Source organism: Carya illinoinensis, chromosome 13 (assembly GCF_018687715.1).
Source record: "Carya illinoinensis cultivar Pawnee chromosome 13, C.illinoinensisPawnee_v1, whole genome shotgun sequence".
Lineage (NCBI taxonomy): Eukaryota > Viridiplantae > Streptophyta > Magnoliopsida > Fagales > Juglandaceae > Carya > Carya illinoinensis.
The window spans coordinates 13,614,205-13,686,293 of NC_056764.1; the positions used below are offsets into that span (position 1 = coordinate 13,614,205).

At 35.1% G+C, this 72,089-nt stretch overlaps 2 protein-coding genes and 1 pseudogene across 6 annotated transcripts; 1 reads left to right on the forward strand and 2 right to left on the reverse strand.

The window, feature by feature from the left end:
• Window positions 1–2,336: 2,336 nt before the first annotated feature.
• On the reverse strand, window positions 2,337–3,705 carry LOC122290967 (protein FAR1-RELATED SEQUENCE 1-like). The gene is made up of 2 exons (XM_043098627.1): window positions 2,491–3,705; window positions 2,337–2,402 (listed from the first exon to the last, which is right to left on the reverse strand). The coding sequence occupies exons 1-2, from the start codon at window positions 3,703–3,705 to the stop codon at window positions 2,337–2,339; spliced, it is 1,281 nt and encodes a 426-aa protein (XP_042954561.1).
• Window positions 3,706–33,024: 29,319 nt separating this feature from the next.
• On the forward strand, window positions 33,025–36,149 carry LOC122290968 (annotated as a pseudogene).
• Window positions 36,150–36,892: 743 nt separating this feature from the next.
• On the reverse strand, window positions 36,893–45,132 carry LOC122291955 (auxin response factor 4). Of its 5 annotated transcripts, none has more exons than XM_043100026.1 (12): window positions 44,255–45,131; window positions 44,045–44,101; window positions 43,654–43,839; window positions 43,466–43,550; window positions 43,299–43,389; window positions 42,785–42,949; window positions 39,502–39,621; window positions 39,323–39,398; window positions 38,717–38,879; window positions 37,903–38,625; window positions 37,615–37,810; window positions 36,893–37,334 (listed from the first exon to the last, which is right to left on the reverse strand). In XM_043100026.1, exons 1-12 carry the CDS (start codon window positions 44,594–44,596, stop codon window positions 37,151–37,153), a joined length of 2,388 nt encoding a protein of 795 aa, XP_042955960.1. In that variant the 5' UTR covers window positions 44,597–45,131; the 3' UTR covers window positions 36,893–37,150. The 5 variants fall into 5 exon arrangements, with proteins under 5 accessions (XP_042955960.1, XP_042955959.1, XP_042955958.1 ...); XM_043100025.1 differs by having other exon boundaries at window positions 37,615–37,805; window positions 37,883–38,622; window positions 44,255–45,127; XM_043100024.1 differs by having other exon boundaries at window positions 37,615–37,805; window positions 37,883–38,625; window positions 44,255–45,127.
• Between the last annotated feature and the right edge of the window lie 26,957 nt (window positions 45,133–72,089).

Sequence of the window (72,089 nt, forward strand, 5' to 3'; positions counted from 1 at the left end):
TTTGACAGTAAACCTACCATGAGGCTCAGGATCCAAGATCATCTTGTCTTCTGGTTTACTGCTGCTTAGCACTATTTTAAGGACTTCATCTGCTGCTTGTGCTGGTAGTAAGGTCCTTACCTTTTTTGCATCCCACCACTTAGTCTGAGAGTTTATTAGGCTATCGACTGTTGCATCCTGGTCACAGATTGTTGCAGTTACTTCATTTCTGCCCAGAGGGGGGTGCCCAGGTATCCAGTTATCTTCCCATACTATAATTATCTGTCCTGATCCCACTCTCCACTTGCAGCCCAGAGTTAACAATTTTTTTGCTTCTCAGATCCCCTTCCATGCAAAGCTCGGATTGAAGCCTAGTTTTGCCTTAAGAAAGGCCTCATTTGGGAAGTACCTTGCTTTGAATACTTTATGGATCAAGGTAGCTAGTTCCTGCATGATTCTCCACCCTTGTTTGGCAAGAAGGGCATCATTAAAGGTCCTCAAGTCTTTGAAACCTAGTCCTCCAGCCTGCTTATGGTCACACATTCTGGTCCAGCTTACCCAATGGATTTTGTGTTCTTCCTCTTTCTGTCCCCACCAAAAATGTGACATCATATGTTCCAACTCATGACATAGGCTTCCTGGTAGTTTAAAGCAGCTCATAGTGTAGGTTGGGATGGATAGTGCCACTGCCTTGATAAATACTTCCTTCCCCTCCTGAAACAACAGCTTCTCTTTCCAGTTTTGTAGCTTAGTCCACACCTTGTGCTTAATATCTGAGAAAGCTCTTGTCTTTGATCTACCTACCAGAGGAGGTAGGCCCAGGTATCTATCATATTGCTGAAATTGTTGGACCCCCCACAAGCTCAGTAACTCCCTCTGTTGGTTAGAATCCACATTCCTGCTGAATATCATGGAAGTTTTATCTTTCTTTACTTTTTGCCCTGAAGCCTCTTCATACTGCTCCAATAGCTGTTGTATGTGGTTGTTCTCTGTCCTATTGGCTTTGCAGAAGAGTGCACTGTCGTCTGAAAATAGCAAAGGCGAGATTCTTGGTGCCCCTCTACATATTCTGACCCTAGCTATACTCCTGGACAGCTCTACTTGTTTCAAGAGGCTTATCAGTCCTTCAGTTCCTATGAGAAAGAGGTAAGGAGACAGAGGGTCTCCTTGCCTTATGCCTCGAGAGGGATGGATAGGGCCCTTTGGTTCTCCATTTATTAAAACTGAAAAGGAGACTGTCTTAACACACATCATGACTAGTTGAATCCACCTAGGGTGAAACCCCATTCTACTCATCACTACCTCCAAGTATCCCCATTCAAGCCAGGTTGCTGTTACTGTATCGAATGAATGTTAATTGTTTTCCTCTTTCTGTATATGCTGATCTTTAGGGTCTGTTTTATTTCCTTATTGAAATTAGAATGCATGAAATATATAGATTTCCAACATTTCCGTTTATACCAGGCTGCTGTTTTACCCGAAATCTGATTTGGTGCACAACACAAATTAACAATATAATTTTTTTAACTGTGTACACCATACACCATCCTTTGTACACAATAACAAAAGTAAAAATGAAGTCTGGTCTGAAAGTGACTTCCAAGAGAATAATACATCAATGAACATAATTCCAAACCATTCAAATACATATTGCTTTGCCGACCATTTCACTTCATGTATAAATAATATCACTAACTATGGTTGTTGTGCTTGATGAGAGAAGCCTTCCTAATCACCACCCATGATACTAGCCTATCATTCTTTGCGGCAATTCCGTGAGTGTCCCTGCAAAAAAATCTTCCTTGTTCACGGTTAACAGGTTGAAAGCAAAGAAAAGGATGGCCTTTCAAGTAAGAGCATGAGTTGGATGCACACTAACTACCCAACAATTCAACTACAAATAAAACTTAACTTCACTCTCATTCAGCTCTATCGAAACAGTTTTTAACTAGATAGTATAATGCCATGGTTGCTATTAGTGAAAAAGGCAGCTAGCATTTTGATGGTCTAGGACAAAAAAGTATAAACAGCTTCATGGAAATTCTTACTATTTTTACAATAATCTTGAACATATAGAGAGAGCTTACCAAAAAATTATATTGTACTTAGACTCCATACCCTCCAAAGAAGCTCACCATCACCTCTCCAAATGGTTTCAAAATTTCTCCAAGTGTGCTTACAAATTATTCACAAATTCTGTAAGAAAACAACTATAATTAAAACAACAATTGAATCATGATTTTTCAATGTGTAATATGTATTTACAGAAACTATAAGTCAAGGTTAACCTCATTTCCCAATGGGGTTAACTGTGTAAGAATGTTGTTTTGTGTCCCAACATATACCCCATCATCAAATTAGGGCTGTTCAGATCCCGGGATGTTGTGCAATTTTGTTTCATCTACCAAAATCTTCCTCCGGATCTATAGAAGTTCGAAAACAATATATTACAAATATTGTTATCATACTAAAAATTATTGTATCGAAGGTTAAAACAAAGCAGAAAATTACCCGTTTAAATTTCTTTGTGACCATCTTTTCCACGGGTGGAACCTTCCTCTTACTTGGGGGTCTCCCTTTTCCTCGTACCACATTTGGGCTTAATATCTTCTTCCCCTTATCCAATACCACATCTAATTTGTCCTTCGTCAGTTTGAGTGTCGAGTCTACTGTTGAGTCTTCATATTTTGTTTCGAATTCATCCACAACATGTAGGAATGCATGGACTTTTTCATTATTTGAGGCTATTTTGGTTGCTAATTTCAAGCATCTCCTAACAACAAGCTCATAATTCCGTGTGTCCTCTCTCTCACTATGGTCATCGTAACTACTTCTGAGTAATGTGTATCTCCTCTTTAAGTCCTTCCTCCAGCGATCGAACACATATACATTTGGCAGCACATTAATCTTCTTAAACTGACAAACTCTAAGTGCATGCCTACATAGAATGCCCCTCGTCTCAAATAGTCCACACGTGCATTTTACATCCACCTCCTTTTCATTAAAGTAAACATTGAAATTGACTGTTTTAATGAGCTCGTCAGTAGAAATTTCATCCAACACATCGTATTTTAAAATTGACCCTTCTGTGCTTACCAACAAACAATAACAAGCCATTAAGCCTAGCAACTCTCTTTGGACCTCTTTGAATTTTGCATTTGTATATACGGATTGGAATTGCTTCTCAATATTGAAGTGAGACATGCAGGGAATAGTCTGGTTGATAGATTTGAAATCAGCAAGTGTCTCCACCTCGACCTTCTTTCTAAGTGCATTATCAAACTGATCAACAAATTCCTTCAATGTCGTTCCGAAATGTACATAACCATCGAAAAATGCATTCATGCTTTCTGACCTTTGGGTCGTGCTCATACCAGTACAAAAATGACCTTTCAAGTAAGCTGGAACCCAAAAAGACCTTTCCTCGTATAAGGATTCGAGCCATTTATTGCCGACCAGATCATACTTTTCAACTAGTTCACCCCAACTCTCCTCAAATTCGTTGATGTTCTGTGAATCATATAATGTTGTCTGAATGTCAGTCTTCAACCCCGCATTGAATCTGGCGTGCGACCCCAACTTCTCTGGAAGTTTGTGCAAGATATGCCATAAACAATATCTATGACGAGTGTTAGGGAATACAATGCCAATAGCACTCTTCATTGCCCGATCTTGGTCGATTATAATGGAACAGGGGGCCCGACCATTCACGCAATCCAACCACATTTGGAATAACCAGACAAAAGTGTGTGTGTCCTCGCTTGAAAGCAATCCCGCCCCTAGTAATATGGATTGCCCATGATGGTTAACCCCAACGAATGACGCAAAAGGCATCCCATACCTATTTGTTAGGTACGTAGTACCAAAGGTTACAACGTCTCCGAAATACTCATAGGCTGCTCGACTACGAGCATCAGCCCAAAACACGTTTCATAACCTCCCCCCATCATCCACGTCCATGACAGAAACGAACCCATCATTCTTATCTCTCATTCTTTTGAAAACTGATTAAGTGCATCACCACCTCCTTTACCCAACCTTAAATGTCTGGCCTTATCAATAAAATTTTGACAATCTTTCTCTTGAAACTGAAGATTCTCAAAACCCCCCGCATCAACGACAAGAGAATAAAAATTCTTATTCATTCGTATACCGGCTCGATCATTCAAGTCGAGGACCATTTGGTTGTATTCATCTAGAACCTTGTGAGATCGCAACAGCCTAGTCTTCTTGGGGCTTACAGTTATGTGGTTGTATATATTTTCAACAGTGGTGAAAACCCACTTCTCAGTCTTACTCAACGTTGCATTTACTCTGGCCTTACAATCCGTTCTTGTTGTTGGCCGTGGCTTGGAGATATTATTGTTCTTAGGTTGGTACTTTCCGCCACGGGCACAACCAACAATCACATAAACTGGCCTCCCATCATCATCTCTCCTAGTCCTCTGTATCCGTACACCAAAACCCTCTTGTTTCGCATAGTGCTTATAGTAGGCTGTCAACTCTTTCACACTTTCAAATTCCATACCGGATCTGGGTGCATCAACTCGTACCTCATCTTCTTGGACAACAGTGGTACCCTCTAAATCTTCATTTATGTCGAAGACCATTTCTACATTTATTCAAATATGTATGGATTAGCATTAAAAGAAAATACAGAAACTATAATCAATTAAAAAGAAAACTATAAATACCATCAGCGTCATGAACACTGTCATCACTAATCAGTGATGAACACCCAACATTTTGTTCAAATTCAGTTGTCGTTGGCTCAAGGGGCGCTTCTTGCCTCAGGTCCTCCGGATTACTCGACGGAGGGTAGGGCATATAAGGTGGCATCTGCTCAAATAGGATGTTGTTAGGGAAAATGGAAGTTTCTCACTAAACCATACAAAATAGAGCCATTTCAATTTTCAAATAAATATACCTGAAATGATTGATCAAATGGGTTAAAGTCTTCATCAAATGGGTAGGCCATGATTTACATCAAAAGTCAGCAGCAATTACGCTGTTACTTATATTCTGCAAGGGCAGAAAAAATTATATTCACTAATTCAAGATTTCATCTCCAAATATATTCACTAAATCATAATAACAATTTGTTCTTTGGATTTGAAAACTGTTTAAGAGAGTGTAGTCAATGCAACAAAATGTTATAGCCTTTTTTGGAGTATGTTACTCATTAAAGTTAATAAAAAATAAAATTCATGCATGTCAACCAATTAACTTGTAACTTGTAACATGTCAACCAACCAACCCTACTATAATGAGCACCATTTTATGGATCAACATTCAAGGACCACCTGAAATTCGAAACTCACACTTGGTTTTGGTTTTGGTTTTGTAGTGAGGCCTATTAATAAAAGGCCAGTACTGCATGTAGTTGGTGTTGAACCCAAGATTTCAAGTTTTGTGTAATTATATATTTACACATGGATTTTGATGATAACAAATGAATTCAAAAAATAAAGAAGTCTCAAACTCAAGTTGTCTACACAATGGAGTCAAGCACATCAAGGAAACAAGCATGAGCAAGAAGGGAACAAGTTCACATTAAAATTATAGAGTAATGTTGTAAATCTCTTCAAAATTCGAAATTAGGATTAATGCTCAAAATTAATATTTTATCATAAAGCATTAAAATACATTTTCCACATGTGCATGAATATTTTTGAAAATTAAATTTGAAAATTTTGAAAGATGATTGATTGTCATCTTTTGCATGTGCATGCCTTGATTAAATGGTTAAACTTTGAGAATATTAAAGATGATTGATTGTCATCTTTCACATGTGCATGTTTTATTTGAATATTTTCAAAAGTGATTGATGTTTTTTTGGACTTATACAAAAGGTAGATGATTTTGTTTGAAAAATTTGAAAAGTAAAGTGTGCTCCTTTTGTCATATGCAAAAAGTAAAGGATTAGGTTTGAATTTTTTGAAAAGGAAAGTATGCTCATTTTGTCATATGCCAAAAGTAAAAGATTAGGTTTGATTTTTTTAAAAAAGTGAATGATGTTGTCTTTGACAATTGAAAAAGAAGAACCTTTTATTTGAATTTTTTGAAAAAGTGAATGATGTTGTCTTTGGCATGTAAATCTTTTTAAATTTGAATATGAAGTCTCATATGCCTATAAATAGATCATTTGAGAGTTTCACATTTACAACACTAAGAGCATACAACATTCATTCAAAGCTTTCATTCTCACTTCTCTAAGCATTGAGCATTAATCTTTGTTCATTTTGAGAGATATAGTTTGTGCTGTATTGTTCTTATTTCACTTATTGAGGAGTATTTTCTGATAACCTACCCACTATCAGCTTTTGTATCAGAAAAAAGGGTGTGTATAACCCTTGTGCGTGTAGAAAGTATTCTACACGGGGAATAGTTGAATCATCACGTGTAAGGTGATTGCAAGTGTAGAGGGTGTTCTACACGGATCCTTTGTAGCGGTGTTGTTCAAAGGTGTAATAGGTTTCTATCTCTACCTGAAGGAGGTTGAATAGTGAATTTGGGAATCCTCAAGGGGTAGCTTGAGGCGAGGACGTAGGCAGTGGGGCCGAACCTCGTTAACATACTGAGTTTGCTTCTCTCTTGCCCTTACTCTTTATATTTATTGTTATTTCATATTTTGTTTATATTTTATATTATATATTTGATTTATAATTGTTATTTTTTTAATACAACTCAATTCACCCCCCTCTTGTGTTAGTCATCTGGGCAACAATTGGTATTAGAGCTAAGAGCTCTATTATAAGATTAACTATCTTTTGAGTTAAGATCTTATGGCTAACATTGCAGCTTCATTTGGGGAAGGTCAATCTAGCAGTCGGCCTCCACTCTTTTGTGGAGATAATTACTCATTCTGGAAAGTTAGAATGAGAATATTTCTTCAAGCTCAAGGTAGAGAAATCTGGAAATGTATTGTAAATGGACCTTATATTCCAACAAAAGTGGTTGATGGAGTAAAGGTCAAAAAGGAAGAAGAAGAGTTTGATCGTGAAGACGATAGACTTTATACTTTAAATTTAACTGCTATGAATTTATTATATAATGCTCTTAATGGAAATGAATTTAATAGAATAATGAATTGCGCTACGGCAAAGGAAATTTGGGATAACTTGGAAGTAACTTATGAAGGAACTTCGCAAGTCAAGGAATCAAAAATTTATATTCTTACTCATGAATATGAAATGTTTAAGATGAATGATGATAAATCTATTTCTAGTATGCACACTCGTTTTACTAATATCATAAACAGCTTGATAGCTCTTGGCAAAGTTTATTCCAAGGTGGAGATAGTAAGAAAAGTTCTCAACTCTTTACCAAAACGTTGGGAATCAAAAGTTACAGCGATTCTTGAAACTAGAGACCTCAAGAAGCTCGAAGTCAATGAACTCATCGGGTCACTTATCACCCATGAGTACACATTGAAAAGAGGAGAAGAAGAAGGAAAGCCAAAGAAGAGCTTAGCACTTAAAGCTGTTCCTCATGAAAGTTAAAGTGATGAAGATGAGGAAAATGAAGATAAAGATGAAGAAGTTGCGATGATAACAAGAAGAATTCAGAGGTTCTTGAAGAAAAATAGAACTCCTCCGAGTAAATCCTTCAAAAAGTTTTTCAAGAAAGATTCAGGTAAAAATGACACTTTAATTTGTTATAAATGCACTAAACCTGGTCATATCAAGCCAGATTGTCCTCTGCTAAAGAAAGATTGAAACAAGGGCAAGAAAGCAATAAAAGCTATATGGGATGATGATTCAAATAGCTCAGATAGTGAAGCAAGCAATGAAAAATCAGCAAATCTTTATCTTATAGCTAAAGATGACATTGAGGTAACAAATCTTGATAATATTGAAAATCCTTCATATGAAGAATTGCAAAATGTTTTAGAAGAGATTTATGAGGAATTTGAAAAATTGGGTATCAAGTATACTGCTTTGAAAAAGAAAAATTCTTCTTTAACAAACGAAATTGAAATTTTAAGAAAAGAAAGTATCATTTTGAAAGATGAAAATTTTGAATTGAATAAAAGAAAACCAATTTAGAAAATATTGTTGAAAACTTTACGAATAGAAAAAGAAATTTTGAAAAACTTCTTGGTAGTCAAAGATGTGTTTTTGACAAGGCAGGTTTGGGATATATGCCAAAACAAAAATACAAACCTTATAAAAATTTCTTTGATAATCATTCTACATCAAAGACTAATATTCAAAATTCTTTTCATAAAAATAATTTTGTCAAAAAAGGATATTATTATAATCATTCAAGTTTTTCATATATGTCACATGCTATTTGTAATTTTTGTAATAGAAATGGTCATAATTATCATACTTGTCTTATTAGAAGAAATCATACAATGACTATTAGGGCCATATGGGTACCTAAAAATCTTGTTTCTCCTAATACTAATAAATAAAGGACCCAAAGAACTTGGGTACCAAGAAAAATTATTTTAATTGTTTTTATAGGTATGCATGAAGTCATCTACAAGTAAAAATAAGTGGTTTTTAGATAGTGGATGTTCAAGACACATGACGGGAGATAAGACTAAGTTCTTTGATCTTAGATCTAAAGAAGAAGGACACGTGACATTTGGAGACAACTCGAAAGGGAAGATCGTGAGAATAGGTAAAATTGGTAATGAATCTTTTCTCATAATTGAAGATGTTCTACTTGTTGAAGGTTTAAAACATAATCTTTTGAGCATAAGTCAATTATGTGATAAAGGATTTACAGTTACTTTCAAAATGGATAAATGCATTATTTTGAATGATTATGATTGTAATATTTGTTTTATTGCTTTTAGAAACAATAATGTTTATACAATCGATTTTGAAGAAATTACCTCACAAGATGCTATTTGCTTTTTAGCTCAAAATGAAACTAATTAGCTATGGCATAGAAGATTAGGTCATGCCAATATGGAACTTATTTCCAAACTTTCAAAAAATGATCTTGTGAGAGGTTTACCAAAAACAAATTTTCTTAAAGACAAAATTTGTGATGCATGTCAATTTGGTAAACAAACAAAAACTTCTTTTAAAACTAAGAAATATATTTCCACTACTAGACCATTGCAACTGATACACATGGATCTTTTTGGACCAAATAGAGTTGCAAGTCTAGGAGGAAAATATTATGCATTTGTTATTGTTGATGATTTCTCTAGATATACTTGGGTCATCTTTCTTGCTCATAAAGATGAGGCACATAATGCCTTTACCAAGTTATACAAGAGAATTCAAAATGAAAAGGGCTATACTATTTCAAGTATCCGAAGTGATAGGGGAAAAGAGTTTGTTAATAAAAATATTGAAACATTTTGTGATGAAAACGGTTTTGTGCATAATTTTTCTGCTCCTCGAACTCCTCAACAAAATGGGGTAGTAGAGAGGAAAAATAGATCTCTTCAAGAGATGGCAATAACAATGCTCAATGAGAACAACTTACCTAGTTATTTTTGGGCCGAAGCGGTAAGTACTGCATGTTATGTTATAAATAGAGTTATGCTAAGGTCTAAGTTAGATAAAATCCCCTATGAGCTTTGGAATGAGAAAAAGCCCAACATTGGTTACTTTCATGTATTTGGATGCAAATGTTTTATTTTGAATGACAGAGATAATTTAGGCAAGTTTGATGCAAAATCTGATGAAGGTATCTTTCTCGGGTATTCTACTAATAGTAAAGCTTATAGAGTATTCAATAAAAAGACTTTGACTGTACAAGAATCTATGCATGTAGTATTTGATGAATCTAATTCTCCACTCTCCAAGAAATCTATTGATGAAGAAACAGGAGGTATAAATAACACAGAAAGTCTCAATCTCAACAAAGAGAAAACAATAGAGGAAGTTCAACATGGAGCCATCAGGAAAGATCATCAAAATTTAATACAAGATGCAACCAAACAGTGGAAATTTGTGAAAGATCATCCAGTGGAACAAATTTTGGGAGAACCTTCACAAGGTGTAAGTACTTGATCATCTCTTAGAAATATTTGCAATCATACTGCTTTTCTATTTCAAATTGAACCCAAAAATATTGATGACGTACTTCTTGATGAATCTTGGATTCTAGCTATGCAAGAAGAGTTGAATCAATTTGAAAGGAATGATGTTTGGACACTTGTTCCTAGACCCCAAAATCATACTATTATTGGAACAAAATAGGTTTTTAGAAACAATAAAGATGAGTCCGGAGTCATTACTAGAAATAAACCTCGACTTGTAGCCCAAGGTTTTAATCAAGAAGAAGGAATCGATTATGATGAGACATATGCACATGTCGCAAGATTCGAAGCTATTCGAATGCTACTTGCATATGCTTGTTATAAAGATTTCAAACTTTTTCAAATGGATGTTAAAAGTGCTTTCTTAAATGGTTTTATAAATGAAGAGGTATATGTTGAGCAACCTTCAGGTTTTGAAAATCATATTTCCCCAAATCATGTTTTCAAACTCACAAAAGCACTATATGGAGTTAAACAAGCTCCTAGAGCTTGGTACGAGAGACTCAGTGGTTTCTTGATTGAAAAAGGTTTTTCAAGAGGAAAAATCGACACAACTCTTTTCATTAAATATGAAAATGATGATATTCTTTTGATTCAGATTTATGTTGATGATATAATATTCGGTGCTACTAATGAAAATATGTGTCAAGTTTTTGCTAAGACTATACAGGAAGAATTTGAGATGAGCATGATGGGAGAACTTACATTCTTTCTCGGATTACAAATTAAGCAAGCAAAAAGTGGGACATTCATCAATCAATCAAAATATATTAAGGAATTACTGAAGAAGTTTGGGATGAAAAATGCTAAGGAAATTGAAACACCAATGAGCCCATCAACTAAACTTGATAAAGATGAATCCGGTAAGCCAGTTGACTCGAAGATATATCGAGGTATGATTGGTAGCTTATTATATTTAACAGCCAGTAGACCAGATATTATGTTTAGTGTGTGCTTATGTGCACGCTTTCAATCACCTCCAAAAGAATCACATTTAATTGCAGTTAAGCGCATTTTTAGATATCTTAGTGGTACAATTAACCTAGGGTTATGGTACCTTAAGCACACATCTTTCGATCTAATCAGTTACACAGATGCAGATTATGCTGGTTGTAAAATAGATCGAAAAAGCACTAGTGGAGCATGTCATTTCTTAGGTCATGCACTAGTTTCCTGGTTTAGTAAAAAATAAAATTTTGTTGCACTATCTACTGCTGAGGCAGAATATGTTGCTGCGAGTAGTTGTTGTGCTCAAGTTCTCTACATGAAGCAACAACTTGAAGACTTTAAACTCATGTATAATCATATTCCAATCAAATGTGATAATACAAGTGCTATAAATCTTTCAAAGAACCCAATACAACATTCTAGAACTAAGCATATTGAAATAAGATATCATTTTCTTCGAGATCATGTGCAGAAAGGCGATATAGTACTAGAATTTACAAACACACATGATCAGTTAGTAGATATTTTCACAAAGCCTTTACCAGAAGATAGATTATGTATGATCAGAAGAGAAATAGGTATGATGCATGCTATGAATATCTCTTAAAAGATAGACTAGAGTCAATAAAAATAGAGATAGATTTTTTAAATACTTTTACATAAACTTGAGATTCTTAGCCTCATGTTTAAGACGCTCATTCTCTTTATACAATATCATGTCATTCTTATCCATGGGAACCGGCAAGCGGAATGAAGAATCTAATAAAGATTTCAACTGTTTATTCTTCTGTCGAATGATTCCTTCCCTTGTGTGAGACTCTTGAACAATTCGTTAAAGTACAACAATTTGTTCTTTGAGCTTTTCAATTTCATGATTTTTAGCTTGTAGCCGCTGAGAAAAAGCAACAATAGAGGAAGAGTAGCGAGTCCCAAGACTCACCAAGTCATAAATAGCATCAGAATCTGACTTATTAGTCAGATTATTATTTTCCTGCTGCAACATGGCACCAATGGCAGCTGTAGAAAGGACAGGAGGTTGAGAAGCAGAATGCCTCATGGATGGATCTAGGGAAATGTTAGAAGAATGAGTCATTGAGAAAAGAATAGAAGGCTTAAAACGAGAATGTTGAAGGAATGCAAATGAGTTATAGAGATGAAAAGAAAACTTGATGCGGATTGGATGAACTTCAGGACTGATTTTATAGAGATAGCATAAAGAACAAGACAAGCTATCATCCAAGTCAAAGAGTAATGTATTTTTTCCCGATCGGTGAAAATGACATTTTTTTAGAAACTCGAAGCCTTCAATCTCGTTTGTCAACAACATCAGGCGATTTTTTCAAATCTTCAGCCGCAATTGTCGGATCACGGACGGATGAAATTTATTTATTTATTTTTAACTATCTACAGTGTCTACTAACGCATCGTTTTCTTCAGATCCATTTACTTGTTGTGGATCCTTTTTAATGATGCCAAAAGGGGGAGAAGTGTTAGACTAGAACATTAACATTGTTTGAATTGTTAAACTTATTATATATACTTGGAATTATATTTATACTTTTGCTTGAAAAACTAATGCACATTCTCAGGGGGGGCTTAAGTATTAATACAGGTTTCAGGTTCTATCAAGTATTTGTCATCATCAAAAAGGGGGAGATTGTTGAACCCAAAATTTCAAATTTTGTGTAATTATATATTTACACATGGATTTTGATGATAACAAATGAATTCAAAGAATAAAGAAGTCTCAAGCTCAAGTTGTCTACACAATGGAGTCAAGCACATCAAGGAAACAAGCATGAGCAAGAAGGAAACAAGTTTACATTAAAATTATAGAGTAATGTTGTAAATCTCTTCAAAATTCGAAATTATGATTAATGCTCAAAATTAATATTTTATCATAAAGCATTAAAATACATTTTCCACATGTGCATGAATATTTTTGAAAATTAAATTTGAAAATTTTGAAAGATAATTGATTGTCATCTTTTGCATGTGCATGCCTTGATTAAAGGGTTAAACTTTGAGAATATTAAAGATGATTGATTGTCATCTTTCACATGTGCATGTTTTATTTGAATATTTTCAAAAGTGATTGATGCTTTTTTGGACTTATACAAAAGGTAGATGATTTTATTTGAAAAATTTGAAAAGTAAAGTGTGCTCCTTTTGTCATATGCAAAAAGTAAAAGATTAGGTTTGAATTTTTTGAAAAGGAAAGTATGCTCATTTTGTCATATGCCAAAAGTAAAAGATTAGGTTTGATTTTTTTAAAAAAGTGAATGATGTTGTCTTTGACAATTGAAAAAGAAGAACCTTTTATTTGAATTTTTTGAAAAGGTGAATGATGTTGTTTTTGACATGTGAATCTTTTTAAATTTGAATATGAAGTCTCATATGCCTATAAATAGATCATTTGAGAGCTTCACATTTACAACACTAAGAGCATACAACATTCATTCAAAACTTTCATTCTCTCTTCTCTAAGCATTGAGCATTAATCTTTGTTCATTTTGAGAGATATAGTTTGCGCTGTATTGTTCTTATTTCACTCATTGAGGAGTGTTTTCTGATAACCTACCCACTATCAGCTTTTGTGTCAGAAAAATGGTGTGTATAACCCTTGTGCGTGTAGCAAGTATTCTACACGGGGAATAATTGAATCATCACGTGTAAGGTGATTGCAAGTGTAGAGGGTGTTCTACACGGATCCTTTGTAGCGGTGTTGTTCAAAGGTGTAATAGGTTTCTATCTCCACCTGAAAGAGGTTGAATAGTGAATTTGGGAATCCTCAAGGGGTAGCTTGAGGCGAGGACGTAGGCAGTGGGGCCGAACCTCGTTAACATACTAAGTTTGCTTCTCTTTTACCCTTACTCTTTATATTTATTGTTATTTCATATTTTGTTTATATTTTATATTATATATTTGATTTATAATTGTTATTTTTTTAATACAACTCAATTCACCCCCCCTCTTGTGTTAGTCATCTGGGCAACAATTGGTTTAATGATCGATCAGAAACAAGTTGTTGGACATATATTGCACATATTATGTATGGTGAATTTGAAATTAGTGTCAGTTTTAATGGTATTTGTTATGGTTTATTGGAGGAATTGATTATATACGCTACTAGTATATATCTAGATCTATATGGCCATCGTAGTATATACGCTACTAGTATATATTCTAGAATATATACTGCGGCAAGACCTATTAATAGTGGCTTTACGTGCGGGCACATCCAGAATAGTTTATTTCACAATGCACTATTTGCAGGCATTTATTTATCATATATGTATATGAAAAGAACATTGCAAAGATATTGGTATCAATATGCGAGAATGATAATGTTAGTTATTTCATACCAAGCCCTGGATTTATAAACGTGTGCAGAAAATTAATTTAAGAATTATACATTTGGTTGGAGGAGGGGAAATCTAACTACTATCAAATGTGGATGACAGTTTGCCAATCAGAAGTCACAAATGCTTATAATATTTTACTTAGAATATCATACAAAAATGGTTTTCATCAACCCATATCTTACACTAATATTGGACACAGAACCAATTAAATATATAGTATTTAACTTCTTATGATACCTGGGCGGGAGAAGGTTCAACTGTGGCAGGAACTTACCAGTGTTTGAGTAAGCAATGAAATACAATAGATGTTCTTAACTATTAACTAAACTCAGTAATCTGCTAAACAGATTAGATGTTCTTAAGCGATAGATTGTACCATATCAACCCTGATTAATTTGAGAAGTACCATAACAACTATTTCATTCCACCATATTCCAAACATAGAGAAGCCGAGCAAAAGCTAAGATTTTTATGCCACAATCCACAACCATTCAAACCTAGCAGAATACACGTAAAAGCTGACAATTTTTTCTCATTTTTCCAAACCAGTTCAAAACTAACGGAAGCCAACCAAAAGCTGAGGTTTTTCTCTATGCCCTAAGCTACCATACCATCTCGAAAAACAGAAAAATCGAATCTTGATGTAAAGCTGAAGAACATAATGTTACAACACGTACGAAAATGGTAAAATATTTACCTAAGCTTCTCAGTGCATTTACCCGAAACAGAGCTTTACGAACTGTTTTTTCTTTGCTCCGTTCACAATCGTTTCAAGGGGAGTGGAAGCACTACTGTAGGAGATTCGCAAGGTGGCACTGAACAAAGCCTCACCGTCGCGAGGTGGCGCTTGGAAGAGGAAGGGTAGATGCGTGTTCGTGCTGAGGAACAACGGAGTTTCAAGGGATGTTGACCTCGTTTCAGGGGACGTCGAACTCGTGGGGAGCGGCGGCACTGGGAAGATGACGGACCGACACACGAGAAAGTGGCTGATGACAGAGACGCCGTCGCTGGAGGAGCTGGGTAGATCAACCACTACGCGGGTTGCTGTCTCGGGAGAGGGTGCTTCGTGGGTTCATTTCAAATGGGGATGAAATCGATCAAACTATATTTCAAATTACTTCTAAAAGCACCATTCTGGTCAAAATGAAAAAAAAAAATTAAAAACCAAGAGAAGCCACTGTAGCAGTGCACACAATGCACTGCTACAGTGGCTTCTCTGTAGCTTTACTCGTGTAAAAAACATCCCATATTGAATTTGATATATCTAAAATAATTTAGATTTTTACTACAACAGTTAGTTAAAGATGGAAGACTACAGTTGATTCACCAAATATTAAAATACTAATTTCTCATTGGATTCACTACATTGGATTGAGTATGTTGCTAGATATTTGATTAGTAATTAAGAAATTTAGAACATAGAGGCCAGTCTCTTAGACTTTTAGTCTGAAGAGTGTGTGTGATCATGGAGAGTGAGATTACTAGATTATGTGAGGGGCTAAAGTTGATTGATGAAGAGAAGCAGGAGGTTGATTTTCATGAGGATGATATGTGAGGGGCTAAAGAAAGCAAGATGTTTGCTAAGAAAAGTAAGAGATGCTTGGTTGCCTTCATTGTCTCCAATAGAGAAGTGAATAGAGGTGCTTTCAAGTCAACCATGATGAAGATTTGGCAGATGGAAGGGAGGACGGGGTTTAAAGAAGTAGGGTGGAACAAGTATTTAATTGAGTTTAAATAGGAGAATGATAAGAAAATGATCTTAATGGGCAGACCATGGACTTTTGATAAGTTCCTGGTTAGTCTGGCTTAATGTGATGGTATTAATGCACTTGGTGATATACAATTTTCTCATGAGCCGTTGCAGATTCAATTCCATGACATGCCTTTTCCTCAGATGAATAGGCATATTGGTATGAATTTGGGGTCCACCATTGGTCGAGTCTTGATGGTGGGTACTGATGAGGAAGGCACAAGATGGGGTAAGTATTTATGAGTACAGGTTTTAGTTGACATATCAAGGCCATTGGCTAGAGGTAGATTTCTCGACATTGGAAACAAAAGGTTTTGGCTTAAGTTCAAGTATGAAAGATTACCTATTTTTTGTTTCCAATATGGATTGATTAAGCATTTTAATCAAAAATGTTTTAAGGTGGGTGATCAGAGAATGAATGCAGATGATATGTTAAGTCAATATGGTCCCTGGCTTAGAGCCAATATTGCTCACAGGAAGTCTGATTATGTCAAATACCAGAAATGGACTGGAGATGCCAAGAAGGGAGGTTCTGCTGCGATGGAGAACAATGGTGAGAGTGAAGGTATGAGTTCTAGAACTTGTGGAGACTCTGAAGCTGTTGTGCAAAATCCCGAGTATTTAGTAAGTGATAAGATGAGGGGAGTTGTTTTCAATTTAAATGAGAAGGATCTTAGTTCCCCGAGGGCAGGATTATCTTCTGTTACAACTAATTTGGATAAGGACTATTTTCAAAAAGAGTCCTTATCCAAGGAGAAGGTAAGGGTGGTTCCCGAGAGAGTAGGAGATCTTAAGTCTGGAGATGGTTTGAATCAGAATAATTTCTCATCTAGTCTCTTAACAAAGGCAAGAGAGGAAGTTGGGGGTTGGGATGGACCCTAGGGAATAGGAGGTCTAATAACTAATAATAATTTTGTTATAGATGACATTTCTGATAAGGCTGCTGAGAAGGATTCATAAGTAATTCCTTTATCTTAAATAACTACCTTAACTGCTAGGAGGGTAGTTACACAAAAAACTCATACAAGTTGGAAGAGAAGAGCAAGGAGGGTAGTTCAACTAAAAGGGATGACATGGTTATGGATCAAAATGCAGATGGTGTTCAGAAGAAGAGAAGTCTGGAAAGGGTGGTAGTGAAGGATAGTGGTGGAAAAAAACTAAGAAACATCTGCTCACCGATGTGAGCAATCAAATTTTATTGGCAGAGGTTGCTAATCAGCCTTGCCAGCTCCAATAAATCTACTTAGTTGAAACTATAGAGGACTTGTGAACCCTTGTACAGTTCATGAACTTCACTTGTTAGTGAAAGAAAAGAGCTCAAATATAGTCTTCCTCATGGAGATTACGTGCAGAAGAGAGATGGTGGAAAGGATTAGAAACAAAATAAAGTTTGACTGCAACTTTGTGGTTGATTGTATAGGCAGGAGTGATGGTATTGCTATGCTATGGAAGAATGACAGTCAGGCTGAGTTGGCTTCTTATTCACAAGGCCACATTTCATTAATTCTTACAGATTCTTATTCAAACCAAATGTTGTTGGTGTCTAGTTTTTATGGGAATCCAAATGCAGCGAGGAGAGTGGACAGTTGGGGCATACTAAGACAATTAAAACATTCTATGGATGTTCCTTGGCTATGCATGGGAGATTTTAATGAAATAATTGCTCAAGATGAGAAGTCAATAGCAGCTAGTAGGCCTTACAAACAAATGGAACAGTTTAGAGAAGCACTGGAAGATTGTGGTTTATGTGATCTAGGTTTCATGGATTCAAAATTTACATGGAGCAATAAAAGAAATGGGAGGGATTTCACAAGAGAAAGATTGGATAGCAGTTGGGAATAGGGCGTGGATTTTGAATTTTGATAATTCAGATATCCATATTCTTTCTGTTTTATACTCTGATCATAGTCCATTATATATTTCCTGTTATATGAATAATAGACTCGTTATCAAGAGAAACAGATTATTTAGATATGAAGCTAAATGGTCGAGACAAGAGGACTAATATGAGGTTGTTAAAGAGGTTTGGAATGATAGTGTGTTTGGCAAAGTCGATAAGGAGCTAATTAAGAAAGGGTTGGACAGATGCAAGACTCAGCTTATCAGGTGGAGTAAGGGTTTTTATAATAACAGGAAAAGGACTATTGAACAAAAAAGAGAAATGGTTAAAGAATTACAAAGGCTGAACCAAGGTGACTTTAATGAAACTATAAGGGACTTACAAGAGGAAGTGGATGATTTCTTGGAAGATGTGGACCTCAAATGGCACCAAAGAGCAAAAATGAAGTGGCTGAGAAAGAGTGATAGAAACACAATATTTTTTCATCTTTGTGCAAACCAGAGGAAGCAAACCAACACTATTTCATCTATATCTGATGGAGAAGGGGGCTAGGAAAAAGATCAAGAAGAGGTTAGTATTCTTTTCCAACAATATTATCAAGATTTGTTCTCTACTTCTCAACCTATTGATATAGCAGATCTTTACCAATATAGAACAACTTGATGGAAAAGTTATTGAGAATGTGAATAGATCTTTACCTAGGGAATTTACTAATGAGAAGATTAAAGTTGTTGTATTTGAAATGAATTTCTTAAGTTCTCCTGGGCCAGATGGTTTTCCAACTAGGTTTTACCAAGATCATTGGACTACAATTGGGGAAGGAGTCACTAAAGCAATTCGAGAAATTTTGAATACTTGCAGTGGTTTTGAGGAACTAAATGATACTTTTATTACTTTGATCCCAAGAAGAAAAAGCCTAAATTGGTTCCTGAGTATAGACCAATTAGTCTTTGTAATGTATGTATTCTATAAAATATTAGAAAAAGTGTTAGCTAATAGATTAAAGCTCATATTAACAGATCTGATTGCCCCAACTCAAAGTGCCTTCATCCCAGGCAGGCTCATTTCAGATAACATTATAGTTGCCTATGAAGCTTTGCATACCATGTAAACATGATTGAAAAGTAGAAAGGGAGGTTATATCGCTCTTAAAATATATATGAGTAAGGCCTATGATAAGGTAGAATGACCTTTCTTGGAAGCAATAATGGTGAGATTGGGGTTTGATAGGAAGTGGATTACTCTGATTATGCAGTGTGTGAGCACAGTTAATTATTCTATCCTCATAAATGGTATTCTACAAAAGAAGTTTAGACCATCAAGAGGAATTAGAAATGGGATCCTCTTTCCCCTTATCTATTTATACTTTGCTCTAAGGTTCTAAGTTCATTATTGAATTCTGTAAAGGAGAAGAAGTAGATCTCAGGAATTCCAATTGCAAAAGGAGCTTTATCTATTAACCATCTTTTTTTTTTTTTTTGCAGATGATAGCCTAATTTTCTACAAGGCCAACTCAATTGAATGGAGTAATCTATTTCACTAATTAAAATCTTATGAGGCTGCCTCAGGATAAAGACTCAATTTGGAAAAGACAAGTATTCTCTTCAGCAGAAATACAAGACAGGAAGCAAAAGATATTATATTAGCCATTGCAGGGGTTAGATCTGCTATATCCTAGGAAAAATATCTAGGATTGCCTTCTTATGTTGGTAGAAACAGGTCTAAAGCACTCAATCCAATCCTTGACAAAGTAAGGGAGACAATAAGCAACTGGAAGCACAAATTTCTATCCCAAGCTAGTAAGGAGATTCTTCTCAAAGCAGTAATCCAGTCTATACCTACTTACAACATGGGTTTATTCAATATTTCTAAGCTAATTCTAAAGGAGATCAATGGTATCAAGAAAAAGTTTTAATGGGGACAAGGAGCAAAAAAAACTAAGATACATTGGCTTTGTTGGCAACAGCTTGGAAAGTCAAAAAAGATAGGTGGGTTGAGATTCCAAGAGCTTGAGAATTTCAACTTAGCTTTATTAGCTAAGCAATGTTAGAGACTAGTTCAAAAACCAAATTCTCTTGCTACTCAGGTTCTCAAATCAAAGTATTTTCCAACAACTGATTTTCTAAGCTCTAAAGATGGAAAGCATGGCTCCTTCATCTGGAAGAGCATAGTAGCAGCAAAGTCTTTGTTAAATAAGGGGTTTATATGGAACATAGGGAATGGAGAAGATGCCAAGATATGGAAGGACAAGTGGGTTCCAATACCAACTTCTTTCAATATTCAGTCCTAAGTCAACATGCTAGATGGAGAAGCAAAGGTCAAGGAGCTTATTGATCCAAATACAAGGTCTTGGAATCTAACATTGTTGAGAGATTTGTTTTCTGATCTCGAGGCTAACACCATCTCAAAAATACCTGTTAGTGCATGTAATAATCAAGATAGGTTGGCTTGGAGATGTATTGCAGATGAAAAATTTTCAATCAAGGGTGCATATCACTTACAATGTGAGTTAGTGGAAAGGAAGAAGGAGCAATCATCTAAATCTAGTTCTGACTCTGGTATTTGGCTAAAAATTTGGAAGTTAGATGTCACTAATGCAGTTAAAAATTTCATGTGGAGAGCAAGTTTGGAGTCATTGCCTGCCAAGCTTAATCTATTTAAAAGAAAGGTGGTGGACTCTCCAAACTGTCCTATTTGTTTGAGTGACTCAAAATCTGCTATTCATGCCCTATGGAGTTGTCAAGCAGCTCAGGATGTGTGGGGTTCCAAGTTATAGGAAGCTACAGAAGAGTTGGGTGGAGGTAGCTTCTTTCCATAATTTGCTTGATTAGTTCTTTACCTATTTGACAGATGAAGATTTAGTTGAAGTTGCAGTAATATCTCATCTAATCTGGAAGAGGAGGAATTGTTTTGTGTTTGAGGGGAAGTTTAACTCGCCTATAGAACTAGCTTATCAGTCTTGATACATAGTGGAGGAATTTTCAATTGCAAGACAAGAGCCTCAAAACAAAACAACTGCTATTGCAGATTTAGCTCAACCTTGGGAATGTCCTCTTCTTCATACCTTTAAGCTCAATTGGGACGCTGTCATCGATTGTGTCAACTGTCTGGTAGGTATAGGGGTGATAGTAAGAGATTATGAGGGCCATGTGGTTGCTACTCTCATGTCCTCAAGGGTGTCATTTCTAAATGCAAAGTTGGGTGAATGTATGGCACTACTCAAAGTTGTTTTGCTATGTAAGGAACTTGGTTTACAATAGGTGATACTGGAGGGTGATACACTTTCAGTTGTTAATGACACTAAAACCAATGTGGACAAGTGGTCAAATGAAGGCTTGATTATCAGATATGTGAAGGACCTGTTGCAAGGTGTGCAGAGTTGGTCTATCAAATATGTTCCTAGGAAGTTAAATATGGTAGCTCATGTTTTAGCCAATGATGCTTTACTCATTTCAGAGGAGTGTATGGAACTGGAGGTAGTACCTCCTTGCATTTATTCTTTGGTGGGTTGATCATGAATAAGTTCATATTTTTCCTCAAAAAAAAAAAAGTAAATTATAATCGAGTATAAATTCGAATAATTTTGTATATATTATTTTTATAATATTAGTTCTATATTTACAATGAGAACATTAAAAATATTAAAAAAGATTAGAAATTCTTATGAATCTATCAACAATATATGTATATATAAACTTTATAAATATTTTTCAGCAAAAGGTTGAAAATTGTTTGTCAAAATTGTAGATCAAGTTATAAAATAAAATATAAATAATCCATTATATTTAAATGAAGTAAATTGTGAACAAGTTCGAACTCACTTAAGTTCATAATTATAAAATCCAACTTGATGAAAAGCTCAAACTCGACTCGTATTGGGTACCTGGGCATACTCGGACTGAAACCCGAGTTTCAAACACAGGCTGGAACTCGGCCCAAACATCTTGGTTACATATCCAGGCTGGAATCTAGATGAATCCAGGTTTTTGAAACCCAAAAATCCAGGTTCTAGGCATTATCTGTTTTTTAAAAAATTTAACAAAAGACTATATATTATTAAATTTTTTTCAAGAATTTATTTTTATTTTTATTTTTTTAATCTAAAAGACTATATTTAATTTTTTCAAGAAAAAATGTAGAAAAACTAATTATATATATGTATATATAGATATATATATATATATATAAAGCCTATATTTTATTAAATGATTTTCAAGAAGTCATCTTGAACATTGTCCATAGTAATAAAAATATATCAAAATGGAAACTGAATTTTATGTAAAAAATAACTAAAGTTAGAAACAACTAATTACCTTTTTAATTAAATGCATCAAAAAAAAAAATTCAATATTCATCATGTAAAATGCATGCAACACATAATATAATTCACTACATATTACATTATTTGGTATTTACTACAAGACCAATGAAAATTACAAATTTATGGTTTTTTTGTAAGCTATAGCAATTTCTCGTAGCACACCTGCATGTCCATTCAAAAGAAAACTTATAAAGAATAATTATATCACTAATAAAAACTACAAACTTCGAAGCTAAAACGGGACATGACATAAATAATACTAGTGAAAGAGGTTCCCTTGGCTGATCAAATCATTAATACTAGTGGATAGGCAACAAATAGGCAAGAACACAAACCATCCAAGCTATGAGAAATCATTAAGGCAAGAACACAAACCATATCTGAATACTATAATATATATATATATTAAAGCTACAAGAGGTTGCTACATTTAACATATTTCCTAAAGAAAAGAGTTAATCTCACATCAAATACCAGTTTCAAGTGAGAAAAGAGATTTTTCCATCACTTTTAATTATCTAATGAATCCAATGCAAGTTTCTTCATTGGACTTGATTCTGCTGTGATCGAGTCAAAATCTCCCTTGCTATTAGCAGTACCCATCTGTGCACTTGGAGCTCGACATTGCTGGAGATGCAGTTTTTTCACTTCCACTTGACTTAATATATGCAAACCCTAGAATTTCATCCAAAATTGACTTTGGATTAAGGGCCAATTGCTAAATATCTTCAAGCTACAAATCCAAGGATGGATGATGCAATCAAGATAAAGTAACATATAAAATTATGAATGGACTTCCTTGCACAAATATAAACTTATCTTCTTCTCCAGTTCACCATAGAGGTCATTGACTATTCCAATCTCTGCTTCTTTATCCATTACAGAATTACTAGACTGAGACACATTGGAGTTGCCACCCTGATTTGCATGTTTCATCACTAAACTTTCATCTGACAGTTCTTGGAAGAATGCCTTACGTACAACTAAGAAAACATGTTTTTTATGACCTAGAAAAGCATTCAATTATCAAGAAAAGAGTATGTAACCCAATAGGGAATAGTCATCACAACAAGTTTGACCTCAAATCTCATATATATTGTCTTTGCGCTGCCTTTTATATAGGCTATTCCTCCAATTTGCCTTTTTAGATTAACTGCATTTATCTTTTGACTATGTTTGTTTTAGCATAAACATAAGGGTACATAAACATCAGAAAGACTTTGAATTTGGAGATGAAATAGCATAAGTAACATATGAATAAACAACAAAATCTTAAAAAAAAAAAAAAAACAAAAGTTGCAGAGTGAATAGCTAACCTGTTTAGTAGAAATTGTACATGCCCTAGGATAATTCAATTGAAACTGTCCATCCTCTCTCAAATATGCCATTAAAACCCATATTAAACATAAAATAACAAGACACAAGCATGAAAAGCAAAGAATCTCAACATTATTTAGAGTATCAAATCAAGGGAAAAGTTATTTGAGTCATTTGGGTGTAGGTAACCTTATAAGATATGGTCCAAACATATAGGATGCATCAATTCCCTGAAGCTTGGAAGATAAAGTGTTATACGAAATCAGTTTGAGCCTCAAGCTCTTCTTTTGAAAGCCCTTTGACTTGCAAAAATTCTTATACATTAATAAGCATATAATAAAAGCAATAGGATAAATGGTAACTTTATGAGAAAAAAATACAAATGAAATAGTGTAACTCTATTTGAAATTACATAAAATTAGAACCCAATGTTGATATAAGTGTAGAATTTCATGATAACCCTAAGGGTAGTATTATAGAACTTCATTCAACTTAGAAAACTCAAAATCTTGAAAAGAGAAATTAAGTGAATAGCATAAGTGATAAACATTTGTAATGTGGCGTATGCATTGGCTGTGGATCTGTCAATGATAGGAAGAGAAACAGTTTAATTTGTTAAGGGAGTTTGCTACAATGTTGTTTGGCTCATTTAGTTCTACACTATCTTTTTTTACTTGTAATGCATGAGAATTAGATTGTGTAGAGAAATGGTGTTGTGTGAGTACGTTGGGCGACGTTGTTTGAATAATTCACTTTGTAATACGGTGTCGTGTAGAATAATGTAGAAATTGAAGAAGGTATAAAAAGTAAGAACTCAGAGAAAAGACTCATTCAGAAGTCATTCATACAATTACGTCTCTCTCTCTCTCTCTCTCTCTCTCTCTCTCTCTCTCTCTCTCTCTCTCTCTCTCTCTCTCTCTCTCTCTCTCTCTCTCTCTCTCTCTTCTTGGAGACTGACTATCTTGAATAAGTCACTGGTAAAGGGCCCATTACAATTGGTATCAATAGTCATGGCAGAAGTGACTCGTTCTTTTGCTCAATTGAATGAGGCGATGATGCATTTGAGGCAACATCAGGAAAGGTAGCAAAAACAAATTGAAGACACAATTGCAATTTTGATTCAACAATAAGATTAGTCAAGAATGAATAGAGAAAATCTAGATAAAAGGTCTATTGAAGTGCTACAACAAATTTCAAGAATTTTGGATAGTACATCAATGGGTAATGAAGATCTTGGCAGAAATTGAAATGGCACTCAAAATCTTGAAGGTGTTGGAAAAGTCATCATAGGGAAATTGTTGATAAAGGCTTTCCCAAGGGCACAAAGTTAGACTTTCCAAGATTTTATGGGCAAAATCCTTCAGCTTGGGTGTGTAGAGTTAATTAGTATTTTCACTATTACCAGATTCTACCAGGTCAAAAGATATTCATAGCTTCTTTTCATATGGATGATGAAGCATTAATTTGGTTTCAAAATGCAAGCGATGCATGTGTTTTTCATTCTTGGGAGGAATTCGTGTAAGCTGTGCAAGTGGGGTTTGGATCATCTCCATATGATAACCCAATGGAGGCATTAACAAGATTGAAGCATGTGAGTATTGTCATAGGTTATAAAATTGAGTTTGAATTGATTTCCAATAGAATATGGCATTTCTAAAAGAGACAAGTTGAATTGTTTTCTTAGTATTTTAAAATATGAAATAAGATTGCTTGTTAGAATGTTAAAACCTGCCAATTTGAATGATGCTTTTGGATTGGCAAAGATCCAAGAACAATATATATTGAGTACTAGGAGGTCTTGGAAGAATGGATCTTTTGAGGGTAATCATCAAACACTAGGGTTGATTGTGAATAAACCTAGTTCATCTAGTTCTATCTTGGGTACTCCTAAGATACAACCTATTTCAAAGATGCATTACCAAAGGGTGTATGTAGATCAGATGCAAGAATGTAGAAAAAAAAAAACGTTCTTTGTTATTTCTGTGAAGAAAAGTGGCATCAAGGCCATAAGTGTGTTAGACCCAAGTTATATGTGCTGGAAGGCATGGATTTTATTGGTGGTGATAACAGTGATGCAGAGCTAGAAATGGAACAAGTTGTAGAAAGGGTAGAAAGTGCAATGGTTAAATTTGCTCAAATTGCTTTAGTCTCGATTCAAGCAACGGTAGGGACACCGAGCCTTAGACCTATGAGGGTTGTTGGGCAACTAAAGAAAAGAATGGTAGTGATACTTATTGACACGGCTAGTATCCACAACTTTGTGGATACTTTAGTGGCTATTAAATCTGGATTAGTATTGCAGAAATCTAATCTTATGCAAGTTAATATTGCTAATGGTGATGCAGTAAGCAGTAAAGGGATGTGTAGTGCAGTGAGTATTCACATTCAAGGGACAACATTTGTGTCAGATTCTTTATACTGCAATTAGGAGGGTGTGATATTGTGTTGGGGGTGTAGTGGTTGTTGTCCCCAGGTCCTACCTTTGGGGTTTTGGGAAATTACAGATGCAATTTGAATTTAAAGAGAAGTTTGTTTCTTTTCAAGGACTGTCTTCAACATGTAATAGTTTGATTGGAAATGGAGAGATTTCTAAGCTGTTTGGGTTGGAACACTGAAGTCTCAAGAGGTCTCTAGTAAGAGACCTAAGGGTATTTCTGACCTGTTGAACAGGTTTAACAAGGTCTTCAATGAGCCAAGTGGTCCACCTCCTCAAAGATTACATGATCATCAGATCAACTTGAAACAAGAGGCAGTACCTGTGAGTGCCAGACCATACCGCTACCCTTATTATCTAAAGACAGAGATAGAAAAGATAGTTAAAGAACTGCTACAATCTGGTGTTATAAGACCAAGTCAATCACCTTTCTCATATCCTATGTTGTTGGTGAGAAATGGGGATAGATAGTGGAGGAGGTGTATCAATTACAGGGTGATAAATGAATATACAGTTAAAGATAAGTATCCAATCCCTATAGTAGATGAATTAACTAATGATTTGTTTAGAGCAATAGTCTTTTCTAAGCTTGATCTCAGAAATGTACCTTCTACATTTCAAAACCTCATGAATGATGTGTTTAGGCCTTTCTTGAAAAAGCTTGTTATTATTTTTTCAATGATATTCTTGTTTACAACAAGGACTTGGAGTTTCATTGTGTCCATTTAGCTATTGTATTGGATACTTTGGAGAAGAATCAGTTGTATGCAGTGTCACTTTGTTTGTGAAGAAATAGGGTATTTGGGGCATTTGGTCTTGAAGGATTGTGTTAAGGTAGATCCAAAGAAGTTGGATGCCATGGTTAATGGGCCAGTACCAAAGAATGCGAAGGGATTGAGGGGTTTTTTGGATTTAACATACTATTACATAAAATTTATTAGAAACTATGGAATTATAGTTGCTTCATTGACAACTTTGTTAAAGAATGATGCTTTTGTGTGGAATTTGGATGCAACAAAAGCATTTGAGCACTTGAAGTTAGCTGTATCTAGCCCACTAGTGTTGTCACTACCTGCTTTTACAAAGGTGTTTATCATGGAGTGTGATGCTTGTGCAAATGGTGTAGGTGCTATATTAATTCAAGATCAAAAGCCCTTGACTTTTTTTAGCCAAACTTTGAAGGGTAAGAATTTGTTGCTGTCTACTTATGAGAAAAAGTTTTTGGCTCTAATCATTGAAGCCAAGAAATGGAGGCCTTATCTTCTTGGGTGGTCTTTTATAGTGGGAACCAATGTTTTGAATACCGTACCGGATGGTGTACCGGTCAAGGCACTGGAACGAAATATTTCGGTACCGGTACCGTTTCGTGTACCGTTTCGGGATAGTCGATATATAAATAAATTATATATATAAATATATATATAAATTATATTTCAAAATAATAATCTATATATGAATAAATTATACATGAATACACATGTATATATAAATTATAAATAGTCTAATATGAATTGGGGTAAAAAAATAAGATTATAACTTAAAAAAATGAAAAAAAAAAAAAACATGAAGGACGAATTACCGAAATACCGGCCGGTATTTCAGCCGGTACGAAACAAGTACCTTACCTGTACTGGCCTAGTGACCGGTACGGAATGTACCGGCCGTACCGGCCGGTACGGTACGGTACCAAAAACACTGGTGGGAACTAATCATCATAGCTTGAAGTATTTACTGGAGCAGAAAGTAGGCACATCAGCTCAGCAGAGGTGACTTTCTAAATTGTTGGGGTATGAGTTCAGTATTGATTATAAAAAAAAAAAAAAGAAAAAAAAAAGGTGGATAACAAGGTAGCAAATGCCTTATCAATGAGAGATGAAGTTGAGGAGTCAGCAGCTTTAAATGCCATCACTATTCCTAATCCAATATGGCTTGAAGAAAGTCGAAATGCCTATGATAGTGATCCAGTAGCAAAGCAACAGTTGGTGGCCTTACAGCAGGATCCTTCTTCTTCCTCAACATTTTCTCTTAAACAAGGGATTTTGTTTAAAAAAATAGAGGATGTACATCCCTAACTGTGCAGAGTTGAAGCTGAAAATTTTGCATATTGTTCATGTCAATCCCTTAGTTGGTCATTCACTATTTCAGAAGTCCTTACATATGACCAAAACAGATTTCTACTAGCCTGGCTTAAAATATGAGGTGAAAATTGTATTAGAATGTACAAAAGAATAAGGTTGAGAATGTACATTCAGCGGGCTTATTACAACCATTACCTATTCCTCAACATATATGGACTGATGTTTCAATGGATTTTGTGGAAGGGCTTCCTGTATCAAAGGGTTTTTCTGTAGTTATGGTGGTAGTTGATATGCTATCAAAGTATACACATTTTTTAGCCTTAAAACACCCTGTCACTATAGCTACAGTAGCTTCATTATTTCTGAGTAACATCTTTAAGTTATATGGAATGCCTAGGAGCATTGTCTCGGATAGAGGGGCTACATTCACAAGTTCTTTTTGGAGAGAATTTTTTCAAGTTACAAGGTGTGAACTTGTCTTACTCCTCAGCTTACCATCCTCAAACTGATGAACAAATTGAGGCAATGAACAAATGCTTGGAGAATTTCTTGAGGTGTTTCTTGGGTGAGAATCCAAGGAGATGGTTTGATTGGTTGTCATTAGCAAAATGGTGGTATAATACCACCTTTCATGTCTCCACCAAGTTGACTCCATATGAAGCAGTTTATGGTGTTCCTCCTATTAAATTGCAACATATATTCCTAGGTTGTCTCCTAAGTAGTGGAGGAATCAATGTTTTTGGTACCGTACCATACCGGCCGGTACATTCCGTACCGGTCACCAGGCCAGTACAGGTAAGGTACCTGTTTCGTACCGGCTGAAATACCGGCCGGTACAGGTAAGATACCTGTTTCGTACCGGCTGAAATACCGGCCTGTATTTCGGCCTGTACCGGCCGGTATTTCGGTAATTCGGCCTTCATGTTTTTTTTTTTTCATTTTTTTAAGTTATAATCTTATTTTTTTACCCCAATTCATATTAGACTATTTATAATTTATATATACATATGTATTCATATATAATTTATTCATATATAGATTATTATTTTGAAATATAATTTATATATATATTTATATATATAATTTATTTATATATCGACTATCCCGAAACGGTACCAGTACCGAAATATTTCGTTCCAGTGCCTTGACCAGTACGCCATCCGGTACGATATTCAAAACATTGGGAGGAATTGCTCAAGACTAGAGAGGAGATTATGGGGATTTTGAAGAACAATTTGGTGTTAGCACAAGAGAGGATGAAGTTGCAAATTGATAAATATCGCACTGAGAGAAGAGTTTATGGTGGGGGATTGGGTCTATTTAAGGCTTTAGCCTTATAAACAAAGTTCATTAGCAGTTAGAAGAAACATGAAGTTGTCACCAAGATTCTCTAGCCCCTTTTAGGTATTGAGCAGGATTGGACAAGTAGCTTATAAACTTGATCTTCCTCCTCAATTGCGGTTACATCCAGTCTTTCATGTCTCATCTTTAAAGAAGAAGTTGGGACAACACATTTCTCCATTGTCTACTTTACCAATAGTAGATGATCATGGTGAGTTTATGCCTGAGCCTCAGCAGATTTTACAAAAGAGAAGCAAGAAGGTCAATAAGAGGGTTTTGGTTGAAGTTTTAACTTAGTGGGAAGGAGCTACACATGATGAAGCAACTTGGGAATCTTATTGGAAGCTCAGAGAAAAGTTCTCTCACCTTGTGGGTAAGGTGCTTTGAAGGGGAGGGGTATGTAATGTGGCGTATACATTGGCTATAGATCTATGAATGACAAGAAGAGAAATAGTTTAATTCGTAAAGGGAGTTTGCTACAATGTTGTTTGGCTTATTTAGTTCTACATTGTGGTTTTTTACTTGTAATGCGTGAGAATTAGATTGTGTAGAGAAACGGTGTCGTGTGAGTAAGTTGGGCGACAATGTTTGAGTAACTCACTTTGTGATACGGTGTCATGTAGAATGATGCAAACACTGAATAAGGTATAAAAAGTAAGAACTCAAAGGAAAGAAGTCATTCATACAATTATCTCTCTCTCTCTCTCTCTCTCTCTCTCTCTCTCTCTCTCTCTCTCTCTCTCTCTCTCTCTCTCTCTCTCTCTCTCTCTCTCTCTCTCTCTCTCTCTCTCCTTCTTCTTCTTCTTCTCTCTCTCTCTACTTCTTGGAGACTACCTATCTCGAATAAGTCATTGGAAAATGGCCCATTACAACATTCTTAAAATACCAAAGAACGTAAATTGAACAGTAAAGTTGAGCCAGTTACCTTATTGTTTAAGGTAGCTCTTCGAAGAAGTATTTTTGTGTAATCAAGTTGGATACTCAAGACTCAATTGAAGATGAAGCTAAATGATCATCTAAAAAAATTTTAAAACTTGTTAAAATTCAAATAAATAATAAACTAACAAAAACAAGATTTCTAGTTTCAAGTAACTTATATATAAATATACTTTCAAGGTCAATCGACTGTGTGTATGCTTCCAACTCTCTGATGTCGATAGGTTTGGTCCTTAACCAATTTTATGTTCAAATGAGAATAGTCTTTAAAGACAATGAACTCCTAAAAGGGTCCAAGATGTGTCCTCTAGTACTGAACGCGGACTTCAAGGCAACAGTAGAAATGAGGGTGTCTAACACATCACATGCTACCTCAACAAGGAGTGGATAATTGGTGGCATTAACCCTCTACCATTTCAAAATATCAAAACCGGGTGATTTTTGTACACACACCTCCAACAAATACCAACCCTTTGGGTTGTACCAATATTACAACTCATAAAATATTATTTCATCTGTTATTGAATAATAAAGACCACCAAACATAGTATAATAAATAAATCAAATACAACAAAATAAATAATCAAATACAAAAAATCAAACACAAAAATAAATAATCAAACATTGATCTAATTGGCTACAATAAATCTGGTGTTGTTTTAGTATTTCCAAGAAAAGGTAACTTTTCAGACTCTGGTTCAAAGGCTTGTATTGATAAATCTATATTGAAAAATATTGATATGTTTTTCAAAGGTTTGAAACAAACAAATAAAACTATATGATCAGTTACTGCAAAACCATATACAGTTACAAATCATTACCTTTGTTACATTAGTAACAAAGTAGTCAACAATTTTGTGTCTAATAGCTAACAACATAGAGCTAAAATAAAAGGTGGTGTCATTCCGGCAATCTACTTTGGACTTTCTTTAACAAATTTATTTTCAAAACAAAAAAAAAAAAAAAATCCTCAGGAAAGTTAAAGGAAAAAAAAGCAACAGATTTTCTTTAAAATGCAACCTCTTAGCTTTACTTACCCAAAAAGAAAACTAAAAACTTTACTTGCCCCAAAAGGAAAAAGATAATATAAGTATTTGGTTGGCACTTCATCCACTACTTCTTTTCCATCTTTTGATCGAACATTAGATAGCAATCCATATAGTGTCTGATTTTAGACTATCAGGTACTCATTTTATGATATGTGATTCTGTTTTTGATTAATTTAAGATTAATCAAATCCAAAATGAACTATGCAGAAAAGATTAACAATGCTAAGTACAATAAATTATAATTTAATATTATTGGAGTTCTAATACTTTGTACTTTTATCCTATTATAAGATGAAATGTCAATTTTTTTACTCTCACTACCTAAAAGTTTTATAACTATGACAATGGGAGAAACTCATACCATAGAGTTTCTACTCTTCATTGTCTCCTATTGAGGCTCACCAAGCCACAAGGCAACCAACCTATAGTTTTCTGGAAAAGAAAAAAGAAAGAAAGAAAAAAAGACCTCTAGAGATTAAGGTTAGGTTTGGATAGTAAGTTAAGATGAAAATTGAATAAAATATTGTTAGAATATTATTTTTTAATATTATTATTGTTTTAGGATTTGAAAAAGTTGAGTTGTTTATTATATTTTGTATGAAAATTTGTGAAAGTTGTAATGATGAGATGAGATGGGTTGAGAGCCCCTCTCAATCCAAACCGAGCCTAAGATGATATCATGATGCTATAGGTCTTTCTCCATTGTTTCCACTTTCTAGTCTTTTTTCTCATTATCACCCCACTAGCTAATTATTGTGCATGACTCAGTAGACCTTGGAAAACTCTCAAGCAAAGTACCTCTTCATGATATGTTCCATTTTTCTCCTTCTCTATTTGTATTGTTTTCTTAAGATTTAAAAGGTAAATGTTTAGAGTCTAATTGATAAGCTGTCAATTATAAAAATAACGTTAATTATCATGGTATCATGTTAAATTAATGAAGCTGGATAGATAGAATTTTTATAGCAAAGACTTCAAAGAAAGAGTGGATTCTTGGGTGAAGCTACCCTTACAGTAGTTCATACTATTAACCACCTTCTAAGTCCGGTCATCTCAAATCAATCTCCATATGAACGTTTGTTTGGATCTCCCCCTGACTATCAGCTCCTCTGTTCCTTTGGTTCTGCTCGCTTTATCCTTTTTCAATCTCATGACCATACAAAGTTGGAGTCACGTTCTCACCATTGTTGCTCTCTTGGCTATGGAGAGACTCAGAAGGGCTATCAATGTTATGATCATATTGCTTATCACCTCCGCATTTACCGCCATGTTGTGTTTTGGGAACATCACCTATTTATTGAGATATCCACTTTTCCCTCTATTTCTCAATCATTTGCCTTAGAACTTTTTTCAAATGAACAATCCAATCATTCTTCGTCTATGTTCGTATCCAATGTTCCATGCATTCTACATACACTCTTTGGACACTCTTAGACCTGGATCTCCATCTCTTGAGTTGCCTCCCTTTCTAGCTGTAGTCACTATTCCTACCCCACCTGCAGATCACACAACCAACCTTTTCCTTTGTCATTCTTCTCGAGTAAGATCTCTTCCTACTCATTTGCATGGTTTCCATTGTTACACCTCCCTTACTACCTTGCACGAGCCTCACTCCTATCATGAGGCCTTCACTTATCCTTTATGGTAAGATGCAATGACCAAGGAACTTGATACATTATCTAAGAACCATACATGGGATCTGGTTGATTTGCTTCATGGAAAGTCTATGATTGGTTGTAAGTGGGTCTATAAGATTAAAACTCGTTCAGATGGTTTTATTGAGAGGTTGCCAAAGTTTTTACACAGGAATATGGTATTGACTAGAGACTTTTGCCCCAGTTGCCCATCTCTCCTCTGTTTGCACTCTCTTGGCTATTGCGGCCTCTTGCCAGTGGAAGCTCTTCCAAATAGATGTAAAAAATACCTTCTTGAAAGGCGAATTGTGTGAAGAGATCTATAGGCAACCTCTGCCTGGTCTCTCTCATCCACCAGCCAAGGTCTACCACCTCCAACATGCTCTCTATGGCCTTAAGTATGCCCCTCGCACCTAGTTTGCAAAATTCACCTCTACGGTTTCTCGCTTGGGCTACTCCCTTAGTTCCTATGACTCGGCCTCTTCATTCGTCACTCTAACAGATGTCTCATTTTACTACTACTATATGTGGATGACATGATTTTTACTGGTGATGATATTAATGACATTCAGGAACTTAAGAACTTTCTCAATTTGCAATTTGAGATGAATGATCTTGGTCACCTCAGGTATTTTCTCTGCTTGGAGATCACTTCCTCAGTAGATGGATTCTACCTCATCCAATCCAAGTATATCTCTGGTCTTCTATCTCAAGATGACCTTATTGATAGCAACGTTGTTGACACACCCATCGAGCTTCATGCACGCCTGACCCCCTTGTGTGGGGAATTATTGTCTAACTTCATACTTTATAGATAGTTAATTTTACAGTAAATTAAGGCCTCATTTAGTTACACAATTCAAATGAGATTAAAAGAGATTTTTGTTAAAAATTAAATAAAATATTATTATAATATAATTTTTTAAAATTATTTATATTTTGAGATTTGAAAAAGTTAAATTGTTTATTATATTTTGTTGAAAATTCGAAAAAGTTGTAATAATTATAATATGAGATGAGATAGTTTAGTTTTGTAATGATTAATAATTAACCAATAATTGATCGATTGCTATTTATGAATGAATGTTAGCCAGTTGGAAAAATCAGAAACACATTAATTTTTAGCAAAATAAATAAATAAATACTTTTCTAAAAATTTGATCGAAAACTCATGTTCTTCCCGGCCATGCGATAACCTATATGCATGCAAAATGCATATCCAGAAAAGTATAAATTCTATCCCTGCATTAAAAAATAAAAAAAGATTATTTGATATTGTTTGTAATGATAATACTTCTGATAATTAGGATAATGATGCAAACTTACTTCTAATCAACACAAACTACTCCTATCCTCATGTGTTTTTGAACTCTAAAAAAAAAAAAAATTAAAAATTTTACAGACCGACATATCTTTATATATCTATAAGAAAAATGGATGAGTATTTATGATGAGAATGACTATTTGTAACTATAATAGATTCATTTTAGTAAAAAATAATCATTTTTTATAATAATTAATTGACCATAAATAAGTAGCTAGATTTCTTGTAATATAATTTAGAAAGATATTTTTTTTAAAGGTACTGCTACACACACAGAGGCTCCCCACTGATGCCAATATTTTTTGAAACCCCTTAAACATTTAAAAAAAAATCACAAACTCATTAAAAAACACTTCTTTAATTATTACGTAAAAAAAAAAAAAAAATCAATCGTTTGCTTTTATATTTCTCGGTGGGACTATCATTTCCCTTTTTTAAAATTCAAAAAGCTCCTCATAAACCAAGATTGCGTTTGGGTAATGAGGTAATTTCAGATATTCTGTAAATAGTAGTGAAAAAATAATAATAAAATATTAAATAGTAATAAAAAGTAAGTAAAAAGTAAATAATAAAATAATAAATAATAATAAAATATTATCAGAACAGTACTCTAGTATCCAAACGAGCATGCACCCCTTACAACATTTGTCATGTAATATATATATATTTGGTTAGAAATTATACATACAGTCTCTGTTTTTTTTTTTTCTATTTTTTTTTTTTTTTAAAACAAAAGCCAATCTTAGGAAGATAGTACGTACGATAAAAACAAACTTATACTGAAGCTGGTTCCATGTACGTACGGAACTCCAGGAGAGAAAAGGGTAGGTACGTAGATAGGCATCACAGAGAGAATTTTACGATATTAATTGTTTAAAACTCTCATATATCTTCTACAAACTTCTGAAATAATCATCATCTTCATAATTTGAACTGTCACTAGATGATCATGGTTAATATAAACAAAACAAATTAAATCTCAACTAATTCTCTCTCTTTTTCTCTCTCTCTCTATATATATATAGGTGTATTCCGCCAAATCTCATATGATTTTGTTGTGTTCATGATTCATATTTCGGAGAGAACAGGAGTGATCAGTTCTAATTAAACACAATGATGAAGAACAGTGTGGTTGCAGCGATTTTCTTCCTTGTTATTTGCGCAGTAGCAAGTGATGCAGAAGCCGTAAGCGACTTCCCAAAAGTGGATACAGGGTCCAAGTTTCCCTCAGCCCAGGGTTTTTCCCTGGTCATCATCATCATCTACATCTTCCTGTGGCATTCCCAGCATTGCAATCTGGACTGAAGAAGTGCTTTTCAGCTTTGCGTGACGAAGGAAAAACATGCAGTCGGGATATATTTTTCTCTTTCTGGACGCACAGAGTTTTGGTGGGGTCGGACTGTTGCCAGGCCATGCAAGAAGCTAAGGAAGATTGCTCTGCAGCTTTGTTTTCACATTTCAAACACATTTTTCTGCCAGAAACTGGAAAAATATTGCGCTCACAAGATTTCCACACCAGCTAAAAAACCAGTTTTAGGATCTGCACCACCATCTTCAGCACCAGCACCCTCTTCTTCTGCACCGGCACCATCATCTGCATCATCATCTTCAGAACCAGCGCCCTCTTTTTCTGAACCGGTACCATCATCTGCGCCATCATCTTCAGCACCAGCACCTTCTTCTTCTGCACCAGCACCATCTCCACAATTAGCATGATAATTTGAGTCAAGATTTCAATATTATATATTTCTTTGCTATCTATCTTATCATGTTTGAGTTAGGCATTATGTGCGTTTTAGTTACGAGTCTTCTATTAAATAATAATTAGCAGTGGATCAGGTGTTTCATGCATTAAAATTGTCTATGTATCTTATTCTTTCTCCTTTTCTCTTTGGCTTTCCAACATAGAATATATATGTTAAATATGTACCCATTTTGCGGGTTTATAACACCTGCGATAAAAATGATCAAACTCTACTTAATTGCAAATAAAAATGGCTCTTTTGTTCACAAAAAAGATGTTCCAATTAACAAATGTTCTTGGAAATTCTTGCTCACATTGAATCATTTGTATCACATGCATTATGATCCCGATTCATAAATCTATTGATTCGATCCTTTTAGAAATACAAACAGTTTCTTCAACATCTTTTTCAAAATTTATAAAATGTTGATTGGTCCTATATTTCCTTATGGCTTTATGATTCAAAGAGCCCCGTAGATTTCTCAAATGTCGTTCTCCTCTAAAGAGAGAAAATGCCCTTTTTTCTTCATGATAACAAAATCCATCTATGATTTGTATCCATCTAAAGAGAGAAAATACCCTCCATCCCGAATGTTAACTAAAAGAAAGATGATGGAGAGCTACTTGGGTTAGGATGATGAACAGGACGACAGATATCAACACCATTGAGAACTACCCACCCATGATATTACTAATTAGAGGAAGAAGGTGGAGAGCTATTGGGAATACCAGCTTAATTCGGGTTGTTTGTATGGCACCTGACAGAATATACATAGACTTGGCCTCATTTTTCACCATTGTTAGCATGGGGTTTCTGGAATACAAGTAACTAGCATCTTCAATGTCCAATACTGATAGCAGTCTACACTTATTACTGGTAATAGCATGACATATCAACGGGTTCGAAACAGTTGCAGCGGAGACCCGTGCTATACCTGAAAACCTCAATGTCCAAAAGGTTATATTGGCAATTGAAACTACAGAACTCAGAACTCGATAGACAGGAGATTAGTAACCAGTGTCCATAAATTGCACATACAACGGAGCAAACATGGAATGCTTAACACAACACTAATCTTTAAACCCTAATCACTGTTGGAGAGGAATCTGGCTGACCAACTGATGAGGACTTTGACGCTTCCATTACCACTGGTGCCTGTTCCAAACAGCTCTGAGTATCATCACTGATCATTCCTATGGTCATCTTCTCCACTTCTTCTTGGGTATATATATGGATCTTGGACACCACATTACAGAACTCACTGCCACCAGGGAAAACAAGAGAGAAAATTATAAACGAGCCACAACTATCTCTAAGTTAGTCCAAAACAACCACAATCAAAAAAGGTTCATAGTTTCCTCCTTCCACCGCTTCATTCATTCTTTTTTAATTTCTATCTTCACCTATTTTAAATGTGCAAGCATACTTGTTTAATAAGTCTAAATCGTGCCAAGTTGTACATATGAATTTGAGTAGATTATCATTATTTAATTAAATGGCCAAACAAATAACAGGAGGTTATCCCATAAGAGAATACTTACTGCCATGGGTCATCCCCAACGACCATTACGTCATTCTCACTGTCGGTGTACAAGATCCGCCATCCTTTATCAGGATCTTGTAGAAGGCCTTCCATGCTAAACAGCCGCTCTAGTTCATTCAGCAGGTCACCATATCCATTCAGTCGGGAGAGATCGATGGCTCTTCCTACTAAGCTGCCTTGCTTATGAACCTTCACTAATGTTATGTAACATAAGTGGGCAAGTAAAAAGAGGCACAGAACTATCCAAAATTGATACTGTAGCTTACCTTAGTACAACTCCTCTTACCAGAAACTTGTGAGTTTGGAGTTTCTCCCGTCAAGGAAAACCCAAAAAGTTTACAGCCAGTGACATTCCCATTAAACTTCTCATCTATTGTATTCCTCATAGTTGCCCCTAAAGTAGGGGCAGCAGACACATTTTCTGCTGGCCTATGCTCATTTGATAGCTTTCGCAGCCCAAATTCATTCGTCACAACCCCTGTCTGAGTGGAAGAGGTGTTGAAGGAGACATTTTCTCTTGGTAAGTTAGTTGCATAAGATCGAGTTCTGGGATTTTGACCAACTTGGTAGATGTCATTATAAGGGAAATACATGCTTGGAAGGCTCTCTGTTTGCAGGGGGTAGAAATTAGGTTTTGGTTCTTGATACATATTGAAATAATTGCAACCAGGATTCAGTTTTCCCCAAGCATCCAAAGTGAATTCGGATTTTCTTGTCAATGATCTCAATGGGCATATTTCTTGACCTTGCAAGACCTTCGGAAATCTATCAGATTCCGCAAAGCCTGAAAAAGTGGCGGGATGGGCCTTCAAAAACTCTCCAATATTAGATTTTCCTATAGCAGTTGATACTCGATTTTGATACACAGGAGAATGCGTCTCAAAATCCAAGGGGTGGTTTACAGTATCACGTCCATAGATGGGTGATACGAAACCTACATTTTCTTGACCTTGCAAGACCTTAGGGGATCTTACAGACTCCTCAAAGTCCAAAAACCCAACCCCACCTGCTGCAAGAAAAATTATATTTCAAGGGAGCATGGATTAGGAAATACCGAGAATTAAATGCTATTTTTAGTATCTCAAAGGCAAGATATGTACCAGTGACAGGGTTGGCAGGTGCAGTTTCCTGTAGACTTGTCCTCAGTTTTTTAAGCCGTGGGGATGACTGAATGCTCAAGGGTGGGAGAGACACAGAAGGATCAATTTCCCATGGGGAAACTCGATCTTGATGACCACTTGCAATATCTTCATCCCATCTGACCTGTAGATGTTATAAAAAGGAAATGAATACTAAAATGGTAACGACATGGTCATTGGAGAACTCTAGTTTCTCAAAATTAATTTCATTACACAAAAAAGGTGGTTATGCTGGGCATTAATAAGATGCCTTTAAATGCCACAAAAGCATCCTCCAATGATACTAGGGTTGTACCTACTTCAATTTTAGACCGAAAAGCATCTGGATGGACATACAATCTGCAGATAAAGAGTGATGCCAAGGACAATTACTTGATTCAAGAATATTGGTTAAGAGATCATTGGATCAAAAAGGGAAATTTCTAGGTGACGTTTGTTAGCATTTCTTTTGGCATCTGGTAAAACTTAGCACTAATTTGATTAAATGGTGCACATTCATAAATCAAGAAAATAGCCTATTAAATCATCAAAGATAAATTCAAGTTAAAGAAAGATAACAAAACTCACCATCAAACATCTCCATCTGGAGTTGGGCCATCTGTAGGAATCCAAGTCACTCATTCCAGTGACGACGCCACTACACCTGCAAGCAAGCATACTCTGATGTTATATTCTGATAAGAGAATCACCTTGGGGGTAAACATGTTGGTCATCATGCTATTTGATCAGATCAAATCATAGCCGACCTTCTTTCAGGTGAGTCATCCATTTCAAATCTCATTTTGAATCTTGTCCCAATTGTCACTGGATTGGTGATGCTTTTGACATACTTTTGGTAGGATATTACAAACTCTGCATGAGTTGCCCTGCAATTAAACATCTTTTTAATATGTCACAGATTTCTTTCTCTCCAAGAATAGACGCCTGACTATTTATGCTTACAAATTTCAAAGAATGGTAGTAATACAACAACTATATGCACATAAACCGCTTCTCAATTTAGGAACACTCTTAGGCACGAAAGAAAAGCAACAAAAAGAATTATCAAAATTCATTGTTTCATATGGAGGAAAAGGGAGGGGACTAAATTATCTTGAAAAAAGGGAGTAACAATGAGAGGTAGTTTACATTGTAACATTCCGATTCAATGACTAATTTCTCTAATAACATCTATAATCTTGGAAAGATATATATTAATATTCTACAGCGTACACACACACACATATAAACATGTATAGATATATATAAAGACAAACCCTAGATACAAAAGGACTTTTTTAAGTATGTAACCAAAATTTGCATCATATTTTATATTAACTTTTTCTTTATAAACTACATGGATATCTAACACATATTTTTCTAGCTTCCCGTCTGACTGAAATCCTTTAAAGTACTAACTTGAAAAAATATCTCTAAACCTCGCAAGGGTGGTTGCTTCCTTGATTTCATGCCCATATGCTCTTCCACTCTCACATATACTTCATGATTCCACATACAATGTAATAACCCACAAAAAGTGAGCCACTTCTATACTTATACTTCAAATGACCAGTCAAAATTAAAACAATTAAAGCTTCTCAAAATCATCATAGGATCCGGTTTCACCTGGTAAATAACCAATGTGGAACTTGACACTCATTTAAACTCTATCATAACTTCATCAGCCTAGTGTGTGACAACCAATTCAAGACATTACAATCTTCTCCACTCAAAGCCCCGATGCCCATGTTACTGTAGTACTTCACTGCCAAACGGCATTAGTAGTTTGGCTCTAAAACCCTTTGTACTGTCCGAAGAAAAGCACTAGCTACATATGCGCTTATATATCACAAGAACTAATTGAAGTTACAATTAAAACTTCTTAAAATCAGTATATAGATCTGTTCCACCTAGTAAAGAATCCATGTGAGACTTGAGACTTGAGACAACCAATACAGACTGTATCATAATTTACCTACCCAAAGTGACAACCAACTCAAGGTGCTACATACAACGGTTAGGATGAGTGACTCTTTTGGAGTATGTTTGAGAACACAATACCTTGGAAAAATTCTGCCACATGCTGATGAAGTTAGCCATGCCCAGTTGTACTATTTTCATTGAGCAAATTCAACACAGACACGAAACTGGATCACCATTCTAAGGAATTTAGAGCTCCTAAAACCTTCTAGATTTGAGTTTTGCATTGGCTAAGTTGCATCAAAGGGACAATTCTTAATAAAAGGATCTTTTACATTATTTTTTGGAGTCATATTTTAGCAATATTACCTCCTCAGAGCATTTTTAAATCAGAACAATGTCTTCTTACTAATAAAAATAATAATAATAAAAATAGTGGCCTAGTTATGCAGAGTAGGTTTCAAATATGATACGATTGCTCTTGCGCAGGATTTTCTCTACTCAATTCAACTTTAAAACAGGATATTGACTTATTCTTATGCTTTAGGCCCCAGCTACAATTTCAAGTGTTAGGAAAGAAATGATTGTTAAGAGGCATCAAACCAGAATTCCCAAGCACTATATACTCAGTATACCGTGTTCACATACAGTTGTCTGCTGGTTGAGTTTCTGGCTAAAAGTCATCCACTGATGTAAACAAAGATACATAGCTTTTATTTCATCAAAGAAATCATCAATAACCACTAGGACTATTAGGAGTTCTTGATTTGTGCATCTAAAGCTAAATTTCCTATTTGCTTTCAGACATAACTTAAGGTGCTTCTCAAATCCTTTATTTGTTCCTTCACAAAATACTCAGCAATGCATCTATTACAACTCCTCTTCATGATCAGTTGTTGATGAGATACTAGTAATAGAAACCTTTAGGACCTTGTGATGGGATTATCGTAAAAAGACATGGCTTTAACTGTGGGGGAAGCAGTTTTATCTGACTATTGGAAAGCAAGTGTCAGTAACTGTTATGCGTTTGATCATGAATACTAAAAATTATACAAAATAAAAAAACAATAACACCAAGATATACTTAGTTCCCTCAATGACTTTTAGACGAGAGAATTTTCTCCTTATTCTCCTTGTTGTGGCATCTGAAAGCTTAGGACTTCTCTCTGTTTTCTTTTTTTTTTCTTTTTGCTAAGCGGTACACAACACACCAAAATCTTTCTATTCCAGTGGCGTTACAAACTAAAAGAAAAGGTTTCTTCAAAGAAAACCCCAAGGATATATATATACAGCCAAAAAGTTGATTCAGTTACAGACACCAAATTTGGGTAGGACTTGTAGAGTATGTCAGCTAGGAAATTTATTTCTCATTGGCTCAAAACTCAAGATCAATACGACTTCTAAAACCAGCATGGAAAAGAGGTTAGGCACGTGTCTTGATGAATTCACCAAGTCCCACTTTACACTTCCTTTTCCAGGACATCTCGACTTCTCTCATAGATGTAATGGTTTGGATTGGCTTTAATCACCAGATCTGCTCTCAGTGACATTTTACATCACATGCAACATTACTTGTTAGTTGGTAGTGGAACTCAGCTGGGGCAGCAGCTATAAAAAAGAAGCAAGCGATGCACTCGTACCCAAACTTTTCTTGCTTTAATGCAATAGAAGGACAGATACCACACTTTTTAGCTAGTACTTTCATGCTAATTGCCCTTTATGCCTATGGTCTAACTAAAATAAAGGCATTATTCAAGGACACGTGTGAACGTCTAATTCTGCTCTAGTCAACAAAAGAAGACGCAAGAAAAAAAATTAAAAAAAAAAAAAAAAAGAAAAAAAGAAAAGAAAAGAGATATGTTAATTAATTGAAGGTCCTATTATTGATCCCAGCATTTGTATTGCAAATATGCAGTTATGAGTAGTCTAACCGAACAGGAATTTCAACTAACATGATACAATTTAGAAACACTTCAATATGATTTCGATTTGTTGTTGCAGTATTGGAAGAATATCATATTTATGGTCTTGGAGAAGTTTCAAGGATTTACAACCGCTAACTTTCTTCTATCTTGGTCTCACCCGTCCTCACTATTGGCATAATTTCAGCAAAGGGCCAAGAGGTAGTACCTTGGACTGTAGAAAACATGAAACATGCTCTTCGTAGATATTGCATTGGCTACTAGAGAAAGCACTTTTGAGAGAGAATTCTCATTTCCAACAATTGAATCGGGAAGACCATTTCGAGGCCGTGCAGCTCTTCTAATTCCCAACCTCAGCTCTCCATTTTCACCCCTAGAAAGACCACCATAAATGGTTGAAGATATTAAGAATACTAAATAGTAAACAAAATTGCGGACATTTGGACACCAAATGGAATGAAGTTCCCAATTTTGTTTTCAAGCATCAAAAGCTCCTCCCTATATTAATGTTATTTGTTTAGCTCAACCGGGTAGTACAAGAAATCTGTCTATTAATTTCTTGTATAGAAACCTTTTAAGACATGCAGAAGCATATTTTTTATGTGTGGTTAAGTAACTATTCTTAATTGAATAAAGTAATATAAAAATTCCAATAAAAAATGAAATGGGCTGACTACCATGTGGTATCCAAATGCAATTAGAAATTTATTAAGCATGTATACCGTAAAAAGAGAACCGCATCCCCCGAAACAAGATTCTTTTGGCTTACAAAAATACTCCATCCTGTAGTGAGCAGATGCCGCCTTGGCTGACCTGTCAAGTAATTACACATTAATTACATTAATATTTACTACAATTAGACCTCATAACAGAGTTCTGTCAAAATTACCTCTATAAATATGTCGAAATCGCCACTCCACCCCATGCAGGTCTTTAGCAACAAGCTCTTGAGAGGGCCTCTGCTGCTTGTAATCCTGAAATAATGGAAATTCCATCATTTTTACAAAACTTTAACAGACTGAATCAGCTAAGTTATTTATTTTATAAGGCTGAGAATATAACATCCTAAAGTCACACCAGAGCAGGAAAACAGTCTTCAGCAGCTCTACGAGGAACGGAAAACCCCCCGTGGGTGCTGGTATCAGAAGCGGTAAGGGTTTTGCAGAACATGTGAGGAGTAGACTTTGTAGGTGATCCTCCAGCTCCATCGTCATCCACCCCCAACTCTCGAAGCTCTTTTCCATTTAAGCTTTTTCCCACCAACTAGAGAACACCGTGAACATCATCACAATAACATATATTTGAACTACTTAAAGTAGTATTCTAAAGAAAATTTAACTTCAAAACAATAAGAACCTTACATGTCAATTGAATACAACCCCCTACTGAAAAAGATAAAAATTTCTTGACTTATAAAACTGATGGTTTCTAAAACCAAGTATCAATAGTATGAAATTAAGAATAATACCTCTGGCTGAGGGAGCAAAGTAACCTGTGTATAGACCTCGTCATTCTCCCTGTTAGCCTGTTTCAAGAGAAAATAAATATTATTACCAAATTAAAAGAAACAAAAAGATGTTAAATTGTGTGAAAGCAAAATTGGAGGAAGCTGTAAGGAGGAAGAACACAGCATTCAACCCAGAAAAAAAAAAAAAAAAAAAAAAGGCTCGGAACTCACAAGTAGTTGGACATTTACAACCCTGCAGAAGATATGTGGTTGGAGATCAAAGGTTGGCATCTCCATGGGTGAGAAAGGAGAGGATGAGGCAGCCTGTTCTAAGTGACCTTGAGGGAAGTATACAACCACATTTCCTTTCTTGGGCAGAGTGGTGAGAGGTCCAGCACAAGCATGCCAGAGCTCCAGATAAATTGAAGAAGACACGGGTGTCGTAGACGAAATTGAGGAACATGAAGAAGTTGAAGAGGACAAACAACAGACACAACCACCCTTGCCACAGTCCCCATTACAATATGCATTCTTCTCCACCTCAGTCACTGCATAGTTCAGATCAATTTCCATGAACACCCCGGTGCTGTTATTGTGTGGCAGAGCAGGAGTACAACCAAAAGACTATCCACGAACAAAATATTAAAAAGAAAAAAGAAAACGAGAGGATGAGAGTAATCAAGTGGTCATAAGCAGGGTAGCACAAAGAAAAAAACTATAGAAAATGGAAATGGGGTCAAATCATGGTAAGGAATTCATATTTTTGAGGGATGCCCATAAAGCTGAAACAGGAGAGGAATGGTAGCGGATGAATAGAAAACAACAAGAAAGTCATGTTTGGAAGGATACCCAACAAGAGGGCTAAAAGATAGAAGAAAAGAAAGGGGGCATCAAATAATAACAAGAAATTCAAAGTATGATTCCTCCCCCATTTGCAGGTTCTGAGAAGAGGGAGCAGAAGCAGCAGACATGGACAATTGCACAGGAAGCACAGAAACAAAAGGCGAAAAAAGCCAATGTGGTAGTGGCTTTTGGACTTGGACTGTTAGAGAGAGAGAGAGAGACTGTGTTGGGTGGGGGGGACAGGCTAAGACAGTACAGAACCCACACAACCCCCATCCCTTTTTTTCCTTTTTAGTTTTTTGGTAAACCACCCTCTCTTCTTTGCTTTGTCTTAGCTTTATCTTTTTCTACTTTTATTAATAATTTCTTTCACTGTAAGTGAGCCCCGCCACCGAGACAAAAGTGGGGTTTTCATTCAATGCAACCAAACAAAAAAGAACAATTTTTTCTCAATCAATCAGAAAGCCAACCTCAACAATAAAAGCTACCCCATTAAAACTAAACCCATTTACAACCTCACGATTTATGGGTAGATTCACGTAATTAATTTTGCGACCATATTCTAATTAACACTCTTGAATGAAAGTACATGTACATATAATGATATAAAAAAGGGACCTACTGATTCAATTAATGGGTAATCTTCTCCATTTATGCTGCATTCACTTGGACAGTGCCTACAGTATAGTAGTTCATCTATACAGGGAGGGAGAGCTGTGAATGCAAAATTTGGGGCCCAGCGGAGTTTTGGCAGCAACTATCGTGGGCATGTTGTCAGTTGTTAGGACTCAGTGAGTGACTCAAGAGAGGTCTCTCAGCAGTCCTACTCTTTCTTTCTGTATCTCAAGTCTCATCACTCTTTGTTCTTTTATAATTTTTTTTTCTGAAGATACTCTTTCCAGTACTCGACCTAAAAGGCAGTGCCATCCAAACGCTTCTTTTTTGGATCTTTTTGAGGTCTCGTTTCTTTCTTCTTGCCTTCTACAGGAAACAGCAGACGGAGCTTTTCATCCTTCTTCTGTGCTCTGTGCCATGCAAAAGTATTATTATATGATAGATGATTTAACAAGCTACCATGAATCCTCTTGAATTTCTGGATCGAACAAGAAAAGAGGAAGTGGCTAAAAAATTGAAACTGAGTCCATTTCTTTTGAGCTTATACAATTTATTAGTTATGTTTAAGATTGATGTGCACAAAATATCGATATTAATATCAACATATTATGGGATATAATAATTTATAAATAACTATACTGAGCGGAGAAAGATCTATTTAGATAGAAAAATAATTCGTGCTTAAATAAAAATGATAAGAGCTTAGTTTGTGGTCTAGCAATCCTAGCATGTACTGTATAAATAATTCTTTGGACAAATAAGCATATAAACCTTTGTTTAGGCCCTATTTGGATGTTTTAGACTGAGTTGAGATGAGTTGAGTTTTTCATAAATAGTAATCACTTGAGATGGTAGAATAAGTTTTATAAGATCCACCTAGATGCATTTATAAGAAGTTGTGCAAGATTATAGATCTCGAGTGTAATGAAGTGTTGTATTGAAAAAAGTTGTGAGTCCTGCATGCAAAAAAGTTTTAAATTGAGATGAGTTTAGTGATTTGAGAGTGTGGTATTTTGATGTTAAACACAGCTTAAAATTAGATTAAAAAGAGTTTATTTCAGTTCAGTCAAATTTCTAGATTGAGCCATTTTGTGAGTTGGAATTTTGTAGTAAAAGTAGTTAAGAAAAACTAAGAATTTCATAAAAGAATACCAATTTTAAATCTCAAGCTCTCATGACATGCAAAAACTACTGAGAAAAAAAAAAAAAAAAAGATTATATCGACCCCAACAATGCCATAGTTGCCAACTTTGTTTTTATTGAATTGTGCATGTAAAGGTCAAATTTTTATCATTATTAAAGAAAAATTTTCAAATGTTAGACTTTTGGTACAAAGATAAGAGTATTTATACCATTTTTATTATTGAATCATTCAAACAAGCCATTGTACATCTCGGCATCATCTCTCTTAAAATACTCCAAAACTTGGGGATAAGTGTAAAAAGAACATAGAAAATGAAGGGAACAAAATAATATAGTTCAACTAAAAGTTTAAAATAATAGAGTAAATAGGGAAAAAAATGAGAGAAAGCATGAGATTATGGGCTTAATCGGTTCAAGTTTGGATATATTTTTTAATCGAATGAATCTAAACTAGATTTGGAATTATGAGAATTGATACAAATTAATTCATCTAGAAAATCAAAAATTTCAATTTTTTCAATTTTAGTCTGGCTCGGTTCGATTTTACAGTTGAGGTAGTTGTTTTTTCTAACTCAAATGAGATATTTTTTTACCCCATATATGATAGGGGTCAAAACATTAATTTCAAAAATGCCATGCATAAAAAGTAATTGTAAAAAATATATTTATCATATTATATACGAAAGTATGTAACTTAATATATAAAGGTAAATAATAACATGCTAATTACTAAATATTGATATTTATGGTTAAGAGTAAGTTTATATCAAGAAATCATTAATAATAAGATTAAAACTCCATGTTAAATTAATTTTGTCCCATTTAATCTTCAAATCACGAAAATGGGAACCAAAAGATCAATTGATTTCGATTGTTAAGAATCCAAACGGATCAAACCGGTTGTGAATTGGATCGGTCTGGTCATGTTGGGTTGGATCGGTTTTTCAATTTTTCCTTAGGGTGGCACTATAGTAGAGCTACCATTAGTTATTTTTTTACTTTTTTATATTTATTTTTAAATACTTTTAAATATTTTTTAATATTTAATAACATCATTAAAAAAATATTTCTTAATTACAAAATTACAAAATTAAAAACAAAATCTCCAACAAAAGCTACCAGAGATGAGATTAGTATTATCTTTTTCTTTATAGCACTCTCAATAACTCACGTAAAACTTAACTTTTTGTTAAATTTAAAAGAAAAAGTTCAAAATAACCCTCTAATAGATTATGTATTTCATCTTTAATATATAATTTACTAGGGTATCGCCTCTATATTTAATAGATACTTTATATGTATATATATATATATATATTTTTTTTATTATATTTTGAATCAATATTAATTTTAATTTGATTTAAAATAAATCATAATAATATGAGATTATATATGGAAGGATATTGTAAATATTAACAGATATGAGAATATTATTGATAATTAAAAAAATATATGAAATGAATAATAAAAAGATTAAAAATTATAATATTTAAATAATATAAAAAATAAATAAATTGATATATGATTTGTTATAAAAATTAATATGTAAAATAATAAAAATAAATTTTAATAATACATTTTAAAAGATGAGATAAAAGACCATTGAGAGTGTACACAGCTCCTACACCATTGATCGAGTTTGAAAAAGCAAGGGAATTCACGTGTGTGAAGAGCGAGTGGAAAAGAGAAATTCGAGGTGCCTTCCGCGCTGTTTCGTAGAGCCCACATACATTCTTCTCCCTCACTCTCTCTCTCTATCTCATTTCTCTCGAAGCCTCGGTATTTCAAATTTGATAAGCCCTCGTACTTTACTTTTATTTACTAAACTATCCTTCCCTCTCTTTCTCCTTTACTGACATTTTGCAGCGCACGAGAACTTTTCTTTTATTTATTTACGAGAATTAAGAAATATTTTTAAAAGAATAAGGTTAGTTTGTCCATTCAAATACACTGTTCATGTATATCGTTTAAAAAAATAATTTATTGATTTTTACTTAATAATTAAAAAATAATTTTTAATATATTAATGTATTTTTATATTTTTTTAAAATATTTAAATATGTTTTAAAATATGAAAAGAAAAAAAATAAAAAAGAAAAAAATAATTTTGACCTATGTGGCAAACCCAACGATAACCACTAGAAGATATAATAGTACGAACCTTTTCAAAAATAAATAAATTTCGTAAAAATAAACTAGAAAGGGTTAGCAAACCTGTATTTCACTGCCCCACCCCCGTTGGGGAGTATGCAATTACTCTTAAAGTTGTGAAGTGTATTCATTTGCAAATCTTTCGCTTCTTCCACTTTAAAAACTTTTAAAGAGTATGGCCGGGAAAAAAAAAATCGAAAAAACAATGAATCGGATCAAACTCGGTCCTATTTCGGGTTTAGAATTTAGAACATTAGTTGGTTTTATGGCTACAAATAAATCAAATCGAGTCGAATTTGAATAAGAGGACTCGAACTTGATTAATATGTTTATTCTCTCGAATTCAAAAAAAATTCAAATATTTTTGCTCGAACTCGGTTTGTTAACTATTAATGTTGTTCGAATTCAACTCGAACTCGATTAAAAATAAACAAACGACTCAAGCTCGAACTCGATTTTTTATTTTGAAATTTCTAATCTTATCTTTTGATTAATAAAAACAAATTACAAAAAAGAACTCTTAACTATTTAACTATTCAACCAAATAATTTTGATTTAAAGTTCTTATAGTATAACTTTTTTATATATAAAAATAACTTATAGTTATAAATTAAAAGAATAATACACAGGATAAATGCAATAAACTAAATTATTTAATACATATAGATAATATAATAAATTAGTAGTTGTAGTTGTATGATATATTATCATACAAATTATCTCATACATATTTTGGGAACATAATATATCCATATTAAATAAGGTAAACTCTAAATAAATTAATAATATATAATTAAGTATATAAAATATAATTAACATGTAATATATATAACACATATAAAACATATTACAAGTTTCAAAACTAGCTCAAACGAGTCAAGTCGAATTTATATGAATTTTGTTCACGAGTCTAAATATAGTTAAGCCGAGTTTATACAAGTTTTGTTCATTTAATATTCGAACCTATATTATTATTTATAAACATCTCATTTATTAGGTGAATCGAGTTCAAACCGAGTATACACGAGTCAAGCTCAAGTTGTTCACGAGCTACTATATTTATTTGCAGCCCTCGTTGGTTCGAACCGGACCGGTACATAGGTTTAATATATATTATTTTAAATTTTTTATATTATATATAATCTTTTATATTATATTATATATATTATATACTAAATTGCTAATTAATACAATATAAAATTTTAAAATCTTATTATTCATGTCTATTAATGTTATAATACAAAATTAATATAATATTTGAATTTTGATTATGATATAACATAAATTAATTTTATAATTTTTTATATAACATTTGAATTTTGAAATAACATATAAATTTTAATTTTATAATATAAAATTAATATAACATAAAATTATAGATACGGTTCAATCACTTGCTAAAATTTTGTTGAAATATAATTTTGTTTATCCGTAAAACAAAAAATTCCAATTTCAATGGTGAATTGGTCCAATATTAATTTTTAGATTTTACCAATATAACTAAATGGCTACAAGACTATATAGTTAGGGCCTGGTTTGGTTACTAAGATCCACAATTTTTCTTATCCAAACATATTATTTCATTTCTAAATTTTAAAAATATCTACTTAAATAAATAGGAAATCTAACAAAAAACAGTGATAAACAATAAAATCGGATAGTGAACAGTGTGCGAATAGTGCAAGGACAATGTGTAAATAGTAATGAACAATGCTTAATTTGGCTGAAAATTAAAATAGTGGGACACACACATTTTTCAAATTTCAAAAATTAAAAATTATCTCATTTCATTTCACTATCCAAACACACATTTTTTTTACAACCTATTTCATTTCATCTTAACTAAAAGCTTTCACTACTATTTAAAATATCTCATCTCATTTCATCTCATTTGAACTGTATATTTTTAATATTTATATAATTATATTCATAAAATATTGAATTACATATAAATATATATATTCATAATAAGTACTACACATATCATGAATATGGTGAACCATATAAATATATAATACGATGTACTTTTATATTTGAGCTGAGTTTTGTACAATCTTTTTCACGAACTTTAATTGCGTAGGCAAGTTTTACATATGTTTGTATAATTTAATAATTGAGTTTAATTTTTCATTCACAAATAGCCTGTTTAATAACTTAATTAAGTCGAATTAGAGTTTAATCCTATCAGATTGGAGTTACCTATCGAGCGATATTATTCATATAATTGCTGTAGAGATTAAATAATTAACTTATAAGAAGCTTCTTTAACTTAACATTTTGTCATTATTTGTTATTAATTATTATTATTTTTCTTTTTGTGCATTATTTCATAATATGAAATTTAAGTTAAAAATGGTCCTTTTATGTCCCCAAAGAAGAGATGCTATTATTGTACAACAATCTCATAAGAGCCAATCACAATGTATGGAGGGAGAATTTAGCCCATGAAATTATGAATGGCAAATTCTTTGATGGCTACGTGACAGCCTAGCTCAATTCGTTGCCAAATGCAATAGACAAAAAGAAAGAATGCTACATGCAGATCCTTCGCTCCTTTTTTTAAAGGAAAAAACTCGTTAGAAAGTGATTAGGTAAAAGTAATTTTATAAATTGACATAATTTGATGTAGTTCATTAAATAATAAAATTATTTTTATTATAAAATAAATTTAATAGATTAGATGAAAGTATATTAATTTGAAGAATTATTTCTTTGTGGATATAGCAAAACTCTTTTTTAAACCTTTTTTTTTTTTCGTTTCCTTTTGCTATATATAATTCATGTAAACCCTATTCATATATATATATATATATATATTTTATATCTTTAAACATTTTTTAAAAAAAAAACATAATATCATTAAAAAATATTTACTTAATTACTAAGTAAAAAAATAAACAATCGGTAACCATCCTCACAGTATTTTATCAATGACTTTTGCTATATATAAATAAAGTTACGTACTAATCTGCGCACTAATACTGATTTTTTCATATTTAAAATTTAAATTAGTACTATTTTCAATAAAATATACTTTTTGACTAATTACATTAGATTGATGTACATATTAATGCATAATTATATTTGCAACTAAATTTTTCTTTTATCAGTGGCTTCAGCATTATTAATTTTTTAAAGGAGGAATGGAGATGTCATAAAAAATTATATCATATCTCTCTCTCTCTCTCTCTCTCTTACATACAATTTGAAAGTTAATTTATGATGATGCATCAATATATAGAAATAATGAAAGGTGTATATGTAATAATAAAATAATTGTAAAAAATAAAAAATGTGTTTTGGTATAATACTTCGGTTGGTCGACAATGAATAATAGTGCCAAAAGTAATTTACATAATGAACAAAATACAGATCATAATCTGAAAAGAGATCAAAATCAAATGAATTACACTATAAATACCATGCATCATTGCACATCACTAATATGCTTAATATAGAATTTAAGACTTTTATATCACACGTTGCATATGTGACATAATTTAATATTAAAAATTGAATCTTACGAATCAAATCTTAGTATTTAAGTGATGTGAATGATATGTTCTATACATTCGTTTGAAGATAGTACATGTATAAATATTCTTGATTATAAGTACTTTTTCAAGCTCGATCGATCATTTACATTTTGTGTATTCATATTATCATGCATTAACTTCTAATCATCGACCTCCAAGCTACGTTTTGTCTGAACTTAGGTTGTAAACCTAGGTTTCCAATTAGCTAGCTTCTCCATTAATGGAATGTCACATATTCGGACCTCTGACCTGAAAGCACTAAACAAATTCACGTGAAAAAGAGAGAGAGAGAGAGAGAGAGAGAGAGAGAGAGAGAGAGAGAGAGAGAGAGAGAGAATGGTTCCTATATATTCGATTGAAATGCACATGCATTCAGCAAGCAAGACGACAGATTCTGATATGGACATCGCCTAAAAGCTTGTCTCTGCTTTTGACTTTCATATATTTAGCTGTTTAATTATGCAAACTTCCATGGGAAGATATATACTATTCCAGTCCAAGTCACAATCCAAGAGTTTGTCCAAATAAATCAAAAAAGGAAAAAAAAAAAAAAAAATCTTTGAAACCCAAACCTTGATGGTGACGAACCCCAGCTGATGAGAGTTACAGCTTTATATATTTTAGTGATAGAAATTAAGATGAAGAAGCTTAGAGGATAAGAACAAGGCAGAGACTATAAGGACTACATCTTTACCATTATTAATTGTGATTGAATATAAAGCGAAAGTATATATATAGAAATGTGATAAGGTAAATATTTTGATTATTATAAAAATAAAAAAGTAATATTACATATAATCGTGAAGTACACAAATACTGTATAGTCACTTTAAAAAAAAGTGTGGTTCATTATTAAAAAATAATTTTTTTTCGTATGGATCATGTATTTATTCACTTTTTTTAAAATGAATGTGTAGCTCTTGTACAGTCACAACTACAACTATCTTTTTTCAATTTCTTAATTATTTGATAATTATGAAAATCAAAATATTTAGAAAATTAGATTTTTAGTTTATTATTATGTTTAACATTTAGGATTAATCTTATGTGTTTCAATATTTACCTAAAGAGCTGTGCTTGGGAAACCGAAGAAGAAAATGATCTTCAGTAACAATCTAAATCTGTTGTTACGTACCTAGCTAGGTCATTGTGAAAACGTGTAGTAATTATGATGAAATGTATGGAAAAGAGAAAGTAAAATAATATAAAGATTTAACGTGGTTCTGCAGTGTGCCTAAATCTATAAGAGTGAGCGGTAGCTGAAATTTTACTATACGAAACTAGAGTTACATTAGATACCTTTTACTGACCCTAGCCATATAGGGGGTTTTATAAAATTCTTAAAACGGATACATAATTAGGAATTGTTACGATAATTGATTTTCCTTGCAATCAAAATCTATTGCAAAGGAGATGAAATTGAATATGGAGCATAATAGTGAAGAAATGGTGGCATCCCTTATTGACATAAACACAATGTGGTGGAATGTAGAGAAAGTTAAAACTCTATTCAATCCAAGTGTGAATGCTGATATTATGAAAATAGTCATCAGCCCAGGAGAGTATAAAGATAGGTGGCTATGGAAATATGAAAAAAAAAAAAACACTTTTAGTGTTAAAAGTGCTTACAAATTTTTTAGAACAATTTTCAAAAGAGACTAGGGTGAGAATTCAAATGTTCATAATCACAACCAGTTGTGGAATGTGATTTGGAAGATGAGGATTTCTAACAAAATCAGAATATTTGCTGGGAGAGCTTGTTGGGTAGGACTTCCTACGAAAGCTAATCTGAGAAAGAAGAAAGTGGAGGTTGAAGCCATATGTGATTTCTGAAAACATAACTTGGAAGATCTTAAACATGCCTTAATTTATTGCCCCTCTACTCAAAAAGCGTGGAACAACCATATTTATGCTATGATGGATATAGAAGAAAATATGCCTATCATGAATATAGCTTTGTTTTTACTAGGTATAGGAGATATAAATGATCTCACCACTTTCTTCTTAATAGCCTGGGCTTTATCGTATAGGAGGAATAAGATGTCAGCTGAGAAATTCTACTTGGAATCCACACAACTAATTAACTATGCCATTTCTATGCAGAACATTTATAAAAAATTTGTATTGTTTCCAAGTACAAAAGTAGAGAAAATGTGTTGTTGGAAACTTTCACCTCCTGGCTATCTTAAACTTAATTGGATGGTGCAATGTGTTTTTACCTCCATAATGTAAAGTAATAGTAATTATAAGAGATGAGCATGACACTCCGGTAAAGGCTATTAGTAAAATTGGGAATGAAATATGTGATCATGAGACCATTGAGCTCCTTGTAATGTTGAGAGGTTTACAACTCCGTGCACATTTGGAGTTTTCAAATTTAATTCTTGAAAGTGATAGTATGTTGATGATGAAGACTTTACAAGAGATTCGTGCTTCTTTTTAAAGTCTTAAAAATCTGCTGACAGAAGTGAAGGGTATGTTACACACTTTTTTTGAAAGTATTAGGTATCACGAGTAATATATATATACAAGTCTCGTGCGATACTTTTTGTTAAAAAATAAGTTCTATCAAAAAAATTAATTTTTTAAAAAAATTTCGCGGTGGATTCACTTTTTCAGGAACTTGCACAATGTTTATACAAATCCTTACTCATTATTTTCTTATACATATTTTCTTTATTTTAGATTTTAACCTCTTAATTATTTTTCTTAATATATAATATTGTCAATATATTTTTATTTTATTAATTAATTTATAAAATAAATGGTAAATAGGAGAGCAAGGTGATCCACGCCTTGTTGAATGCACGTGAGGAATGCATCCTTTCTTTTTATAACATCCCAAAAGAAAGATAGGTGACAGACATTATGGCACAGATACTGAGATGTCACACCAACATTTTTGTCGCTGAATATAAATTGATAATCACTTTTTTAAAAGCACATCACGAAACACTGGCAAAGCAAATTTAGCTGAAGATGGCAGTAGAAATTTAGTACTGACTCGTGTCGTTTACTTCTGTTTTTTTTGTTTTTTTTTTTAAATGTTAATTGTCTTTAAAAAATATACAAAAAACATTTATTTCTCCACGGATACATGTTAAAAATTATGAAATTTAAATTAAAAAAACTGAAAAAATACATATATATTAACTTTGCATCACGTTTTGCCTGTTTGTTTGCTTAAAATTTATAATCGCCCGCATTCATCGTACCCTTTCTCATGTGTCAATGTCTCTCTAAGCCCAATGCTTTTATAGGATGCCCCTACTTACTAGCTAGGCAATAGGCAATAGGCAATAGGCGTGCCTGCACCTGTCGTGGTGGTGGTTGTTAGCATTCACTTGTCCATTGTTGTGACATGATATTCTCTCCGATAATAATAATAATATAATAAATTTATAAATTGAGATAATTTAATATAATCTATTAAAAAAATTTATAAAATAAATAGTTTTATAATTTGATATATTATATATTAATTTATAAATTTATTTTTATGAATTTTTTTATAATTAAAATAATAAAAATAATATTTTAATTTTTTTTTTAGATTAAGAATATATCTAGACAATACGATCATTCTCAAAATTTTTTGTAATTTTATTTTTAAATATTAATAAAACATAAAACATTTTTTAATTTTGAGTTTTCAAATTCATTTCATCTAATTAATATTGAAACATAAAAATTAATATAATTTTTATAAACTTAAAAACAAAACACAAAAATCAATACTTTTTTTAAAACTTTAAAACAAATATTATATTAACAAATTATATTTAATTTTATAATATTTTTATTTAATTTTTTTTATCCCTCCTTATCTAAAATTCAATAAAAATATATTTTCACTCAAATTATTTTACTGTTTACAAAATTATGAGATATTTCAGTGTCCGAACATGTCCTAAATCTGTCGCTTGTTTTCAACAATCGCCTTATGGTACGTGTCGTTCCACCATATTTGCAGCCCCTTAGTTTCACCGTACCACACCGCTGAGGTCACCATTCCAGCAGCGCGAGGCACGTGTGCTGCCCCCATTTTTGGTGGCTGTCATTCACCCTCACCTCCCGTGGCTTGTTTGTGCTTCTGGAGTTTCAAATCACACTTATACCACCCTTTTTGATTGATATTGGAAGCCTTCTTTGTCCGGAGATATCAGCATATACTCTCATACTATTAAAACATAAATATAAATAATAACATCCATTTCTTTCTAACAATTTAAACTTTTATATTAAGTCATGATTTCACTCATTTAAATTAAGCATTTTACGTTTAGGCTGTTGAACCCGCTTATTAAGAGAAAGTATAGCTGGCTCACACGCGAAGGAAATGTTAAAATATAATATAAATATAAATAATATCCATTCTCATTAATTTAATCTTTTGGAATAAACAGTAATTTCACGTTTATTAATTTTGAGTAATGACATATATATAATTTTTTTTATGATTTTATATATACTTATATTTTAAATTGATAATATTTCTATAAAGCGATATTATTTTTATAAGTTAATTTTATAAAAACGTCTCTTATTTAAAACGTAATTGTGTAAAGAATTATAAAAAAACTTACAAGAATATAACTTGCTTTTAAATTTTGTTAATTTTATCTTATTTAGGAAAGAAAAAAGACCCAACGTGAGGAGGTTGTTGCAGTGCAGTCTAAAAAGCCGATTTACTTAAGGTTAAGGTGCGTGCCCAGCAAACTGTCTGATTCCCAAAATAGACCTTGTGGGCCTCTTTTAGGGGGACAAATGGTATCCCCATTATTACAAACTTCCAATTGGAGAATCACAGGCATGTAAACTAGCTAGCTGCTTTTAGCAAAGTTTAATATTTGACGAAAAAGAAAAAGTAATGGTCACACATTCATCATTGATTTTTAAGGATAATACATAATTCAGAAACATTGTTATGGATAAAAGATCTTGTGGTCTGGGGCTAAGATATGTTTTCAGAGGCTTTCATCATCGCTAAATTATGACAAAGGAAAAGATTCATAACCATAACATCCGGTGGGAGTCATGCAAAGCTTTACAAACCTCTGTCGGGTTTGATAATTTGAGAAGACAAATCCATAAAAAAGGTATATAATAATGTAGGACATGCCACAAGTGGGCGTTGTCGACGAAGCCAAACTGTTTCCTCGTTATTTTCCATAAGCAAAGCTGGGAGCTTGGGAGTTACTCTAATTTGGAGGGGCCGCTTTGGTCGATTGAAAGGAAAAGCAATGGGTTATTATGTTGGGTTGGTTTTAGCCTTACAGGGAAACCAGTTTCCATCAGGCTTATGGCTATCTCTTTTGTTTCCCTGCTTCCATGGTACCTATAATACAATCTCCAAACAAAACAAAACTGTGTCTGTGTATGCGCCCTTTTAGATGTCCAAAACATGGATTCCCTGATTTCCAGACACAAAGGAAGGTGTGACCTTTTTTCATGTGACCATGTCCTTTCGGGAATAAGATCTGTCTCATATCTTTGCAAATCTCCTCATGCAAATTAGTTGTTATAACATCATCCTCAACTGTTATACCCATCAAATCTTTGGGCTACCTGACAAAAACTAATGGTCATTCCTGGTCTGGTTTTGGGGTCCTAATCTCTCCTCTATGGCAATTGGCTGGCTACAAGCTTGAAAAGATGTTTTGCTTTGTGCAGAATGAATTAAGAACCTTTCTGCATAACTGGAAGCCACTGAAACCAAATTCTAACTGGCTTTTGAGTTTTGTTGATCAGCCATGTTAACCTGATCACATTGATGTATTTTGCTTTATAATGATAAACAAGAGTGACCATATTTTTTTCTTTCTTTTGCCTGCCTTTTGGGCCCAGCAAGTAGTGTATTAAGTTCCTGTTTTGGTCAAATTTTGTCTGGGCCAACATGCTTTTGATAACTTTCAGGAAGTGGGCTCCAATTATTTCTTTGTTTTGTCGAATGCGTGATTTAGTTCCATTCACAAATCGGGGTTATCTGATACACAGCATGATCGGGAAATAAGTGGAATTTCCCTTCAAATGTTTCTGGGGGAAGAGGTTTGTCTTTGTCTTGTGTCTAGGGTTAAAATTTCCAACATCTTGTTGGAAACATGTTTATTTCCAAAACAAAATCAGGCACGTTTCATCAGGCTGGCAATTGCTTAACGCGACGAGGAGTTTTAAGCAATACGATGCTCATAATGGCATGACCAATTCAGTGGGCTTGTCGTTTTAAAGTTATCTTTTTTATGAACATGATATGGTACGGGAGGTAGGGAGCAAATTGTGAAGGAGGGTTACCACATTGTCTTAGTGCTACTTGTTTTGGTTATCTAAAATCCGGGCTTTACTTATATTTCAGACTATATATATTATATACGCGGCATGGATGAGCACCCACGCCTTTAAAACGCAAGTGAGCCTCTCATGCGCAAGTATCGCTTTATGTGTTTTCAATAAGTTATCGCAAATCTGGACCATGCATGACTGTGATTGATGGCCTTATTGCCGAGCATAAGGTTATGGTTATCTCCATCACAAAGCTTATATTTAAGTATTCAACTAATAAATTCATGCACAGTTAAGTTTGCCTGGCCTACCAACAGCTATACATTATGACAAAACACAGCGTTTATTTTCTTAAGCAAGTGATGATATATTAATGAAATATCATAGCTGCCGATGCATGCAAAAGGTTGGTAACCGAAAAAAAATAAAAGGCGAAGGAAACTGAGTGGCACAAACCCATCATTGTGCAGGATAGTTAGGACACAACGCCCAATGCAAGTTCATATATAGGTAACAACTATGAAGTAACGACTGATCAAGGCCAGGTTGGTGTACTTAGTTCTGGGTTGAGTCCTATGAATTACGATTGTAGTAGCATTCACACTTTTGGATTCATCGGATTCGGATTGAGGGAGTTTTTCTTAAATTTTGATCAGGATTTTGTTTTAGGATACTCGATACTAATAATAATAATAAAAAATTCTAATGATGTAGATGGGCCTGATGCACCTCTCTAAGGCTGGTCGTCTTTGGTCCAGGTTATATGGTGGCAACAGCTGCATGGGGATCCGAGGTATAGGTGAAAGTCGCCAGCTGTGGAAACCATATGAACTGCACATGATCTTATGTCAATTTGCACCTGGACCGGTTTTTTCCCCGGTCTGCCAGGATTTTATACGGATGGGTATCCAGGTTTCGGATTTATATCCGGTAATGGTAACCGGATCTTATATATTTTTTTAAGAGAAATGTTGCCGTGCCTCCTCATGTGTATCGCTATAGTGTACCGTTACCTTTTTTTTTTTTTTTTTTTTTTTTTTTTTTATTACCTTAGTGATTAAGAAAGTGATTAAAAAATATAAACAAAAAAATTGAAAAAAAAAAAAACCAAGAATGCTACGCCTAGCAGTATGGTAGAGGCAACATAGCAGCCGCTCCCTTTTTTTAAACAAGTACCTTATAGATAAAACCACAACGTTTTGAATTTATTTGTAACTCTAATTTTAAAATTTTGACTTTGATTAAATCAATTGTTATGTGATTCTAGACTAGTTTGTATTGAAGTTTTATGGTTTTACTATTTTGACGCCTGGGTTTCAATTTAATTGAATGAGAAAATCTATTCGTAGTCCGGTCTATCTAATCACACACCACACGAATCCCACGTGGCAAACTAGTCTAACAACAACTCCGGTCCAACTCATAAATCTTGACTCTCCCTCCGCGAAACAGATTTTCCTCTATTGTCTCTTGAATCTCGACCACTCCCTCTCTCTCCTCTCCCTCCTTAAATCTAGACCTTTATAAATCATGACCTCCCTTCAGAAATCCTCCTCTCAAGACTCTTGACTACCACGATGGCAACTCGACCCCTTGAGCCCGATGTAGGACGGAGCTCGACCCCCAGAAAAGAGACAGATCTCGACCTCGAGAGAGAGAGAGAGCTTCTTGCCGGTGTTCTTCACAAAGTCGATTAACACTCATTTTTCCAAATGCCGTGTAAAGTACCAAGTGATTGCAATCTCATTGTTATGGTGATTGTAATCTAGGCCATGGAAATATGTAGGCATATGGGCTGATAACGCCACTTTGAGAAATGAATAGCAAGTGTTTGTAAAAAAGACTCAAAGAAAACATTCTGCTCCTCAGTTATTGAATACTCATAGTGCCCCTCAGTTTGGTACCCTTGATATATTTGATTTAGTTTTCTGTCTTCTAGGAAGTCGACATAAGTTTGGTATCCTATAACCATCATTCGTCTTCAACCATGGACGCGAGCTAAATGCCTGTGTGAGTTAAAAGAAAAGCACAAAAACAAGGCATAACAAAGAGATTTCAGGACATAACAAATAAGAAAAATGGAAATGGCTCAAAGATTATAAAATAGGAAAAAAAAAAAAAAAGAACCTGTGAGGTTGAATGTGGAGGTGAAGATTCACGAGTAGAATGCGGTGGGTTGGTCATGGCTTGGATCTCTTCAGCGATCTCAGACGATGATGGACGTGAAGAGGCTGTTGGCTTGGATCTCTCTAAATGCATGTTTAACTAAAATTAAAAAAAAAAAAAGAAAAAAGAAAAAAAAAGCCACATCATGCTTCGTGTGGTGTACGTGGGGAACAAGGTCGAGGAGTATAAGCTCTCTTATCGAATTATTTGTAATTCCCAGGTGTCCGGTTTGTAACTACGATTTTCCTCTAATATAAGTGAGGGTAATCAATAAACTTGGAGTATCGTCCTCTTCCCTAAAAACAAAAAGGTATCATTAACTATTTGTGAAAATGTCATGCTAATACCAATGAATTGATGTCACAGGTCATCTATAAAATAAAAATAAAAACTTAAAAAATATTTTAAGATATGAAAAGTCTTTATAAAAATATTTTAAGATATGAAAAGTCTTTGTGGAGGAGACAAGTTTTCCTATTAAACCCAACGGGCCCACTACAATGCCCAGGGCCAAGCCTGGATGACTGGGCCTCGAGAGAACATATCGTGTAGGCTATATGCCATAACATCACGGTAGACGAGATGAGAATTTAACAAACTCGTAACGGTCAAGAGATCTTGATAACTCTCCTTAGATCAGATCAATTACAAGTAACATGAGGGAAATTTAAATAATGAGCAGCACCCAATCTGATTTCAAATAAAGGATAAGGTATTAGTAGGCCCTAGACATTTCTAGAGAGAGAAACTTTACCTTCTCTCTAGAAAACCACTCAAACCAAAAACAATCCAGGAGTCAGGACTTCCTCCCTCCCTCCTCCCCACTGTGATCCCTTCTTCTCCCGTATGTGTTCTCGTGTTTTGGTTTTGTTTTAGTTTTTTTAGTCAAAGCATGGAGAAGTGGTGTTTCAATGTCTCCCTTATGGTCTGCAACCACCACAGGGTTCCTAAGCTGCTGATCTTTCAGATTGTTAAAGTGTTCGTCAAAAGGAGCAGTGCGTGCTCCTCACACGTGAGTCGAAGTGTGGGCGTGGCTTCACTCGCCACCAAATAGAAGGGTTTTTTCTGCCACCACGCGTGGCTTTTCTGGGGCTCGCGACTCCGGTAGTTTCAGTATCGATGGTCTAGCACACTCCTAGCTTGGTGCATGTCCTTCATGCGGCACTACAACCTCCTTGCTCAGTGTTTTTTCAGCTTTTTGTGTATTTCTAGTTTTGTTTTGTTGAGTTTATGTTTTGTTTGATATTCTTGTGTATTTCATCTCGTTTGTTTGTGTTCTAGGTAAAAATAATAAGTAATAGGCAATTGGACATGCTGTCCATAGTAGGAGAACGTTGGTTTTCTTGCTCCTTCTTTGGAGGATAGGGGTTGGTGGTCTCTCTCCTCTTTTGGAGGTTGGGGATGGATATCTCTATTTATATAGAGTGGTGTTATTCTCAAAAAAATTGAGATGTACGTCTCTATTGTTATAGAATTTCGCATCTCAGAAGGTTTTGTCTCAGAGAGTTTATTGAAGTTAAGACAATATTTGCCCCAAAGGAATTTGTGTGCGAGGAAGCCCTAACTAGTGAATAGTTTGACTTGTAATATGGATTTTTTTCCTGTATTTATTAGTCATAGTTGTAACTTCCTTCATGAATAAAATGAAGTCTATTTTCCATAAAAAAAAAAGGATAAGGTAAGGCCCAAAGGGGGCACCCAGCACCACTTTATATATATATCCATCAACCAGCACTCTAAGAGGTACGCAAATTTTTTTGTTTTATGATTGGTACTAGGCAATTCTCATAACTTAGGCATTGGAGGTGTCTCTACACCTTTGAGCCTTTTCATCCCCTTCTTGCTGTAGGTTTAGCACGGACAGGAGTGCGAAACATGTCTAGAACAGTTGGTGCTATCTGTGGGATATGTTATTGTACTTTTCCCTTGAAAAATGTGCCTGTCGCATGCCTACCACTACACAATTTCAAGCAACGAGGGATCAATAAACATCATCTATGAACATGGAGAACAAGTTAGCATAGTAGGAGGAATAGCTGAAAAAGGTAACATCTGAATTGAAGGCCCTGCAGTGTGAAAACGACGCTCTTAGACTGCAAAATGGAGTGTTAGGAGAAGACGTTGTATCGAGACAAGTCGATAGGATGGAGGCAGAGTCACAAAGCACAGGTAGACCTCTCCATGGCGATGAAGAAGCAAAGAAAATGCACAATGACCTTTGGAGTCTCATGGATAAATACGAGGAGATGGATGAAAAATAGGAGCGTCTTCCTCGGTGGACCAACTACTCACCAATACAAACTTGCCGTACAGCGCAGAAATTATGGCAGTTCCCCTCTCGTCGAAGTTTAAGGTCTCGTCAATAGAGATGTACGACGGAATCAAGGACCCTCTTGAACACCTAGAGACTTTTAAAGCCCACATGACATTTCATGGATTTCCTAGAGAGATCGTGTGCCGAGCTTTCCCTTTAACCTTGAAGAGAGCTACTCGAAGATGGTTTAGGGCCTTACAACTAGGTTCCATTGATAGTTTTGAAGAGTTAGGTGGGTAATTCTTAACCCAATTCATGGCGAGTCCAAGGAGGAGGAGGCCAACAACATATTTACTTACTGTGAAACAAAGGGAAGACGAAAGCAAAGGCATACTTGGCTCTGTTGAATAGAGAATGGATGACAGCTAATGATCAAGATGAAAATATCACTCTGGCGGCCTTACTAGGAGGAGTATGGCCAAAGAATCCCTTCATGATTGAATTGGCGAGGAAAACTTTGGCCAACTTACGTGAGTTCTTGGATAAAGTCGATGACTTTGTCAATGCAAAAGACACGTTACGGGCCTTGACGGCACCTGCAAGATCAAAGATGGAGCAACTGGAGGACCAGTTGAGGAAGGGAACCTTGAAAAGAAATTGGGAAGGAGGCTTGAATGTGAAGAAGGGCCCAGTACTCCAACGTGAACATTTCGCGTGAACATTCAGGAGAAGGGACCAGTACTCCAACGTGAACATTCAGGAGAAAGTTCGAGAGCCTCGCCAAAATAGCGATCGGAGGCACCAATCCCAAAAGTTCTGCACCTACCACAACATGAGTGGGTATTGAACAGAAGACTACCATAACTTGAAGCAAAGGATCGAAGAGATGTGGGACAACGAAGAGCTGGAACAGTTGGTGGCTTGAGCCACCATGCTGCCAAGACGACCAACAGAAAGAAGACTAGATCGGGAATGTAGGTGCCAACGAAGTGAAAGGCCAAGTAGAAGAAGAGTGCCTTAAAAAGGCCAAGCACCTAGACAGAACGCGAACCAGAGAGACCCACAATTGGGCAAAATCCTTACGATTGCTAAAGTTGTAAGAGAAGGACCCAATTCATCAGGATGGAAAGTTTACGCCGAACATGCTGGGTACAAGGAAGTCTTTAGTGTAGGGAGGCCGAAGAACAACCTAGGCTATAATCCACTATTGCGATGTCCTTCAGTGACAACGACTGCATGGGGTCTTCTACTCGCATGATGATGCTTTAGTGGTCACCATGTTGGTAGCCAACTACACCACCCAGAGGATCTTGGTAGACAACAGAAGCTCAACAGACATCCTTTTTTGGGATGCATGTGAAAATATAGGGATTGGCCAGAGCTAGCTAAGCTTGGCTCCTACAACCTAAAGGGGTTTTCAGGCGCGATTGTACAACCTGTAGGGTCCATCACCCTACTAATATCGGTGCATGACGACAATAATGACATATTTCCTTGTAGTAAGAACATGATTAGCCTATAATGATATCATCAGCTATCCAACATTGGACGCGATCAAGGTGATAACGACCACTTATCACCTAAAAATGAAGTTCCCTACAAAAGTAGGTATAGGCAAAGTATGCGGCGAGCAAGTGTTATCCAAGGAGTGCTACTTACAAGAACTCTGCCAAGGAGAGAAGGATGTAAAAATGACTGAACCCCTAATGGAAGAAGATCGAGAAAAAGCCAAAGACTGTACAAATCTTGTTCCACCACCTCCACCCGAGGAGAGGTTGCTCGAAGTAGAGATGAGAGATGAGAATGCATTGATTCAGGGCGAGAATGATGAGCCCCTTGAAATAATCACCCTTAACCCAAAAAATTCCGAAGCCACGGTAAAGGACTAGGCTGTGTAAGGGAGAAAGATAGCAGTTGAAACAACTCCTAGCAGAGCACAAGGATGTTTTTGCCTAGAATCACGAGCACATGCCTGGAAATGATGAAAGCTTCATAGAACATCGACTAAGTGTCAATCCAGAAGCTCTACTAATTAAGCAGAAGAAGAGGAGTTTCAGCACCGAGAAATATGCAGTAATAGTAAAAGAGGTGGATTGACTCTTTGTAGCCATTTTTATCAGAGAAGTCCATTATCCTGAATGGCTTTCAAATGTGGTGCTAATGAAAAAATCTAATGGGAAATGGAAGATATGCGTAGATTTTACAGATCTCAACAAGGCTTACCCTAAGGACAGCTTCCCTCTACTGTGGATCTACTTGATTGTGGATTCAAAGACAGGATATAAAATATTGAGTTTCATGGACGCTTATTCGGGATATAACCAAATATGAATGAGCCAATTCGATTAGGAAAAGACATCGTTTATAACTGACTGTGGGCTGTACTGCTACAAAGTCTTGCCCTTCGGATGAAAAAATACGGGGCCTACATACCAGAGACTGGTGAAAAAGGTGTTTAAAGAGCAAATAAGTCATAACATGGAAGTCTATGTTGATGATCTACTGGTCAAAAGCAGGGAACTGAAGCAGCACATGAAAGACCTAAGAAAGGCCTTTGGAGTGCTATGATGCTACAAAATGAAGTTGAATCCAACAAAATGTACGTTAGGGGTGCAGTCAGGAAAAATTATGGGCTTCATGGTATCAAAAAGGGGAATCTAGGAAAACTCTAAAAGGGTGCAGGTGATTATCGAGATGAAGTCACTTAAAAATTTGAATGAAGTACAGCAACTAGCAGGAAAGGTGGCAGCACTTAACAAATTCTTGTCCCGATCAATGGATAGATGCCTATTGTTCTTTTGGGTTCTACGGAAGGTGCAAAACTGGGACACCAAGTGCAAAAAAACTTTCGCACATCTAAAATAATACTTGACCCACTCCTTGTTGCTGAGTCAAACCAAGCAAGGGTAACTTTTGTTGCTGTACTTAGTGGTCACACAGGACACCATGTCTGCCATGCTAATACGAGAAGAAGAAGAGGTATAACAACTAGTATACTATATAAGCCAAGCCCTGAAGGGAGTAGAGACTCGATACCCAAGGCTCAAAATGATGGCATTCGTAATGGTGACAACTGTGCGTTGGTTGTGACCTTACTTCCAATCCCACCCCATAAAGGTGGTGACAACATAATCCCTTTAGAAGGTGTTTCATCGCCCAAACACATTAGGATGATTGGTAAGATGGACGATAGAATTGAGTGAGTTTGACATCGCCTATGTCCCATGTACAATGGTTAAGGGGTAAATCTTAGCTAATTTTCTAGTAGAGTTATCCAACTTCCCAAAAGAGGAGCCAAAATCGCCTATAGAGAAGTAGTGTATGTGGATGGCTCATTCTGCTGGGTTAGAGGGGGAGTAGGAGTATATATGATAATAGAGGACAGAACTAAAAAATATTACTCAGTGAGGTTGGGGTTCAAGGTTATGAATAAAGAAGCTGAGTACGAGGCAGTGCTGGCAGGGTTCGTCATAGCTGAAACCTTGGGAACAAGAGAGGTAAAGATGAAAGTGGATTCACAGGGCATGGTAGGCCAAATAATTGGGGATTACTTGACAAAGGGTGAAAAACTCAATTTTTTGTAGCTGGTATACGAAAGGTACGATCGCTTCCAATATTTCCAAATCAATTGTATACTTTGGTTTGATAATTGGGAAGCTGACAGGCTAGCATGAGCTACATTGACACAAGAAGATGAAACTTTGCCTTGGGACGTGGTGACACATAGAGACATCGGCCATTGGGACTGAGATTCGGCCAGTAACTATGAGCACCTTGGAGTGGGTGGGCGATATTGTTAGATACTCGGTGGTTGGAGAACTCCTGACCACCAAAGAAGAAGCCAAGAAAGTCAAGAACAAAGCTACCCGCTTCACCATGATCGATGATATGTTATACAGATGGGGGTCTTTGACCCCTCTCCTCAGATGCGTATCAAAAGAAGAAGCCAACTACATTATGGGGGAAATACATACAACGGTTTGTGGAAACCATTCGGGAGGAAGAGCCCTGGCAGCAAAGATCCTGAGGGCCAGATATTACTGGCCACATCCTCTTAGGGATGCCAGGGAGTTCACCCAAAGATGCACACAATGCTAGTTGCATGCCCAGTCCTGAGCAATCTGCCAGAAGAGCTGAAATCTATCACTTCCCTGTGGCCATTTGCCTAGTGGGGGGTAGACCTAGTTAGGCCTTTGTCACCCGGCAAAGGGGGAGCTAAGTTCATTATTGTCTCCATTGACTACTTCATGAAGTGGGCAAAAGCCGAAGCAATGACAACAGAAGTGAAGCGGTAATACTCGTCGAAATAGGGATACCAAGCTATAGAACACAAAACTTCAACACAAAACAAAACATAAGGGCACTAGAAGAAAACTTGGACTAGATAGAAGAAAAAATGACTGACACGAAAATTAGAGCAGCAACCAACAAAAAAAAGACAGGGCAATACTTTAACAAGATGGTTAGGCTAAGATCCTTCAAAGTAGGAGACTTGGTCCTTAAAGAGACTGGAGTTACTACAACGGAGGAAGGAAAGCTCAGACCATGATGGGAAGGGCCTTACATTGTAACGACCAGCCATCACCTAGGGACCTATTGCCTCAAAGATGCCAGAGGAAGGGAGTTACCGCATCCCTAGAATGCGGAGCATTTAATAAAGTATTTTGTATAACTCTTATTGTAATGATTTTAGCACAATAAAAGACCTGGTGGAATTGGGGACCATTTTCCTGTTTGTCCTTTTACTACTCTCACTATCGCCTATGTGGCGATGAAGGAGAAAACGATATGAGGCAATGTTTCCCTCATTGCCCTTACTTACGCGGTAGAGGCATTCTCCGTCATACTTAAGCTGAGTAACCATACTTGCCCTTACTTATATGGCAATGAAGGAGGAAACAATTCAAGGCAACGTTTCCTTCCTCGCTCGTATTTACATGGTAGAGGCATCCTCCTACTATACCCAAGCTGAGTAATCATACTCGCCCCCACTTACACGGTAGAGGAATCCTCTTGCTATACATAAGTTGAGCAATCATGCTCACCCTCACTTACGCGGTAGAGGCATCCTCTCGCTATACTTAAGCTGAGTAATCATACTCACCCCTACCTATGTGGTGATGAAGGGGGAAACGATTTGAGGCAACGTTCCCCTCCTCGCCCGTATTTACTCGGTAAAGGCATCCTCTTGCTATACCTAAGTTGAGTAATCATATTGGCCCATATTTACGAGGTAGAGTCATTCTCCCACTATACCTAAGTCGAGCAATCATGCTCACCCTCTCTTATGAGGTAGAGGAATCCTCCCACTATACTTAAGCCGAGTAATCATACTCGCCCTTACGTATGAGGTGACAAAGGAGGAAATAATTCGAGGCAATATTTCCCTCCTTGCCCATATTTATGCGGTAGAGGCATCCTTTTGCTATACCTAAGCCAAGTAATCATACTCACCCCACTTACGCTGTAGAGGCATCATTACGCTATACCTAAGCTGAGCAATCATGCACACCCTTACTTACGCTTTAGAGGCATTCTCCCATTATACTTAAGCCGAGTAACCATACTCAGCCTTACCTACGTGGCGATGAAGGTGGAAACAATTTGAGGCAAATTTTTCCCTCCTCACCTATATTTACGCCATAGAGACATCCTTCCACTATACCTAAGTCGAGCATTCATGCTCGTCCTCTCTTATGCGGTAGAGGAATACTCTCACTATACTTAAGCCGAGTAGTCATACTCATTCTTACCTACTCGGTGATGAAGGAGGAAACGATTTGAGGCAACGTTTCCCTCCTCACCAATATTTACATAGTATAGGCATCCTCTCGCTATACCTAAGCCGAGTAATTACACTTGCCCCCACTTACGCTATAAAGGCTTCCTTCTGCTATACCTAAACTGAGTAATCATGCTTGCCCTTACCTATGTGGTAGAGGCATCCTCCCACTATACTTAAGCCTAGTAATCATACTTTCCCTTACCTACGTGGCTTTATCCCATCTCAGACAGTAAGTGGGTAAGTCCAACTCAACTGGTACCAAAGAAATCTGGTTTGACTGTCATAAAAAATGATAAAAATGAGTTGATTCCAACTAGAATGGTTACTGGCTGGAGAATGTGCATTGATTATAGAAAACTTAATTCAGCCAGTAGGAAGGATCATTTTCCTTTACCATTCTTGGATCAAATTTTGGAAAGAGTAGCTGGTAATGCATATTATTGTTTATTGGATGGCTATTCTGGTTATTATCAAATTGCTGTAGCACCTGAGGATCAGGAGAAAACCACTTTCACCTGTCCTTTTGGCACTTTTGCTTTTACTAGAATGCCTTTTGGTTTGTGTAATGCTCCAGCTACTTTTCAGAGATACATGATGAGTATTTTTTCTGACATGATTGATGATATTTGTGAAATAGTCATGGATGATTTCTCTGTTTTTGGAAAATCCTTTGAGAGTTGTTTGCATAATTTGGCACGTATTCTCCAGAGATGTGAGGAAAAAAATCTTTTACTTAATTGGGAGAAATGCCAATTTATGGTTACTCAGGGCATTGTATTAGGGCATATTATTTCTTCTGAGGGTATAAAGGTTGACAAGGCAAAGATTGAATTAATATCTAAACTTCATATCCCTAGGACAGTTAGGGATATTCGTTCTTTTCTTGGTCATGTTGGCTTTTATAGGCGGTTTATTCAAGGGTTTAGTTCCATTGCAAAACCTTTGTGTACTCTTTTACAAAATGATATTGAATTTTTTTGGAGTGATGAGTGCCAAAGAGCGTTTGATACCTTGAAAAAGTCGCTTACCACTGCCCCTATTGTGCAACCCCCGCAGTGGGACATTCCCTTTGAGATTATGACAGATGCTAGTGACTATGCCTTAGGAGCTGTTTTGGGGCAGCGAGTGGATAACAGACCTTTTGTGATTTATTATGCCAGTAGAACCTTGAATGATGCCCAGAAAAATTATACCACTACTGAAAAAGAATTGTTTGCAGTTGTTTTTGCACTTGATAAATTTTGGGCTTATATTCTTGGTTCTCCTGTTACTATTTTCACTGACCACTCTGCTCTTAAGTATTTGTTGGCTAAGAAAGATGCAAAACCACGCTTGATTCGCTGGATTCTATTACTTCAAGAGTTCAACATCAACATTAAGGATAAAAAAGGAGTTGAAAATGTGGTAGCTGACCACCTCTCTAGATTGACATCATCTCCTACTTCAAATGTCAGGCTTCCTCTTGATGATAATTTCCCGGATGAGCAGCTGTTTGTGGTTGATAGAGCTCCCTGGTATGCTGACATAGTCAATTATCTAGTGACTAAGCGAATGCCTTCTGAATGGTCAACCCAAGATAAGCGTCGGTTTCTATCTGAGGTAAAACATTTCTACTTTGATGACCCTTATCTTTTCAAGTATTGTTCGGATCAATTGATTCGGAGATGCATTCTTAATGATGAGTTTTCTTCAGTATTGAGATATTGTCATACGGGTGCATGTGGTGGTCATTTTTCAGCAAATAAAATAGTGGCAAAAATTTTGCAAAGCGGTTTTTATTGGCCTTCCATGTTTAAGGATGCTTACAATTTTTGTAAAGCATGTGAGTCTTGTCAAAAGTTGGGAGCCATTAGCAAAAGAAACATGATGCCCCTTTCCCCTATTCTTACTTTAGAAATTTTTGATTGTTGGGGAATAGACTTCATGAGACCTTTTCCGGTTTCCTTTGGAAACACATATATTTTATTGGTTGTGGACTATGTTTCAAAGTGGGTTGAGGCCATCGCTTGCAAAACCAATGACCATCATGTTGTACTAAAATTTTTACAATCTTTGTTTGCTCGATTTGGCATGCCCAAGGTTATCATTAGTGATGGGGTTCTCATTTTTACAATAAACCATTTTCTACACTTGTGAAGAAATATGGTATCACACACAGAGTTTCTACCCCTTATCACCCTCAAACAAATGGGCAAGCCGAATTGGCAAACAGAGAAATAAAAATCATTCTGGAGAAAACAGTAAATCCTAATAGGAAAGATTGGTTGATTAAGCTTATTGATGCTTTGTGGGCTTATAGAACAGCTTTTAAAACAAATCTAGGGATGTCTCCCTATCGATTAGTTTATGGTAAAGCTTGTTATTTACCTGTTGACATTCAGCATTGAGCTCTTTGGGCCATAAAACATGTTAACATATCACTTGATAAAGCTTCAGGGCTGAGAAAGTTGCAGATCAATGAATTGGATGAAGCTCGTCGGTATGCTTATGACAACGCGCAACTGGCAAAGGAACGCATGAAAATTCTGCATGATCAGAAAATTCATCCAAAGCATTTCACACTTGGCCAGGAAGTTCTTCTTTACAACTCTCGCTTGCATATTTTTCCTGGAAAGTTGAAATCCCGATGGAGTGGGCCATACATTGTAAAGACCGTTCATCCTCATGGCTCGATAGACATTGTCAATCCGAAGAATGGTAATAGCTTCACTGTCAACGGACAACGTCTAAAGTCATTTCTGAAGGTCTTTGATCTACATGATGAGATCTTGCTTGTGCAAGACCCTAGGGAAGTGTTTTAAGTTGTTTTTCCTTCTTTACAGTTTTCTTTACTTGCTTTGTTTTTATTTGTTCGTTTGCTTTGATTTTATATTTCATGTTGATTGTTTGTTTTGTTTGCTTAGTTCTGTGCACTTTGTTTTCTTTCGTTCGATTCATTGAGGACTATGTCTCTCACTAGTTGTGGGGTGTAGCATGTGTGCACATATATATAAAAAGAAAAAAAAGAAAAAAAAACTCAAAAATTTGAAATTTGAGATTTGTGAAATTTGAGCATCTTGGTGGAGTAGTTGAGCGGGATCATTTGTGAAGATTTTTCTTCAAGCTTAAACATAGAGCATGATTTTTGAAACATCATATTATGTTGATATGTGGCTTGAAACACCAGGATGTTATAGTTATTGAGATGAAACTTGATAAAAAATTTTTGTAGAACGAAAGGCAAAGTTTGAAGGACATTTTGCACATGCTTACGCTTGTAGTGTTCCTTATTTACCATTCATTGATTTAATACTG

Coding starts and splice junctions, on each gene's coding strand:
- LOC122290967 (XM_043098627.1), bottom strand. CDS start 3,705: ATGTGGTTGGATTGCGTGAATGGTCGGGCCCCCTGTTCCATTATAATC. Junction 2,403..2,490: donor TCACAAAGAAATTTAAACGG/GTAATTTTCTGC, acceptor GAACTTCTATAG/ATCCGGAGGAAGATTTTGGT.
- LOC122291955 (XM_043100024.1), bottom strand. CDS start 44,596: ATGGAAATTGATCTGAACTATGCAGTGACTGAGGTGGAGAAGAATGCA. Junction 43,390..43,465: donor ATTTCGACATATTTATAGAG/GTAATTTTGACA, acceptor ATTACTTGACAG/GTCAGCCAAGGCGGCATCTG. Junction 39,399..39,501: donor GATGACTCACCTGAAAGAAG/GTCGGCTATGAT, acceptor GCTTGCTTGCAG/GTGTAGTGGCGTCGTCACTG.